General features: G+C 37.1%; 2 protein-coding genes across 3 annotated transcripts in view; both read right to left on the bottom strand.

Annotated features, from left to right (window-relative positions):
* Positions 1–21,364, bottom strand: part of LOC113450997 (vomeronasal type-2 receptor 26-like) — a 53,094-nt gene extending 31,730 nt beyond the window's left edge. For both annotated transcript variants that reach the window (XM_087917744.1, XM_087917742.1), the window contains exons 1-2: positions 21,232–21,364; positions 9,897–10,012 (exon numbers count right to left, since the gene is read on the bottom strand). In XM_087917744.1, coding sequence (XP_087773870.1) covers positions 9,897–10,010 — 114 coding nt within the window. In that variant the 5' untranslated portion in view covers positions 10,011–10,012; positions 21,232–21,364. The remainder of the gene's footprint in view (positions 1–9,896; positions 10,013–21,231) is intronic.
* Positions 21,365–41,037: 19,673 nt separating this feature from the next.
* Positions 41,038–59,429, bottom strand: LOC113450995 (vomeronasal type-2 receptor 26-like). Its single transcript, XM_087917741.1, has 4 exons — positions 59,394–59,429; positions 56,306–56,533; positions 42,569–42,695; positions 41,038–41,989 (listed from the first exon to the last, which is right to left on the bottom strand). The coding sequence occupies exons 1-4, from the start codon at positions 59,427–59,429 to the stop codon at positions 41,085–41,087; spliced, it is 1,296 nt and encodes a 431-aa protein (XP_087773867.1). The 3' UTR covers positions 41,038–41,084.
* Positions 59,430–72,089: the final 12,660 nt, after the last annotated feature.

The following is a 72,089-nucleotide window of genomic DNA, read 5'->3' as shown; positions in this document are numbered from 1 at the left end:
CTCTTTCTTGTTGTAAGTTGTCTTTCCCTTGAGTTTGGATAGATCTTTCTTCTTTGTTCCTATGGCAGTTACGATCTTCCTGCATGTTCCTTTGGGTTTCCTCCCTAGTGTGTTGATCCTCCGTGGTTGTTAGCTGTTCTAGGAAGTCTTGTGCTTGTTCTATTGAATCTATTTTAATTTTTCTTCCCTTCCACGATATTAGCATCCCTTCTGGGATTAGCCATTTGAATGAGATTTCATTTTTATTTAAGTAATTGGCTAAAAATTTATATTCTTGCCTTATGGCCCTCACTTTTCTTGGAATCTGCTTAAGAACTATGATCTCTTTGCCCTTATATAATATTCTCTCATCTCTGGCCTTTCTAAGTATTAGGTCTCTCACGCATCTTCTTGAAAAGCGGATATGGATCTCCCTTGGACACTTGTGACGCCTTGCGTAACTGGTGTTCACTCTATAGAATTCTTTGAGTAAGTCATCTTTCTCTTTTTCAACTAGTTCAGCCAACAAACCTGCCATTAATTGCTCTAGTTCTTCATTTTTGGATTCCTCCACGTTTTGGAACCTTAGGTATGCAGCTGCTCTGTCCATCTCAAGTTGGACCAAGGAAACTTCCATTTCTCTATTAACATTTTTAAAGTCTTCCTCAGTCCTTTCTAGGTTCCTCTCCACTTGTTCTGTCCTCCTCTCTATTTCTTTTATTTTTAATTCAGTTCTTTCCATGGCCAATTGCATTGTCCCAACCTTATCTTCAACTCTCTGTATATATGCTCTCATCTCCTCTTTTAATTTACCCATTTCTTCCTTCAGTTCGCTAATATCAGCTCTGGTCTCACTGTGATTCCTAATCATAATCTCCTGCATTCTAGACATTGATTCTTGCAGGGATAATAATGTCGCTTGTAGATTGGCATTAGTGACAGTCGGTTGTTTTTCTCCTGTCAAGGTCTCTTCTATAGTTTTCTGCGTTGTTGGGGAGGCAGAGTTGTCATCAAGGTCTGGGTGTTCTTCCTTCCCGTTTTCAGGGCCGTGGTTGTTGTGGAAGTCATCTCTGATAAGATTTGTTTTTGCAATTGGACAATGTTAAGAATATTATCCCAAATCACCATTCGATGTAATAGCCCTTTAAGTGTGATTACAAGTCTATTTGCTAAGCTTACACACCAAGTTATTTTAGATTTCTTTCTTCGGCCCAATCTGTCATTTAGGCAAGTTAAATTCCAATTCAATAGAGTGTTATCAGATACTATACAATACTATACAATAGATGCTATACAATAGAATGTAATCAAATATTATGTATTATGTATTATTCTCTATGTTAAGTTCATATACCAGAGTTAGTTGTATTTTACCCCTAATAAATCATTACCATATCAAATCAAACTTGTTTAAAGCAAACAACCAACCCTAGAATTTCTCACTCTATATATACCTTTGTCCTATAATGTATATTAATATTTAAGGTTCCAATTCATCTGAGACAACCCTATTTAACAGACCTTAAAATTTTTGTATATTCAAGAGAGTCTAATCAGTAAACCCTAATAATTATAACCAGCAGTTTGCCTTTATACTTGTATTTATAACTATTATAGAAAGAAAGGAAAGACCAAGAGAGAAAGGGAGAGAGAGAAAGAGTGCAGGAGGAAAAGGGTCTTTTCAATTTTGGGGAATCACTAGGCACGTATCTGTGGGATTAGTTCCATAGAAAAACAAGTCTGAGTTGGGGCTGGCGTTTTAGTCTTATAGTCTTTCCTCCTGGGTGCACCAAGGGAGCAGGGGGAGGAAGTGCTGACTAATTGCTGTCAGCACTCAGCGATCAGTCTTTGCCAGGCTTCCGTCTGTCTCTTCCTTCTTCTTCTTCCCTCTTCTTCTTCCCTTCTGCCAGCAATTGTCAGTCCACAGTCACTTTGGGCATCCTCGTCATATCGATCACTTTAGAAATCAGTTTTGTAGGCAATGATGCTAAAAGGAAAGGACCTTGCGTATAAAAGTCAGTGCATCGCTATCTCGCTCTCTACCACTCGCTCTGCCCTCCTTCGCAGCTATAATCCTCTCCTAGTCTTCTAGTCTTCTCAGGCGCTGATCCCAGATGGCAATCCACTCCCGAGCTTCTTAAATTTCCCACCGCCTTTTTCTCTCCTCGACAATCTTCTTCCAAACGCTCCAATCCACACTTTCACTTTAAGTGTCAAGCCATTCTATCCGCATTTATCCCCCTTTCACTTTTCAAACTGCTTTTCTAGCCGCTTGTCTCCAGCTTCCCCCACTGTTACTCACAATGAAACAGGGAGAGTCAGACCGATCTCTCTCATGGCTTTTGTAGTCCTTCTGCCCTTTTCTGCTCAGATCCTTCAGGCTGTCACTTTTTGCTTCGTCAGTTCAGTGATAGACCGGACTTTGGAGCCGCCATTAGCTGGCAGCTGGCTCAATCGCGCTGGTCTCAGAGGCTCTTCCTTCATTGCTGGGGAGTTGCCTTCCCCCAGACAGCAACCCGGGGGTCTTCTATTCTGACACGAAGCTCTATGGGTTTCATGTATCCACTGGGGATCCCTCCAAACGCGAGAAGAGGTGTTCGAAACCCACAGCTGGGCTTCTCCACCTCTGGACGTCCCTGTCCTGCCACCGGAAGTCAATGATTGATTTTCCTGATTGGCGATTTTAACTCTATTGCTGACTACCAGAAGGATCATAGTAACAGGAGTAAGAACAAAAAAGGAAAAAGAGAATTCTCTAAGCCATGTAAGGATATGATGAATGAAATGAATCTGGTAGATATCTGGAGAAAATTAAACCCAAAAAAAGAACAGTTTACTTATTATTCTAACCCACACAAAATTTGGACAAGAATAGATATGGCTTGGATAAACGGTGAATTAATTAATGAAATCAAAGATAGCAAAATCTTACCAAATGACTGGGCTGACCACAACCCAATTCAAATAACCTGGAGAGGTAGAAGAAAACCAAGGAAAAGATGGACTCTTAACACTCATTTAATAAAAGAAGAAGAATATACTAACAAACTGAAAGAACAACTGAACTTCCTCTTTTTTTTTTAAACAAGTTTTATTGATTTTACAAACAAACAAACAAGACAAAACATCATTAAACATTAAAACATAAAACCTCTTTCCATTGTAGATCCTTACAAGGCAGGTAACATATTGCTTTATATCACATACTTATAATTTATCCCATTTCCATATAAACACGTAAATTCCCTTTACCAAATTCCACATTGTTTCTCTTTAATCATTATGCAATCATATTTCCTTTCTGATTTATCTGCTATCCAATCATCAACTTTATATTTCCCTCTGGCTTGTTTATAATTATTCTCATCTAGTCTTCTTCCGAGATTTTATTATTTAACTTTCAATTAAACACACACACATAAAACACAGACATAAAAACATAAAACTTTCTTCTAGAAAGTAACAGCCCCAGATTACCTCTTTTTGTATGGACTCAGTTGTATTCACGCTTTTCTTATATACCATTACCCATCTTATTTACCATTCTATATCTATTATATAACTCCTCTCCACTTTTGCCTCATCTTAATTCTGTTTTATATATTTAATCTTGCTTTTTTTAAAAAAAAAAAATTATATCTTTTGTCCATTTCTCCATTTACATCTGTCTCATTTCCAGTTTAAAAAAGAATAGTTTCCCCTGGAATCACTAATCGGAGTATGATGCCTTTCTATCATTCCCCTAAGTTAAAATTTAAAATAACACCTAAATCCCAATCAGATTCTGCTTAGTACATTCTACTATTTCAAAAACCAATACTACAACAATAAATCCATAACAATCAACACATCAATCCATTAAACTCTATATTCAAACTAATATTTTAAACATTCCCTTTAGTATTTTATTAAAACTTATTATCATTCATTATTAAACCTTTTAAAGTTATACCTTGATATTTTAGCCTTTTATTAGATCTTAAAAAGTTCTGGTTATCTACTTATAATACAAATACCACTATTACAATACTCATGTGTACTTTGCAGAATCCCCCCCTTTTTTTAAAAAAAACCCCATATATTACCCATTATCCCTGAAAAAAATTTCTTTATCTCCATCTTGTCTTATATCTTTGAAACTTTTTCCCCCTTTTCCCTTTCCTTCTTAGCCCGCTAAACTTTTTACCCCCTCCTCTCAAAACCTCTGTCTTCTTAATTTCCCCTTTCTGCATTCCTCTTTCCTTTTGCTTTCTAGCATTCTGTTGTTTTTGCATCTTCTTTTTCTCTTTCATAAATATTTTTTTATTTCTTAAGTCCTTCCTTTTAAGCTCCTCTCTTTCTCCTTTCTTTCTTAGTCACGCCGTTTAGTTCATTAAAAATGGCTTCTTCTTCCTCAATTTCTTCAAGCTGTTGTTTAATTTGCTGACACATAGCAAGCGCCATATCTAGGAAACAAAGGGCTTCTCCCATAACATCTTTGCCTTCTTTCTTTGTTTTTAGATATTGTTTTTTTAGTTCATCAAGAGATAGAGCCATTTTAAAGTTTCTTCTTCTTTTCTGTATCCTCTTCTTAAACCAATCAGTTATTTCGAGGCTTAAAACAGTTCCCAAACGTCCCAAAGTCCCACAGTCATCAGACAGTCCAGGCAGAGTAAAAGCTTCTTCTTTTTACAGTTTCTCTTCTAGGGGTGAAGTCAAATTAGGGAAAAGAAAATTCTCTTTATCTTCAAGGCATCTCCTCCAGCAAAGTCTTAGAGTAAAAATTGATTTTATCGCAAGCCTCTCCCTTCCCACGTATAACAAAGGAGTTTAGGTTTTACCTTCTACCAAAAGGCTGATTTTCCTTGTCCATTTGTTAATTCCATAAGGGAGGGAGAGTAACTTCCCCTGTTCGTCACTTTTCTTCGCAGCTAAAAACATCAATCGGGAACAATAGCTTCCAAGTCATTACTTTCCCAGGTGTTAAATATATCCTTAAGGTCCCAGTTCGACCAAGAAAAAACTTTCTTTAAAAAAAAAAAAAAAACTCCTTCTCCCTCCTGCGCATTCTTTATTATCCAATTGCCGGCTTCTTTATGGTGGCCATAAAGACCACCGCTGGAACCGTCTTGAGAAAAGGGGGTTATTGCCGGCTGGGGGGGTTTGCGATGCTCCTCACCCCGTCCGGATCCCCCTCTCTTCAGCTGCCCCAAAGGGCAGCCTTAGCCTCAAATCCGTCAGGATCGGAGGCACCAAAGCGACTAGCACAGCAGGAATCGCAGAGAAGGCGAATCCCTGCTGTTAGCAAAGCCGACAACCGTGAACTTCCTCTTAAAGGAAAATAATAATGATCTAATTTCAAAACAAAATATATGGGACACATTAAAGGCATTTATAAGAGGAATAACAATCTCTTACAATGCTATGAGAAATAAGAGAAAGTATGCCCAACAAAGTAACCTACAACAAGAAATTAAGGATTTAGAAACCCAACTACAAAAGAACCCAAAAACCAAAGAATACAGAACCAGTTAACAACAACTAAACACAAACTAAATTTACTGGAACAAGAAAAATTGGAGATTAGTCCGAAAATGACTAAACAAATCTACTTTGAGCATGCAAACAAGCCAGGAGATGGTTAGCCCACAAACTTAAGAAAACGAAAGAAAAAAGATTGATACACCAATTAATGGACGAGGGGGCAATATGCAAGAGGAGATAGAGAAGAAAAAAGAGATCACTTTTAAATACTTGGGAAATTATACAAAAAGAAGAAGTCTGTGAGGATAAAATAATGAAATACCTGGAGGAAGCGAATGATAAAGTAATTGGAGAGGAAGAGATAGAATTATTAAACCAAAATATAACATGGTCCGAACTGAAGTCAGCAATAGAGAAGCAAAGTAACAATAAAGCACCAGGACCGGACGGGATACCGGTAGAACTTTACAAAACAATCATAGAACAAATTGGACCACTGATGCTGGAAGTATTTAATGAGGTACTCTTAGCAGCCAAGATGCCGGACTCGTGGAGGGGAGCCTTAATTTGCTGATCCCGAAGGAGGACCTAGACCACAGACTTATTAATAATTATAGACCAATTTCGCTCCTGAATGCAGATTACAAATTATTCTCTTCTATAATAGCCAATAGATTAAAACAGGTTTTAAACACTTATATCCATGAAGATCAAAATGGATTTCTCCCATTTACCGACAAATTAAGAATAATTTAAGAACAGTGATAGACATTTCAGAATACTATGAAGCCCATCCGGAAAAACAATTTGCATTTATGTTTTGGATGCTGAAAAAGCATTCGACAATTTAAATTGGCATTTCTTAATTCAAAAAATATATAATATGAACCCGGCACCAGATTCAAAAAGCGTCGTCACTACAATTTACCACACTCAACAGGCAAATATTCTAATAAATGGGGAACAAACTGGCCCGATAAAAATAGAAAAAGGGTAAGACAGGGTTGCCCTCTCTCCCCTCTGCTTTTCATATTCGCCCTAGAATCTCTTCTGATGTACATTAGGCAAAATTTGAGAATTAGAGGACTGAGGATCAAATCAGAAGAGTATAAAGTACAAGCTTTCACTGATGATTTGGTTTTTTTTCTGGAGGAGCCCATAGAAAAAGGACACAACTTATTAGAAGAACTAGAACGATTTGGAGAAGTCGCAGGATTTAAAATAAACAGAGGAAAAACGAAATTAATGACTAAAAATTTAACAGGAGACCAGAATAAAGAGCTAGAGACAACAATGGGAATACAGGTGACAAAAAAAATTAAATACTTAGGAATTTGGCTAACTCCACAAAGCAAATCGTTAAAAGAAAACAACTATGACAAACTTCTCCAACAATCCAAGAAAGACTTAGATTCCTGGAGTAAATTACAACTTTCCTTATTGGGCAGGATTGCTTTGATTAAGATGAATATTCTGCCAAAATTTCTATATTTATTCCAGACAATTCCAATCAAATTAAATAAAAAACTTTTTATGGAACTAAACAAGATAACGTTGAAATTTATTTGGCAGGGGAAAAAAGCTAGAATTAACATAAAAGCCCTACAAGATGCGAAAAGCAGAGGTGGGTTAGCCCTGCCAAACTGGGAAATATATCATACGGCAGCCACCCTACTATGGATAAAGGATTGGGTGAATCTAACCAACAAAAGAACACTAGTATTAGAAGGCCACGATATGCAGAAAGGATGGCATGCCTTTCTGTGGGAAACTGGGAAACCCAGGCAATCATATTTCCATAGGCATCTTATCAGGGACTCTTTATTAACTAATTGGAAAAAAGTACGTAAAAAACTTTATCTAAAAATACCGATTTGGCTATCTCCAATGGAAGCAATAGTACACCCTAATAATTTGGACATAACCAAAATGATTAAGTACGAAAATTTATTAGACCCACAAGGAAAGCTGAAAACATGACAAGAATTACAAGAGCAAGGATTTATAATTGATCAGTGGGTGTACCTTCAAATTCATAGTAGATACAAATAAGACATTAAGGAATTTGGAATCTACAATAAATTACAGACTTTAGACAAAATTCTATTAGGACCGAGTAAAAAAAATATATCTAAATTTTACAAACATTTATTAGAAACAGAACTAGAACAAGAAATTGTCAAAGGAAATATGATTGCATGGAGCAGAAACGTGGGTCGGAGCATTACCCTAGCAGAATGGGAAAAGATCTGGAACAGGAACATTAAGATCACGAAATCAGCAGCTTATAAAGAAAACTCATATAAAATGTTTTATAGATGGCACCTGCCCCCTTCGAGATTGGCGAAGATGCACCCCAACACGAGCCCCAAATGTTGGAAATGTCAAAACATAGAAGGTACCTTCTTCCACATGTGGTGGTCATGCAAGGAAACCCAGAAGTACTGGCAAAAAATTAGGCACTGGCTAGAGGAAATAACCAAGGAACAAACTGAGTACAAACCAGAGTCCTTCCTTCTAGGAATTTTTGATAAACAAATATCCAAAAAATCGAAGTATATTACAATCCATATCTTAACCGCGGCCAGACTGGCATTTGCCCAATGCTGGAAACTACCCTCTATCCCCACTGAACTTATGGTTATTCAGAAAATTTTACAATGTGCCGAAATGGACAAACTAACCCAAGCATTAAAAAATAAAGAACCCTCAACCTATTATAGCAATTGGAATCCTTTGTATAATTGGCTAAACCAAAGATAGATCACCTCTAGGAAAATTAAGGCTGAGGGCCTCCAAAGCAGAGATAAAGAAAAGCACCGCCGACGATAGTTCTGAAGAAGAAAGGACCTTACAGACAGTCACAAAAAATATGGTTTTATTATAATTGTTTTCCCTACTCTTTCCCCCCCTTCCCTTACCTTTCCCTCTTTCCTCTCTCAAGCCTTCCTCTCTTTCCCTCTTGGCCTATGCCAAGATCTGCTTGTCTTTTTGTTGTATATAATTTGTAGCTGTGTTGTTGTTTTTAAAAAAGTAAAATCAATAAAGTTTTTTCTAAAAAAAAAGAAAACTCACCAAATCATTTCAAGTTAAACTTAAACATGGATTAGTAGGATGCTACACCTATTGAATACAATGACAGTTCATTCAAGTCAAATTGGTGATGTCTAATCCATCATTCCTAGAATAACTGGTTAATGCTTCAGATATGTTTCTTAGTATAAAAGCTCTTGATGTGGAACCTGTCGGGGTTAGTATTAGAAGTTATTAGAGGTTATTCTGCTTTTTTTCTTTAAAAAAAATCCCATCATTCAAAAAATGTTGCAGAGGTAGGCATTTTCATATTTTCCTATGGAAAAGATTTGTAAAGTTTGTTAGTTTGTGCTTATTTTCTTTCTCTGTGTGTATGTTTTCAAATTAAGTCTGAATTATTTCAATAGCATGAATCTAATCAATAGGTCCTCAAATTCCAATTTGCAAGCTTAAAGAGAATTGTGGCCTCTTAATATCTCAGATTTTTACTTAAATGAGAGGTATTTTGACTGGGTTTTACTCCTACATTGAAAATTAATTAAACATTTTCAAATACAGTGTTGAATTTACTAGAGATTTAAACAAATGCTTCTAAAATAGAGAAATCATTATAGGAAAGTTTGGTTTGTATTTTATGAACCTTTTCTTTTAATGAGCTGCTCCCTATTGTTTAGCTCTGGTCTACAGATAATTATGTAACATTTGGGAAAATAGATGCAAACAAGCAAACCTGCACTGGAAGCCAAAATGGAGAAAACCTCCACAGCCACCATGTATTTGCCTTTGGTGCTCAGGTACGATGGAACAAAAGAGATCCACACACTGCAGAAGATCAGCATACTAAATGTGAGGCATTTGGCTTCATTAAAACTGCTGGGGAGATTCCTTGAGAAAAATGCTACCGTGAAACTGGCAGATGCCAGAAAGCCCATGTAGCCCAGGACACAATAGAACATGGTAGATGAGCCTTCATTGCATTGAAGTATGATTTCCTCAATTTCTGAATGAGTGTCAATGTCAGGAAAAGGGGAAAATGTGAACAGCCACACTGCACAGATGCCTGTTTGAATCAGGGAGCCAGAAAGAACAATGGAGGCAGCCAGTCCTCTTCCCACCCAGTTCCTCATTCTGGACCCTGGCTTGGTGGCCATGAAAGCCAGGACAACAATGATAGTTTTTGCCAACACAGAAGACACAGCCACTGAGAAGATGATGCCAAAGCTAATTTGTCGGAGGAGACATATTATATTGCCTGGTGCAACAAGGAACTGCAGTGAGCAAAGGAAGCAGAGGAGGAGGGAGATGAGAAGAACATAGCTGAGATTTCGGTTATTAGCCTTGACAATGGGAGTATGGTGATATTTCAAAAATGTTGCCATAACCACAACTGTGCAGAGCAAAAAAAACATTGCCAGACTCACTAGACATATTCCCATTGGCTCTTCGAAGGATAAGAAAGAAATTCTCTTGGGAAGACATGAATCTTGATTCTTATTTGTATATTGACCATCTGGACATTTGGAACAGTCATCCATGTCTGGAATTAAAATACACAGGTATCATATATAAACATACATGCATTTGTGCATATATCAAAAATTTTACTTGTGTTTTGTGATTATTCTATGAATATTATTGTGGCATATTAAATTGTTTTTCTTAACAGCAAAAATAGCACTGACATTACTCATCTAACTTACCAGTCTTTTTTTTTTTTTGAAAACAGTTTTATTAGCTTTTAAAGACAAACAAACAAAACCTAAAAATATCCAACTTTTCCATAAGTGTACAAACAGTGTGTCCGATGGTTTACCAATTTTTTTGTGCATCCATTTCGTAGTCTCAATTACAATTACATTACATAATGACTCATATTATCAATCGAAAATTATATACCCTAGTATCACTATTAAACAATCATTTGACTATGATTTTATTTATTCATGCTTTACGAGATAACTATAATTTACTTAGTTTATTTAATAACAAATCATACAATCATACCAAATCTATCCTAAAAACATTTTATAATTATAATATCAAATAAAAAAGAAAAAAAGTCTTTTTATATATTCATTATTATCTAAAATTCTAAATAATCTATTTATTATGTTTTATCATCCAACTGTTGTGGCTCCGGGCTTGGATTCAGCTCCTGTGACTGATGAGTTCAAGTGAGGAGGACATGGCAGAAAAATATGAGCCGGCATGGCTCAGTGATTGGACTGGTAACCAGGATGAGGAAATGGACGCGACAAAGGACGACAGACCTGATGTATTAGAATTGTCAGGACCTTTGACCTCCTCTGGTTCCTTATCTGATCAACAGCCGGGAATGGCTGACAGGGAAGTTTTGAGAGAGTCTTCTAGTGGAGATGAGAACTTGGAAAATTTGTGGTTAAATGTAAGGAACAGAAGATGGTTGAGAAGGCAAAATCAGCTGGAGCGAAGGAGGAGAGCGAGTCAGTAAATTAGCACATTGCCTCAATGAGTATAAAAGGACACAGCTGGGCTGGTACAATTTGCCAGGAACACTTATTGAGTGAGGATGTTACAGCAAGAAGCTCTGAGACTGGAGATTTATTGCCAGGACTGGTTTGCCAGACAGAATAAAGATTTATGCTGTGGATTGAGATTTCTGCCAGCCGTTATCTTGTAAGACTTCTTTCTGTTTGATTTAATTGTGAAACGGCTGCTTTCTGTTTTGTTCGTTTGAACTTTGAAGGGGAGTCATAACATCCAACCATCGATAGAAAAGATCCCAAATTTCATAATATTGTTTATCCTCTTGTTCTCTAATTTCAAATGTCAATCTACTCATCTCAGCACATTCCAATATTTTCTTAATAATTTCTTCCTGCAATGGTATTTTCTCATTTTTCCAGTTTTTAGCAAATACAATCCTAGCCGCTGTTAATACATTTACAATCAGTTATTTCAAATCTTTACTGTATGTATCGGGTAAGATTCCCAATAAAAAAATCTCTGGTTTCAAATCTATGTGTTTCTTTATCATTTTTTCCAATCACATGTGAATTTTAGTCCAATAATTTCTAGCATCCTCACAAGTCCACCACATATGGTAATATGAGCCAGGTATATGATGACATTTCCAGCATTTTTCAGATTTATTCTTGAACATTCTTGCTATTCTTATCGGGGGAAGGTGCCACCTGTAAAACATCTTACACAAATTTTCTTTATAAGCTGTTGACATTGTCATTTTATAATTTTGAGACCACAGTTCTTGCCATTTCTCTAGATCAATCCCATATCCAAAATTCTTTCCCCAAGCAATCATGGTTTCTTTAACTTGTTCTTCCTCTAATTTAATTTCCAATAAATAACCATATAATTTTTTAATCACCTTTTCATCAGTACCTGTCAAAATCTTATCTAAATCAGTCAATTTATCATAAAATCCTTCTGTCTTAAAATCTTCATCATACCTAGAATGTATTTGCGCATATGAAAACCAGTTCATCTTTATACCTTGTTCCTCTAAGTTTTGCATTGATTTAAGTTCACCCTTTTCATCCAGTATTTCCCCATATCTAACTGTTTGTTCCTTCTTATAAATTATAGGATAGGAAAATGCTTCAATGGTCGATAAACAAACTGGAATTTTCAAATAACGTTGTCTTTTAATCTTCTCCCAATTCAACCACAAGGACTCCCTTATATGATGTCTTCTAAAATAACCCTGTGTTTTAGTTCCCTTATACCATAAAAAAGCATGCCAACCCAACAACAAATAATGTCTTTCTAATGTCAACAATCTAGTCTTTCTTAGTGTTATCCATTCCTTGGCCCACATCAAGTTTGCAGCTTGGTAGTACAGTTCCCAATTAGGCAACCAAAACCTCCTCTAACTCTGGCATCTTGTAAAAGTTTTAACTTTATTCTTGCTTTTTTACCTTACCATATATACTTCAACACAATTTTATTTAAATCTTCAAAATAGGCTTTTCCAAGCCTAATTGGTATTGTTTGAAATAAGTATAAGATTCTGGGTAGGATATTCATCTTGATTGTTGAGATTCTCCCTATTAATGACAATTGTAAATTTTCCCATTTCATCAAGTCTGAGGCTATCTGTTGCTTAAGTTTGATGTAATTGTTCTCTTTTAATGTACTACATCTTGGTGTCAAATATATTCACAAATACTTGACCTTATTCGTAACCTGAATTTTCAATAGGTCTGCCAGTTCTTCTCTTTGTTTTAACAGCATATTCTTTGTCAAAATCTTTGTTTTATCTTTGTTTATTTTCAAACCTGCCACCTCACCATATGTCTCTATCTTTTCCAATAGTTTTGGAGCTGTTTCTAAAGGGTCTTCCAAGATAAAAGCCAGATCATCCGCAAAGGCTTGCACTTTAAATTCCCCCTTTTTAATTTTCATTTCCTTTATACTTTTATCATCTCTAATATTTCTATTCAACATTTCCAAAGTCAATACGAATAGCAAAGGTGATAGCGGGCATCCTTGTCTTGTACCTTTTCTTATATTAATAGAGTCTGTGAATTCTCCCTCTATCACTACTTTTGCCGTTTGCTTATGGTATATGGCTTCTATTGCTTGAATAAATTTTCTGGCAAAACCCATCTGTTCCAATAATAATAACATAAATCTCCAATTCTCATTATCAAATGCCTTTTGGGCATCTAAAAATATCAAAGCCATTTGCTTTTCGGGATGTGCCTCATAATATTCCAAAGTGTCCAAAATTACTCTCATATTGTCCTTGATTTGTCTCTTTGGTAAAAATCCATTTTGATCTGGATGAATAAAGTTATTTAAGTATTTTTAAAGTCTTTCTGCCAAAATTGAAGCAAAAATTTTATAGTCTGCATTTAGTAAAGAAATAGGTCTATAATTCTTGATTTGCAATGGATCACCCTCTTCTTTTGGAATAAGTGTAATATAAGCTTCTAACCATGTTTTAGGTATCCTCTTCTTTAACATAGCTTCATTCATGACTTCTAGCAATGGAATGCTCAATGATTCTTGTAGTGTTTTATAAAATTCTGCCGGGAGCCCATCTGGACCTGGTGCTTTCCCACTGTTTTGCTTCTTAAGTGCTTCAGTTAATTCCATCATTGTTATATTACTTTCTAACATTTAGGTATCCTAGGTAGATTAGCATTCTGTAGATACTGTTTGACTTTTTCCTCATCAATATTCTCTTGCTTATACAGTTGCCCGTAGAAGTCTCAAATAATTTCCTTTTTCTCTTTATTACCATAGCAAACTTGGCCTTGTTCATTTATTAATTGTAATATTTTCCTTGATTCTTTCTCCTTTCTCAATTTATATGCTAACCATCTGCCTGGTTTTTTTTTTTCATCTTCGAAATAGTTCTGTTTAGCACTTCTAATTTTCTGTGCCAATTCTTCTTTCTCGATTAGACCCATTTTATGTTTAATTATGTCCAATTTTAATTTAATATATTTTTTCTGTGGCATTTTCTATAGTTCTTTTTCAAGTCTTTTATGCTCATCTTCTAAAACTTTAATGGCTTGCCTTTTCTTGATATTCTTTTTTCTTATATAATTTATTATCAAGCCTCTAGCATATGCCTTCACTGTGTCCCAAACATTCTGTATTGAAGTATCTTCTTTTTTATTTTCTCTAAAAAAAAAAGGCCAATTCTTTCTCCATCCATTGTGCAAAGTCTTTTTCCTTTAAGAGTATTATTTAACGTGCATCTTGATCTTTTTTTTTTTTGTCCTTTCCATTTAATTGTCATTGGATTATGGTCTGCCCAAGTACTTGTTTCAATGTTTATTTCTTGAATGTTAGATATTAGTTCTGTTGAGATCCATATCATATCTAATCTGGACCATGATAAGTGTCTATTTGAATAGAAAGTATATTGTTTAGTTTTAGCATTTCTTTCTCTCCATATATCTTTTAAATTTAATTCATCTGTCATTTTAAAAGAGGATTTAGGGAGAGTTTTTCTATTTTGCTTTATTATTGTTGCTGTATAGTCCAATTTATTGTCTGCAATTCCATTAAAGTCTCCCATCATAACTATATTAACATAGTCCAATCCAATTATTTTCAAATGTAATTTTTTGTAGAATTCTTCTTGTTTATCATTCGGAGCATAAATTGCAATCAGGAGTGTCCATTATTTCCACCATTAATACTCTTCCATCCTCATCAGTATAAATCAATTTTGCTGGAATAGTCTCTTTAATGTAAAAAGCCACTCCTCTTTTCTTACATTGAGTCAAAGAAGTGAATATTTTCCCTAATTTTGACTGTAACAACAATTGTTCATACTGTTTTTTAATATGTACTTCTTGTAGACAAATTATATTAAATTTTAATTTCTCTAATTTATGAAAAATTTTCCTCCTTTTAACAGCTAAGTCCATATATGTTCATTGTAATCAATTTTTTCTCTTCCATGATTATATTTTATAATTAGGATTGGCAGCTCTCGTAGATCTTGGTTCTTTGATCTCCACCTGTCCACCTACTGTGCCTTCTTCTTTTTCAGTCCCCATTTGGTCCTCTTGGAATTCAATTAATGAGACCTCTTTTTCTGCCTCTTCCTCTCTCCTTCCAAAAAATTATGCGTAGAAAAGTTCTGCTTTCTCAATTGAATCAATTCTATGTCTCCGTTCTTGCCATGTGAACATTAATCCTTCTGGAATCAGCCATCTATAGTTCACCTCCTTTTTCAATAACATTTTAGTCAGGAATCGATATTCTCTTCTCATCTCTCTCACTCTTCTAGATATTTGTTTTAAAACCACAATCTCCTTGCCTTTATATTTCAACGTCTTCTCTCTTGCCACTTGTAATATTTGTGTTTTAATGGCTTTTTTTGTAAATCTGATGTGAACTTCTCTTGGTAAGTTGTTTCTCATCGCATATCTTGTAAAGACTTGATACACCTCATCTATCCATCCATCATCTTTTCCTCTGTTATTTCCAAGGCTTCAGCAAGAATTTCTATCATTATCGCAACTAAGTTTTGTCCTTTTTCTTCCTCTATATTTTGAAATCTGAGATAGAATTCTGACCTGTCCATCTCCCATTTCAGCATCCCACTTTTATCTTGTTCAACCACTGTTAGTCTGCTGTCAATGTCTCCAATCTTCTCCTCTCTTCCTTTATCTTCTTCAATTTTTTGGAATCTCTCGTCATACTTCGCCATCATTTGTTGAATATTTTTAATTTTTTCATCAGTCTTCCCTGTTCTTTGCTCAATGTTCTCTATTCTTTGTTCAATATTCTCTGTTCTCTTTTCAATGGTGTCTGATTTTGTCTTAAGATCTTGAATTCCTTGCATAATCATCTGTAGAGTCACTTTTTCTTGTTCTTTATCTTTCTTTAACATTGTTTGGATTAAACGTTGTCCTCCAGATGATGGGGAGGTGGAAGTAGGGGTTGAGGCACCAGAAGGTATGAGTTTCCTACTCATTTTCAACAATTCAAAATCTTCAAATTCTTTTAAATCTGAATCCAATTAATAAGGTAGTCAATTATAATCCAAAATGGAGGATAAAAATAGTAAAAAGTAAAAAGCCCAATATTAGTAAGAAAAGAAAGAAAAGAAAAAATTCTTCAGGTTCTTCTAAATGTTAATCCAATTAGAAAATAGTCGGTTGTAATCCAAAATAATGGATAAAAATAGGAAGAAGAAAAAGGCCCAATAATAATAAGAAAAAAATAAAGAGACTGAAAAAGAAATAAAAGAAAAGTTTCTTCAGGTTCTTCACACCTTAATCCAATTGAAAAATCTCAGTTATAATAAAAAAAAACCAACCATAAGAATAAACCAAAAACATGGATGGAAGAAGCAAAAGTCACAATAAAAAAAGAGAAAGGAAAAATTCTGAGGCTTTCCCTTTAAGATAAAAGGGAACATAAAAATATTACAAAAATAAAAGTTTAAAATAGAACTGGTAAGGGGGGGGTAGCACAACTAAAAGAAAATTAAAAAAAAATACACTGCACTTTATTTAATTATCCAAGGCTCTTGTTATAACTCCACAAGCTTCAAAGCCAAGCTTCAAGTATTTAGTTATTGATAGGAGTCCAGAAGAACACCTGTAATAACACTCACCCATGCTCTTCCCTCTATCTTATCAAGTTGCAATGTCCTTGAAAAGGAGTCTTTCAGAGTTCTCTCAACTTCAAATAAAATATTTTCAAGCCTCTAGTTGGCAGTGTTACAAAGTTTCTTTGTTCTCACTCCCCCCCGCCTTTCCCAGGGAAAATGCAATAGAAGTTAAAAAAAAGAAAAAGAGAGTACATACATACATACATACATACTTCCATACATACATATAGAAAAATAACTAAAGGGAGCCTCTAATCTAAAAAGTTGAAAAATCAAAAAGGAGAAGAGAAAAAAAAGAATATATATAAAGGAAAAATCAGTCCAGTTAACAACTGCTAAGTCGCAATAAAAGTCCAGTAAAAAAAAGTAAAAGAATAAAAAGCCAAGCCTCACTTTGACATCCCTCTTTAAAAATCACCACTTATCCAATTTTGTCAAGAATCTTACAGATTTCTTCTTGTTCTTAGAGTGTCCTTTCAAATCTCAAAATATTAGTAAAAAAAAAAAAGATCTCACCTAGCTGACACACTTTCTCTTTCAATCTCTTCCTTTCCAGAACTGTCCCAACTTCAGAACTTTGGGGCTGCCTCTCCGCCGCCAGCAAAAGGGACTTCTCCTGAATCAACCAGGGATTTTGCAGCGTCCCTGGGATCCACAGGATGTGCCTTTCACTGTCACCATCTCTACGGGACGGTTTAGGTCTGTTTGGACCAACCAGGGGTGAAGATATCGGCTGCAATCTCAGAGCCCCAAGATTGCAAGCCGTACCGTCGCGACGTCAGCTCCACCCTCCTTCTAACTTACTAGCCTTAAATTTGGATTTTAACAGGGCAATTATCTCCATAGGATTCTAGTTAATATTTCTAATATTATTAATACTTCTTATCTATTGTACACATTAACTATATATTTGTATGGTTGTACAATTGCATATTTTCTTTTTTTGGAAGCAACCTGCTACAATATCTTTTTAATGGTATTGATTCAGCCTTCCATCCTTCTGAGGTAGGTAATACGAGGATCCAGATTGTTGGGAGCAATAGGCTGACTCCGTAAACTGCTTAGACAGGGCTGGAAAGCTTTGTGAAATGGTCTAAGTGCTTACTGATTATTATTGTGAATAATATAAATAAAAATAAACATAATAGGAATGTGCTTCTATCACTTCATTTTTACTGAATTTTGTTCATTTTGTACATTCCTGTGGGATAAAATGTGTGTTCATATCCATAAATGCAAGTAACATTCAAGGAAAAGAGCTACGGATATGCCTCTTTTCCATATATCTTCAATGCATTTATATGGCACAGATTTTACGGGAGAACAAATAATACAGAGTTACAGAAATGACAAAATAATCCCAATGTAAGGGAAATTGGGAGTTTCAATATTATTTTAATTATTCAGTTAATTGTTTGCTTCTTTTTGTTTGTTTGTTAAACAAGAGCCATAGTTAAATGCTTAACTCTTTGCTTTAAGTCAGGGGTGTCCAACCTTTCACCTTCCCTGGGCCACATTAGAAGATGAAAATTTGGTTTGGGCCGCACATAAAATAAAATAACAGTAACGATACCCGATCATCCCAAAAAACCATAGAAAACATAGTTAACATATTAAATTTATTTGGAAATAAAGTTAGTGAGATGTTTTTATTATTTATTATTAATTATTTATTAAAAATTATTTATTTTTATCACGGTTTTTTTATCGCAGTTTTTTTATCACAGTTTATTTTCCGGCCAAATTTTGCGGGGGGAGGTGGGGAGAAAGCTCGCCTGCCTCACGCCTACCTCTCCTCCTGCAAATAGCCTGGCTGGATGAGGCAGGACTGGAAAGCAGAAGAAGCAGCAGCAGCGGCGGGGGGCAGAAGCAGCGGCGGGGAAGGCTTCTGCCCCGCCGCCACCACTGCTTCTGCCCCTGCTGCAACTGCTGCTTCTGCCCCCACTGCCGCTTCTTCCCCTGCCACCGCTGCTGCTTCTGCCCCTGCCGCCACTGCCCCCGCTGCTTCTGCCCCACCACCGCTGCTGCTTCTGCCCCTACCGCCGCTGCCCCGCCACCGCTTCTGCCCCGCCACCGCCACCGCTTCTGCCCCGCCACTGCTGCTGCTTCTGCCCCGCCACCGCTGCTGCTTCTGCCCCGCCACCGCTGCCCCCGCCGCTTCTGCCCCGCCACTGCTGCTGCTTCTGCCCCCACTGCCCCCGCCACCGCTTCTGCCCCTGCCACCGCTGCTGCTTCTGCCCCGCCCGCTTCTGCCCCCGACGCGCCGCTTCTTCCCCGCCACCGCTGCTGCTTCTGCCGCCGCCGTTCTGCCGCCACCACCCCGCTGCCGCTTCTTCCCGCCACCGCTGCCGCTTTTCAACGCCACCGCTGCTGCTTCTGCCGCTGCCGTTTTGCCCGCCACCACCCCCGCCACATCGCCGCTTCTTCCCCTGCCAGCCGCTGCTTCTTCCCCGCCATGGGGGCAGCGGCGCGTGGGGAAGAAGCAGCAGCGGTGGTGGGAGAAGAAGCGGTGGCGGCGGGGGCAAGCGGCAGGGTGGCGGCGGGAGAAGAAGCAGCGGCGGTGGGGGCAGCGGCGGTGGGGGCAGAAGCAGCAGCAGTGGCAGGGCAGAAGCAGCGGGGTGGCGGGGCAGAAGCGGCAGGGATGGCGGCGGGGGCAGAAGCGGAGGGGGTGGCGGCGGGGGCAGAAGCGGAGGGGGTGGCGGCAGGGGCAGAAGCAGAGGGGGTGGCAGGGGCAGAAGCGGCGGCAGTAACAGCAGGAGGTGGCGCTCTGACGGCGCCCACCTTTTCTCTTGCTGCTTGGCCTGGCGCTCGCCTCGCCCCGCCTCGCGCCTGCCTCTCCTCCTCCTTCTCGCTGGCTGTGGCACAATGGTTGGGTTGGGCACTGGGCTGCATTACGAGGCGACCTGGGCCGCATGGGGCCCATGGGCCGCGGGTTGGACAAGCCTGCTTTAAGTCTTCTTTTCAGCTGGTAAAAGAATCCTTCCTTCTGAGGCAATGGTTGGATTCAAAAAAATTTAGTACCGATTCTGTGGGCATGGCTTATTTGGTGGGTGTGGCTTGGTGGTCATGTGACTAGGTGGGTGTGCTTAGTGATCATGTGATTGGGAGGGCATGGCCAACTCAATGTCACTCACATCAAGGGATGCCTCGGCTGGCCCCTCCCCTCCCAACTATTCCTTATCACACCCAGCCTCAACATATCTATAGTTTTGTAAAAATATTATTCACCTTTTTTTGACTTTATTATCTACATACTATAGATGTACTTTCATGGATCACTGAAAGAAGGAAATGGCTCACATGCTTTGCCCAAGAGTGTGATAGGCAACGGGCTTTATACGGCTGCAACAAAGAAGTGAGGGCAATATATTTTCCAAAGAAGCAGAACACAAACAAGAAGCAATGGATGTAAACTGAACAAAGAGAGAAGCAACCTAAAACTGAGGAGAAACTTCCTGACAGTGAAAACAATTAACCAGTGGACCTGCTTGTCTCCAGAAGTTCTGGGTGCTCAATCACTGGAAGTTTTTCAGAAATGACTGGAGAGCCATTTCTCTGAAATCGTATAGGGTTCTCGCAAGGTCCCTCTAAGTGTTATTCTGTTATTCTGACACTTTCCCAGGATCTCTACTCAAATTTATTTCATAATTCCACATTTAAAATAACCATTCATGTAATACAACCTGAATATTGTTCAAAACAGTAATTATTATGGCTGATGTTTGACAGCAAGCCTAAGTCAAAGATCATAAGAGTGCTTCTTTCTCTGTATGTATACAAAATATCACATATGAGAAATAGCATATTAAGCTGGACTTATGCAACCTGATGTGCAAAATAAACACACACATATTTATGCTCTGGACTAAACATTGTTATAAATACCTGAAAAATATGTGGTAGCCCTGGGCAAAAAAAGGCAGTAAAATCACTCTAGATGTAGTGAAGGGACAGTGTAAAATATTAACACATGATAAATAATGAAACTGTTGGGCTCAGTGGAATCCTTGCCCGACAGCAGTGTGATTGCAGATGGAAGAGATAGCCTCATCAAAAGAAAAATGTCATCAATGTCAGCCCAGTAGTTTAGAGTCTGAATAGTTTAGAAGAGAGGGGGAGGGAACGCTCTAACCAGCCAGCTTGTTTATCAGGGACAGCCTGAGGCAATGAAAGGAGCTGTGGCAATGAGAGGGGGGGATTTCTTTCACCTTCATACAAATACAAACACACTCACAAAGATAAAGCCATCATCCTGATTTTTTTTTTTAACCATCCAATTTCCATAGTTTGTAGGGAAAGGAACCGTAATGTTTTTTCTCCAAAAGAAGAAAAGAAGCATCTACCAGCAGAGGGAAGAAGAACTAGGGGGAAACATGATAGCATTGTAACACACACACGCGTGTGCATGCACACACACACCTGGCTGGTCTGGGACGATCTCCAGTCAGCAGCGAGTGGGGGAAAAGGAAGAAATGGGTGGCGCCCCCACACTCCAGCTCTCTCTCACACACACACACACACTCGCGCACACACACATGCTAGCTAGGCCGCGCCAGCAACGAAGTGAGCCAAGCGAGCCCAGGAATGGGGGGGCTTGGCAAGCTCAGGGGATGGTAGGGAAAGCAAGCTCCGGGGATGCTGGGGAGGGCTAGCACAACTTGCAGGGTTACCTTTCAGCAGGAAGATCAGAGCTGCTCAATTGGGACATACGGCCAGGCACCATGTGGGAAAGCAGGTTAAGCCACGAGGACCCAGCGTGGACTGAGGAGTGACTGGGCAGGGTGAGTGTAGGGCAGGACAAGTGAGCAAGCTGCGACCGGGAACCAGTTCAGGGGCGTGGCCAGCCAGAAGTCACTACATGTTTGGCCACCCATGCCAAATTATCAATACCGGTTCTCCCGAGTTCTGAGGACAGCATAGTCTCTCAACAAACAAAATAATATAACTCAGCTTTCTGTAGAGCTGTAATGCAATTTGGTTCATGTTGCCTCTTACCTTTCTGGCTTGATATTTTCTCTTTGGGACATGGATGACAATCATAGCAGCAAAACGGCTTCGCCTCCTGCTTTCTTTTGAAATTACCAGGGGAGCAGCTCTCAGTACACACTGAAATAGGCAGTGTCTACTCAATAAGTAAAATAAGAAGGGAAATATTAGTATTCACTCTGGTGTTTGAAGAAAATATTTTAAAAATCATGATTGTTTAATATTTCTTTATTTATTAATTTATGTCCCACCCATCTCACTGATAAGGTGACTATGTGGCTAAATAAAAGACAAATATAAAATCAGTTAAAATTTTAAAACGTATAAGGACACCAAAACCAAGGAATGGAAGGCAGGAGAGAAGTTTGTTTTGCCCCCATTAACCATCTCCAGCAGTGAGCACTCTTCTTGGAGCCCCAGGACAACCAGCAGAACCAAGTTCTGATATTCATCCAGAAGGCCAACAAAATGAGATTAGTTCCTACCTTTGGTAATAGAGCATTCCACATTGCCATGGCTCTAAATGAAAAAAGCACTTCTTCACCAAACCTATCAAAATTCCTTAGCACATGGAATACACAGCAGCCTCCTTCTAGTGGAATAAGTGGGGTGGGTTAGTTTCAGATATCCTGGAACCATGCTACATAAGGCTTTAAATGTAATAGCATCTTTTATTGGACCCAGAAGTAAACTGGTAACCAATTCAACTTGCACAACAGTGGTATTATGTGCACCACCCTAGGTGCCCCAAAACTGTGTGGATTATTGCATTTCATACCAGCGTAAATTCAAAGTACTCTTCAAGGATACCACTATATAGAGTACAATGCAGTAATCCAAATGAGATATGACCAGGGCATAAGTGAATATGCAAAGGGCCTCACAATCCATATAATGACATAAGGGTTGTACAACATGAAGTAGCACAAAGGTCCTACTAACCAAGATTGCCACCTGCTCCTTGAACATCAAGTGTGTGCACCAGGTAAATTTAAGGAAGTGCAACACCATCCATAACTAAAGAGAATAAACAAAAGGATCTTGAAGTCTCTTCAATCCACAGCTACTTCATCTTATGAAAGTTCAGCTGAAGCCATATCCAGACCCCCTACAGTATCCAGGCCTCTCTAAAGGTGAACCATTACATTATTATATCACCAGCAATAGAGATGTAAAGCTAAGTATCATCTGCATCCTTGGTGCCAGATGTTTATGAAAATGTTTTAAAGCACTGGAGAGAATACCTAGCTCTATGCCACCTTGCAAAGTAATAGTTGTAGACTGGACATTCCTTTATATTAACATTGGCTATAAATGGCCTTGGAGAAAGAAGTCAAATCAGTGAAGTACTGCACCACTGAGTGCCAAATCCTGCTGTTGCCCCAAAAGGATACCATAGTCATTATACAGAAACCCATTGAGAGGTCAAAGGGAGCAAGGTGTCAACATTGAAATGGACTGGACTGAGGCCATCTTTGTGGCTTCAAGATTGCCAATAAGGCAGAAAGAGAGGACAGGGAGGGGATATAGTTAATTGGGGCTTTGCAGTAAAAACAAAAAGTTTTCCTGTGGGAACCAAGATCATTCCGGGTGTCTGGGAGAGGAGGAGTGAAGTAACAAAACAACTGGCCAGCACCTCAACTGGACAATGTGATTGATGACTTGGGAGAAGGGGAAAACTTTCATTTTTTTCAATCGGGTGAAAACTATGGGAACTTTCAGAGTTGGTTTTCACCAGTTGTGCCAAAATGACCTATTCAATAAATTGTTCTTTGAGGAATCTATCTGTTTTGGAGTACTATTTTTCAATGGGTGCATTACCTGGACAACTGACACAAGTATGGATGCACTATCCTTATTCCATTCTTATCAAAGATTATCCACAAGCTTGACCAATGCTGTTTCCATTACATCAAGCCTGAAATCCAAGTCATAATCTGTTTTATCCAGGATATTTAGGAGTTCCAATGGAACCATTTTTCTACGCCACCTCTAAGCGGGAGAAGTAGAAGCCTGGATAGAAACTGCATACATATGGAATCCTGCTTCAGTGGGGGGTTGGACTAGATGACCTACAAGGGCCCTTCCAATTCTGTTAATCTGAAAATCTGTTCCCAGAAAATCAGGTGAGTCCATTCCATGGACATCTTTAATGATCCTGATCCATGCCTGTATTCAATTTGAGAATAGATTTGAGTGACTTTATCCATCAGGTGTAATGGCCCTTTAAATGATCATCCAATTCCTACTTCCCCCAGGAGAACCTCTTGTTGAGGGTGGAGTTCACTCTCTGAGCTTCAATGTTTTATTACCATGCTAGGTAACATCCGCAGCAGAGTTTAGAGGATGCTTCTCTGTGTATGGTTTTTTTTTTTTTTTGCTTATAAAGGCTTTCTGTGGCCAGTAGATCTTCTTAGGGATCAGATATGGATTTGTCAAGAGAAGGTTTTGTGATGGTCTTAAAAACCAGAATACATGAACATCAGCTGGAAGTCAAATGCCAAGATCAGAAATCCTTAATCTCTACCCACACCAACAGCATCACTTGGACTAAGACCAGAATCTTTGTCCATGCTACCACCAATACATGTGTGAATTCATCAAAGTCTGGTCCTCCATAAGCAATTCCATCAATAGAAACATTGACCTATAGTCAGCCTATGAACCCCTCATAATTCAAATCAATCACACAACCAACCAGTGATGGCACTGAACCTCAACCAACCCATACAACCCCTCAAAAAACAGCATTTCCCATCCCAGTGACCAACACCTGACATGACCTCCCCATCACAAGACCCATTACACAACCTTCACTTGACACACACACATCTGATCCATCACAAGATCTACTGATTATTAAAGTTTACTGATTTTCATAAATCTAATTTTTATACTACTTTAATTCTTCTCAGTTATAGGCAGATTCATATCAACTGAAAGGATCAATCTTTTATCTTTCTCTGTTAAAAGATATAGAGGTGTCAATGCACACAAGGAAAATAGTCCTTACTATTTTCTTAGTGGCTGCTCAAAGTTACGAAGAACCTGAACAAATATGAATGATTGATCTTCAAAGCTCTGGCTATTGCAGTGTCCCCATGGTCACTTGGTGATTTCACAACTGGCTTCTGATAGGCAAAGTCAATAGGGAAACTGGCATGAAGTCTCATTGTCCCCCTTAATGACAATGGGTGATTTGCTAATGTTCACAGATGGAACTGTTAGTGTAAGTCAGGGCAGTAATTTTATCATTTAGCAACAAAGTTGCTGGCTCTAATTATGAATGGTAAGAAAGTATTAATCCAGACATCAAAACAAAATCACCTTCATTCAAAACTTACTTGGTTGAAATTGCTAGGCCAGCTGATGGCTTCCTCATGAACGGTGAACATTTGGTCTTCAGCAGCCCAGGGATCCACCTTCCCCACTTTCACTCGATGCAAGGACTGGTTGGGGAATGTGACCCAATTCTCAATATCCAGTCCTGTAACCAGTTCTCCTTTTTTGTCAAAGGAAATTTCATCCCCAGCACTGTTGTTAAATGCAATTCTTTTCAAAAAAAAGTGAAGCTGAATATAGAAACAATTGAACATATTTGTGAAAAAGAGAAGTCAGAGAGAAAGCATGGTTAAGATAAAGAATTATGTGACAGATCAAAACAATGAAGGGGATAATGTTCAATGTTCTTGTGGTCCACCAGATTTACTTATATGGCATTATTGATAAAAAAATATTTTACCATAGCTTACAACTATTTGGTAATAAAAGAAATTTAGCACCCACATCCCACCCTACTAAAGTACATCTAGGAGAATTTAATTCTCAAAAGTATACTTAATTGGATAGGCAGGTGTTATTTATCACATAAAGATGATAAAGATTGTACTATTATTTTGCCAGCACTAAATAGAAATATTCTTCCCAGCTATTATTAGAGACATGCAAATCAGGGAAGATTCTGATACAAAATTATAGATCTACAAATAATATAATAGACACAATTATTGCAGCTATAATTGTAGCTTGCTGCGTTCCATGTCTGGATGTCTGAAACTAGTCATTTGTTGGCAATAGAGAGACACAGAAAAGGCTTTTTGCTGCTATCTAATGGTTGACTGAGTTTTTACAAATATAGCAACCCTAAAAGAAAAACAGTACCAAGTATTTTTGTGATATGCCAGAATTGTGAATGAGGCTGAGTCTTTAGAACTGGCAACTTGAAAGTATTTTTATGACTTTCCTTATCTTTCATGCAAGCAGTTGTTGATACTATCCAGTTCAGCAAATACCTAAAACTTGTAAGTGGTAGAAAAAAATGTTTTTGATATTAACAGACATCTAGTGCAGGGCTGTCCAACTCACAGCCCACCCAAAGAGGAAAAAATGATATATCACATGATGATGCCATGACGACACAAGTTAACACCTCTAATCTAGTGAAACCATCGTTTGGGATTGTGAATACTTGTCTCAAAGTACATTATTATTATGGGATACTTGCTGGTGTAAGGATGTTGTAATTTTTCATGAATGCATCAGGAGATTCAGCTTATGTCAGAGCAGACTGAAAGTACTGTAGGAGATCTGAGGTATCATTTGATTTAGATGGGAGTCCACTTGGCTTGGCAGAAAACGTTTCCTCAGCATGTGTCTTTTGAATGAAGCGTTTTAATGGAACAAGATTGTGAGGTGTTTACTAGAACAATAGGAAAAGGAAGAAGGTCTCCTAGGATTATTACATAATTAGTAACCAGGCAACCTTTCGTAGTTATTGATTTCTGATTTTTGACAATGGGTGAATAAGAATTTTTTGGCCTCAGGGCTGGGAAGGAGATATTTGTGCCATGCATAGAGGATGGTCATTAGAATCCAATCCCCATTGAGGACCTCTCCCAGGTCAACCAGTACATTTGCAACTTAAGTTACCAATTCATCCCACATGCATCTGATGTGGGGTTTCTGCCTCATCAAGGGCATTGAAGCATTTATTACCAATAGAGTATACTAACTAGATTGCATGAACACAATACAACTTGAATGAGAAGATGGACATGGATATGGCTTATAGAATCGCGGAGACTAGGACTCCAGATCACCTTTTGCTCTTTAGTGCTGATAATGTCCCAACTACAAATTGATGTAATCCATTAAGTATCAGTTTTTTTAAGTTTATCAGCAAGACATTTTACTCACAAACCTGATTTCAAAATTAGAAGGGTAACTTAATGCTGGTCACTTAGATGAAAAGCAGTCACCTTCCAAACTAGGACCTATAAGGGTAATTTTTGCACAGAGTGGTAGATTTCCATTAGCATATGACTGGAATTGTAATTGTGTCTGTAAGTGGTGGAAGGTAGGGTACCAGGGTGTTATTTGCACCCAAAGTATGGGAATGAAATGAAGTGGAATAGATCAAATGTTAGAATAAAGTTTCTCAGGTGAGTGATGGTGAAGGAGCAGAACTGGGAAATTGGTTTCTATGAAAAAATCAAAAGAAAGTTTTGTATCAGAAAATAAAATACAAGATGGAATGACAAGACCTTGTAGATGACTCTCACTCTGTCAAGAAAGTTGGAGTTCTCATCTCTGATGATCTAAGTACTACAGCCCACTGTAACAATATTGCCAAAAAGGTCTTAAGAGTCCTTAACCTAATCATGTGAAACCTTTTCTCCAGTAATATTTTACTACTAATTAGAGTGTACAAAACATTTGCTAGACCAATTCTTGAATACAGCTAATCTGTCTGGAATCTGCACTGTATATCAGACATTAATACAATTGAGAAAGTCCAGAAATATTTCATGAGAAGAGACCTCCACTCCTTACATATACTTACAAAAGAATACCCTATGCCTCCAGACTTGAAATGTTAGGCTTAGAAAACTTAGAACTACATCCAGGGGTGGGATTCTACAGTTCGCACCTATTCTCTAGAACCGGTTGTTAACATTCTAAGCAGTTTGGAGAACTGGTTGTTAGAAGAAATTACTGGCTTAATCCTGTAAGGAAGGCAGGAAGGAAACATTCTGGTGTTGCTTACAGAAACTGCCTCTCTGTTAACCCTTATTACATTCTTGGCAGGATTAGACTTCCTGTCTCTGAAACTTCTCTGGAGTTTTTTTCCTCCTTTGCTAGTACTTTGCTTATGTGGAGTGACCATTCAAAGTTACAATGGCACTGAAAAAAGTGACTTATGACCATTTTTCACATTTACGACTGTTGCAGCATCCCCACAGTCATGAGAGGCCAGGTGAGGAGATGCGTGCCTCGAAGTGAGTGATATTGAGTTGGCCATGCCCAGCCAATAACATGACCACCAAGCCACGTCCACCCAGTCACATGACCACCAAGCCATGCCTACCACCTAAGCCACGCCTACAGAACTGGTTATTAAAAATTGAATCCCACCCCTGACTAAGCCGCCTTCGGTCTGATCTAAACATAGTAGATAAAATTATCAATTACAATGTCCTATACGTCAATGACTACTTCAGCTTCAACCTGAACAATACACGAGCACACAATAGATACAAACTCAGGGTTAACCGCACAAAACTCAATTGCAGGAAATACGACTTCAGCAACAGAGTTGTCAATGCTTGGAATACTCTACTTGACTCTGTGGCTTCTTCCACTAATCCCAAACATTATAAGCTCAGCCTGTTCTACTGTTAACCTTACACCATTCCTAAGAGATCTATAAGGGGCATGCATAAGCACACCATCATGCCTATCATCCCTGTCTTAAATATTCCCTTTTATTTGTATCTATTTAATTTATTAATAATCATGTTTATACTTATATATATTATCAAATGCATGCTTGACAAAATAAATAAATTTTAAAAATAAAGTTAAAAATTATCTTATTAGAGGACTTCCTCTATGTCAAGGGGACTGTCAATGTCTCTCCATATCTACTGTCAAGATTTTCTTAGCTAACTTAGCTGTTTTTGACAGAAGCTATTTAAGGGTGTTCCTGAAGAATAGGAATCTAAGGATTAAATTGCTCAGGAAAGGACTCAGAGAAGAAGTTAAAGCAGGAGCAAACTACTCTGAGGTTAGCAACTTTTCCAAGAAGTAAAAAAATACTAAAGAAAGAACACAAGATAAATTCTGACCTTTCTATTCACAAAACAATGGCACTTCTAATTTAAAATGCATGTCTCATTTCCCTCAGATAACAGATAATCAGAGTTGGAAGGGACCTTATAGGTCATCTAGTCCAAACCCCACCCCCAAGCAGGAGATCCTACACCATTTCTGACAAATGGCAGTCCAATCTCTTCTTGAAAGTCTCAAGTGATGGTGCTCCCACAACTTCCGAGGGCAAGCGGTTCCATTGGTTGATTGTTCTCACTGTCAGAAAGTTTCTCCTTATTTCCAGTTAAATCTCTCCTTTTTCAGTTTCCATCCATTATTCCTTGTCTGGCCTACAGGTGCTTTAGAAAATAGCTTGACCCCTTCCTCCCTGTGGCAGCCCCTCAAATATTGGAAGACTGGTATCATGTCTTCCCTGGTCCTTCTCTTTAGTAGACCAGCCAAGCGCAGTTCCTGCAACCGTTCATTGTATGTTTTAGCCTCCAATCCCCTAATTATTATTTAACACTTGAGAAAATTACCTGCCATGGCTGTATATCCTGAAGATTAGGTTTTCTGCCACTCAACATTCCCCTATGTGGTTGTCGAGCCTCTTGTATGGCATGTAAAGCATGTGCCACAGCATACACTGCATTATATATACTATAACTTGGACTGGTCATCCTCATTTCAAAAAAAGCTCCAGGAAGGCTCTCCAGTTTCTCCCTCCCAGTGCAGATGCCCTCAGTTTCCACATTTACAGATGGGTCTGGAAATTCACAGCCAAATGCATGTTCCCATACATCTTTAAGGAAACCATCTTGGGGAAAGAATGAGAAATGGTTTCTTGTCTGAAGAAAATGTTGGAATCCTTCAACTTCATTTGAATAAGCTGCCAAAGACAGTGTGCCATGGAGAACCTGTATGTCCCAGCTTTTCTGATAAAAGAATGATGCAATACTGATTTGGGAAGCCACAATCCATACTGTACCTTTTGGCTTTATAGAAACCATTTCCATTTCAGATAGATATAACAGCCACCTCAAATGTAAAACATATTTATCATTGATTATTATAACATTAGCTTTGCTGTTAATGAAATGATGAAATATCTCCACAAACCATTTCAGGCCATCATCCATATTACTGATATAAATAGCCTCGAGTTTTTGTTCTAAGAAGGCAATGCAGATACCATGGAGAGGAAACCATGAAAAAATCAGTTGTTCAAATTTTGCTCCAATTTCTCCTTTCACAAAAATCCCAACCCAGGTCCACTTGAAATGGACAAGTAGATGCAGAATTCCCCTAAAATTTAAGTCTTCACCTGGAACCATGTGGTAATAGATGGGGATATCAGTTTTACCATTTATACTTGGAGGAGGACCATAAAGGAACTATAGGAACATAAAAATAGACAAAAAATGATTGACAAAATTGATAAGCATCTTCTGCAAATTAAAATATTTCAGGATATGTTTCACATTATGTATGTGTATGAAATATTTGTGAGAGTAGGTTTGCAGTAAATGATTGTAGAGTTCCCTTTCATCTGTCCAACTGAATGTTTTCTCCATCCCCTTTCTATTGAACTTCTACGTTACTTCTTCTTCAACAATAAAAATAATTTTGTCCTTGAACGTGGTTCATATAGTTGTAAAAGCATAGAACATTGTAAGCATCTTGTGCTGCCAACACACACACACACACACACACACACACACACACACACACACACACATATATATATATATATATAACATTTTTTTCTTGAAAGTTTCAAGTGATGATGCTCCCACAACTTCCGAGAGCAAGCTATTGCATTGGTTGATTGTTCTTACTTTCTGACAGGCTAAATCTCTCCTTGTTCAGTTTCCATCAGGAGTGGGATTCTACCAGTTCACACCTATTCACTAGAACCAGTTGTTAACATTCTAAGCAGTTTGGAAAACTGGTTGTTAGAAGAAATTACTGGCTTAATCCTGTAAGGAAGGTAGGAAGGAAACATTCTGGTGTTGCTTACAGAAACTGCCTCTCTGTTAACCCTTATTACATTCTTGGCAGGACTAGACTTCCTGTATTGGACAGGAAGATCTGAAACTTCTCTGGAGTTTTTCTCCCCTCCTTTGCTGGTACTTTGCTTGTGTAGAGTGACCATTCAAAGTTACAATGGCACTGAAAAAAGTGACTTATGACCATTTTTCACACTTACAACTGTTGCAACATCCCTACAGTTATGAGAGGCCAGGCGAGGAGATGCATGCCTTGATGTGAGTGATATTGAGTTGGCCACACCCAGCCAATAACATGACCACCAAGCCATGTCCACCCAGTCACATGACCACCAAGCCATGCCCACCATCTAAGCCATGCCCATAGAACTGGTTGTTAAAAAATTTGAATCCCACCCTGGTTTCCATCCATTGTTCCTTGTCTGGCCTACAGGTGCTTTAGAAATAGCTTCACCCCTTCCTCTCTATGGCAGCCCCTCAAATATTGCTATCATGGAATACTTCTATCATGTCTCCCCTCCTCCTTCTCTTCACTAGACTAGCCATGCCCAGTTCTTGGAATTATTCTTCATATGTTTTAGTCTCCAGTCCAATAATCATCCTGGTTGCTCTTCTCTGTACTTTTTCTAGAGTCTCAACATCTTTTTAGTGGTTGTCCACAAAGACTCCAAGATCCCTCTCACAGTTACCGCTATTGAGCCTGGTTTCACCCAATCTATTTGTGTACTTTTGGTTTTTCTTGCCTAAGTGTAGGACTTTACTTTTTTCTTTATTGAATTTCATGTTGTTAGATACGGCCCGGGATTCTGGTCTGTCAAGGTTCATCTGGATCTTGAGGTTATCTTCTTGGGTGTTAGTTTAGTATCATCTGCAAATTTGGTAAGTTTCCCTTCTATTTCCTCATCAAAGTCATTAAAGATATTGGAGAGTACTGGGCCTAAGATGGAACCTTTGGCACCCCACTGCTTGCTTCCCTCCATGTAGACTTAGACCCATTAAAGACTACTCATTGAGTATGGTTTGCCAGCCAGTTGCGAATCCATCTGGTGGTGGTGCTATCTATCCCGCTTCTTGTTTTATGAGCCTTGCTGCAAAAAATACAGTGAATAAGGGGTAGATGAGGAGTGGAAAGACCCAGGTTCAAGTCTATGTCAATCAAGGAAAGAGTGAAAGAAAGATAGAGCAGTGATTATGGGCAGATGAAGTTTATTTTTAGTTAAAGGAGTTCCCTGTGAAAGTTTGGGGATTTCATGGTCTTTCACACTGGCAGTTGGAGAGAAACATAGAAGAAATACTACGTGTAACTCCATGAACATCTAAATGCATCTGAGACTAACAACATAAATAAACACAGTCCAGAAACTTTACATCTTTTTTTGTGTGTTCATCATATTAGCAAATTCCTTGGGAGGAGATCCAATGCTCCTACACAACAGGGAATGTTTAATGATTATTAATTATTAATTTTTGAAATTGACCTATCATATCAAATTCTGAAATTAAATTCACTTTACGTTCTGCTTTGATGAATACATTTTCTTAAATATACTTTCTAGTTAAATGTATACTAAATTAAATATATCTTAATGTCTTGCAATCAATCCATCTGAAAATATAAAACAATATAAAACTTACTATTAGTGAATCATACCTGTGGAACCTTGTAAATGCCTAAAATGTCTTCAATAGTAAAAGAATATTCAGGATCAAGAGTTCCAATAACAGATATGAGTTTGTTCAGGATGCCACATTTGTAGTTAGGAATTAATTGGTTCTGACTGGAAAAAAGTTCCATTGTGGCATGATATGAATACTCTCCACCATAACTATCATATATTCTGAAGCCCAAGGTGATGTTAGGTAAGAGCTGAAGGTCTTCATTGATCTTCTTCACGGCAAATATCAAGCTCAAAATATGCTGATAAAACTTGATCAGAACTCTGCAATGGCAATTAGATGCTGTGTCAAATAAAGTATTGTGTCAAAAAGAGGCAGTGAAATTGAATTCCATAAGAATAATGTTAACTGATTAATTAGTTACTATTTAATTTTCAATAGAATCATTGATGACTTTTCATTAGTGTATTTGTTAAACAATTTTGATTTTGGCTTTGATTTCTTTTACCTTTTCTTAGGAGAATATCCAAGTCCTGTTCCATAATCTACAAAAATTATTATTCTTTTAGCAGCAACATATTATCGGGTACAAAATAGGTTGCAGCTCATTATACTATATCTATAGTAAATAATTGCAGCTCATTATACTATATCTATAGTAAGTAATTTAATAAGCACTTTAAAATCCCATAATATGCAAAAGCCAATTTAAGCAAAATCCAAAGGTTTCTCTATCTTAAAAACAATTTTAGCAAAATGATATTACCATTATTAGTTTAGCTGTAAGAACTTCATATAATGTTGAAATCAGGATTTCTAAAAACATTACAAAAGCAAATTAGATTTTTACTAATCAAATTATCCCGAGCCATATATTTCTCATCTCCCAACTCCAAAAAAACTTCAATGCATGATCAAACAGGCAAATTTATTTATTGGTGTTTTATTTATTAGGGTAAAATACACTGCATCTCTGACTTAACAGTATTATTCCAATAGTTAATTATAATTTTTCTTTCTTTGAGAAACTAATGTGTAATCCACAGAAATATATAAAATCTTTTAGTCATGAAAGACTAAATAATTACTTTGGAAACCACCACCACCCCTATTTTTTTAAGGAACACAGAGTCTCACTATTGGTTTCCTTTAAAAAGCACAATGAAAATATGTGGGTTGAAAAGTATTACTTCATTTAAATTTTAAAATGTATACATGCAACATTGGAATTAACTATAACACATAGAATAAGTGTATAAAAGAATTTCATATACATTGCTATAACAATACAAAGAAAATAACAATAGTAATAATTATAAAAAGGCAGCTTTACTCATAACTATTTGCATTTTGAAGCAATGCTTCCAACACCATCAAATATCTGTCTATCTCAGGTCCTTGGGAATGACTTGACAGGCATACAAAAATGCCAAATCCAGTCTGAACATTTGATTGACTGTGCAAGCCACTATCAATAATAATAATGTCTTACAATTGTTCACCAACAGCAGAATTCTTGGGAACCTCCTCAAAGTGTTCTACAACTTTACTTATGAAGATGAATGAAGTAATACCACCAATGATGAGGTCACCTGCTTGAAAATATTTATGAACCATTGGGATAGTGGCTTGGATTCCGCATGTGATTGTTTGAGGTTTGCAAGACATATATGGCAATAATAGCAAAAGAATCAATATCACCATGATCTAGTTTACAAGCTTTCTATCATTTTATGTAATACTTGAGAATGTCCAAGAATAGAGAATAAATAAATTTATCTATTTCTCACATAACTTCCAATTGGTTCTGAACATTAGAATAAAAAATATTCTGAGACAACATTCCAGTAATGACCTTACCTGTACCCAAACTCTAAATAAATGCTTTTCAAAACATATGAAATAATTAAACTGTCAATCTTTGAGAACTTTAAGAAGCAACAAGGTTAATAATAATCATTTTGCTAATTATAAGGGGGGGGGGGGTGAAGAAAAGTGCAACATTGAAATTGCCATTACTCTGTAGAATTAAGAATATGCTTCTCTATTCGGAACACAGTATTAGCAATTCCATCTATTAATCAAACAACAGGACTGAGACATGACAACAGTCCTCAAATATTGCACAATACAAGAGATGAAAAGTGAGGAACAGAAATTACCAATGAATATGTGCTCGACTCTAAAGCCAGACCCAATTTATAACTTTTACATTCATTTTAAAAATACTGTTATGTCTTGATGCTGACTGCGGCTTTGCTCCGCATTAGGAGGGCTTCTCATTGAGTCCAATGCATCAAGAAAGAGACCAAGCCGGTTCAGTCTTGGATGAGCAGCCCCGAACATGCGCTCAGGGAAGCTCTTTTATTGAACACACATTGTTAAATGTCACAAAAGAGAAAGTTCAGTCTACTTTACATGTTAAAAGAGTGGGGGGTCTTAGTGGATACATTGTAGCGCCCAATCACAGTGCTTAAGGGATACAAAGTAACCAATCTGCGCCTGCAGTCCAGCCAGTAGCCCAAGGTGGGCAGCATCCTTTTGTTCCTGATACCTGCTTTCAGCCTACGTGAGGTCTTGCAGGTATCGAAACTCCTTTGCCTACGTGAGGCTTGGCATATGCCCAGGCTGTTAGATGTGGATTCGCTGCTGCATCTGACCAGTAACAGTAGCTGATAGTATTTCATTTCAATATCAGACTTCTCAAGGTATCTCACAGGACTGTCTTAACAATTAGGGCCTTTGTGTTAACATTAGAAGTGTTGAATAGGAACATTCGAGAAGAAAAAAAAACATAAAAGGTCTGAAAATTTATAAGAAAGAATATAAATTACAAGCATTTGCAGATGACCTGATTTTTATATTAGAGGATTCACTAGAAACAACACCCAAATTGATAGAAGAGATAGAAGAGTATGGAAAGGTAGCAGGTTTAAAAATAAACAAAGATAAAACAAATATATTAACAAAGAACATGTTAGTAAGATGAAAGGAGGAATTGGCTGAAGCTCTGAGAATCCAGGTCACAAATAAGGTTAAGTATTTAAGGATACATATAACAGCAAGATGTAGTACACTTAAAGAGGATAATTATCTTAAACTCAAACAACAGATCGTGACAGACTTGGTAAAATGGGAAAATTTACAATTATCATTAATTGGGAGGATATCAACGATTAAGATGAATATATTACCTAGAATGTTATATTTATTCCAGAAAATCAGGTTAGGGAAAGAGTATTTTGAAGATTTAAATAAAACAGTGTTTATTTAAACAGTGAAATATATTTGGCAGAGAAAAAAAGCAAGAATAAAACTTAAACTGTTGCAAGATGCAAGGTTACAAGGAGCATTTGGCCTGCCTAATTGAGAATTATATTATCTGGCAACAAAGTTGATGTTGGTAAAGGAATGAATAATGCTAAGGAACAGTAGATTATTGACTTTAGAAGGACATGATTTGCTGTAGGGATGGCATGCTTTCTTCTGGTACAAGAGAACCAATACATAGGGGTATTTTAGAAGAAATTATATCCAAGAGGCATTGTTACTAAACTGGGAGAAGATTAAAAAGCAATATTACTTAAAAATTCCACTTTGGTTATCTACCATTGAAGCTTTTTCAAATCCAATAGCATATAAAAAGGAACAAACAGTTAGATATGAGGAGATACTGAATGGAAAGGGTGAACTGAAATCTATGCAAGAATTGGAAGAGCAAGGTATAAGGATGAATTGGTTTTTATATGCACAAATACATTCTAGATTTGATAAAGATATAAAAACAGGGTTTTTATGATAAATTGACTGACTTAGATAAAATTTTGACGGGTACTAATGAAAAGGTAATTAAAAAACTTTATGGACATTTACTAGAGTTTAAATTAGAGGAAGAGCAAGTTAAAGAAACAATGATTGCTGGGGGGAAATTTTGGATATGGGAGAGAACTAGAGAAATGGCAAAAATTGTGGTCTCAAAATTATAAAATGACAATGTCAACTTCATATAAAGAAAATTTGTATAAGATGTTTTACAGATGGGATCTGCCCCTGACAAGAATTGCGAGAATGTTGGAAATGTCATCAGACACTGGGTTCATATCACTATATGTGGTGGACATGTTCAGATGCAAAAAGATATTGGACTAAAATTCACACATGGCTAGAAAAAAATGATAAAACAATACATAGACTTTAAACCAGAGATATTTTTATTGGGAATCATACCAGAAATATACAATAAAGAACTGAAATACTTGATTGTGAATTTATTAAGAGCGGCTAGAATTGTATTTGCCAAAAAATGGAAAAATGAAAAAAACGCCAATGCAGGAGGAAGTCATTAAGAAAATTATGGAATGTGCTGAAATGAATAAATTGACATTTGAAATCAGAGAACAAGAAGATAAACAATTTTATAAGATATGGGATATATTTTATCAATGGTTAGATAAAAAAACATGGAAATGAAATATGTTAGAAAATCTTAAAAGTAATAGAATGATACAGAATATATGTATAAAAATGTATAACCATTGGAAGAATGCATACTATAAATTTATAGCAAATATAGAACATCTCGTATAAAATGAGTGAACAACAGTTTAGTCAAATAAGTGATTAATAATTGATAATAATGTACACATATATATTAGATTGATAATATGAGAATTTATACAAATGATAAGTGATGACTACAGAGAGGAAGCACAAAAGATTTGTAACCAACTGACATACCATATGTATGTAATTTGATGATGGATTTATGTTTTATGTCTTGTTTGTGTAAGTGTCTTAAAAAAATAAAACTTGTTTGAAAAAAAAAAACACTTAGGGCCATGAGTGCCCAACAGAAAGAACTCTCAATTCAAGAAAGGATGCAATTGGCACAACAGATGGAACACACTACTCCCATTCCCCAAGCACAGTTACCACCTGCTCCTTGACAAATACATGTGAGAAATGCAACCTAAACCAAGACTGTGGATGAAAAGTCCTCAGATGTAGGGGAGAGGGCTGCCCAGTGTCCACAATCATGAGTCAGAGCCTCATTAATTTTGAGACAGGGGTTGTTTTTTTCCCCAGGCATAGAGCCTCCAGGCATTGGAACAAGACCTCAACAGCAATGATGGGATTCAATTTTTTTTTACTACCGATTCTGTGGCCATGGCTTGGTGGGCATGGAAGCGGAAGGATACTGTAAAATCTCCATTCCCACCCCATTCCTGGGGGAAGGTTACCACCAGTTCTCCAAATTACCCCAAATTTCTGCTACTGGTTCTGCAGAACTGGTCGGAACCTGCTGAATACCACCTCTGCTCAACAGTGTCACTAGATAGGATTGAAAAGTGAGCAGAATATAATATTGATGCTATGCTATGCCCCTCCTTAAGAATACATTACTGGGTTGTCTTTCTGTCTCCAACCTTCCTGTTCTGGGAAGGCTGTTCAGGAGATGGTCATGCTGCAATTCCAGGATAAATTATCTGTATCCCTTTCAACTGGGATCCAGATCTAAATATAGGGCTTTCAATCCTGCTATGCAAGATCCCACAGTGATTTCTCTCTGCTGTTAAACATCTGCAAGAAGCCATTGGGTGAAATCATCCATCACCAAGGAATGAGCTATCATTTGTATGCTGATTATCTTCTATTCTACATCTCTGTCCATGTGCGTTAAGCCCTGTCACAACTATCTTTTCTTGGTGTCCAAAAGCAATTGAGATTTGGATGCAGACCACAGATTAAAACTGAATTCCAGCAAGACTTAACTGTTTTAGGTTCAGGCATTTGGTTCCTGGAGAATTATTATCATTGGTTGTGAATAGGGTTGCATTGCCCAGGCAGACATGGTGCGACATGCGGGCATTCTCCTTCTTGAGGAACAGGAGACAGTTGTTCCCAGAACAGCCTTTGTACAAGTATGAGTTGTACACCAGTTATATCCTTTCCTGTTTTGGGAAGGTCAAGCCTCATCCTTTGGGATACCCTTCCATGAGATTTAGCAGTCCTTTAAACCTGGGTCTTCCAGAAAGCTGAATGATCTGAGCTCAAAACTTCACAGAGTTCCAGTTTCATAATATCTCAAGGCTTACGGAAATAGTTAGGTCATTCAGCTTTCTAGAAAACCCAGGTTTAGGGATTGCTAATTCTCATGAAAGGGTATTCCAAAGAATGAGGATGCCATTGAGAGGCTTGAAGCCAATGTGCTTCTGCATGATGATATTTAAGCAATGAAACATAAAGTGATCTGCTCTGGCAGTATAATAGGCAGATACCCTTGGGAAGAGGCACACATAAGGAAGAAATGTGGTGATAACTAGCAACCTTGACTTGTATCGAGAAAGAAACTGCAAGCCAGTATAGCTGATATAGCAACAGTGCAATATGAACCAACTATGTGAAACTCAAAATTGCTCATCCAGCCATTTTTTGGACCAGATATAATTTTGGGATGCTCATTAGGGCTGCCCCACATAGAGCATGTTAAAATAATCTAAGAATCCCATTCCAATCCCATCCCATCCCATTCCATCAAAATAAGAAGCTACATCACCATTACAGTTCACTTAACTCTCTGGTTTCTGAATAGTGTTATATATGCAGGCATATTAATTAAATTAAACTTGACATTAGAAGGATGCTACATCTATTGAATACAATGACAGTTCATTTCAGGTCAAATTGGTGATGTCTAATCCATCATTCCTAGAATAACTAGTTAATGCTTCAGATATGTTTCATAGTATTGAAGCTGTTTATGTGGAACCTGTCAGGGTTAGTATTAGAAGTTATTAGAGGTTATTCTGCTTTTTTTCTTTTAAAAAATCCCATAGTTCAAAAAATGTTGCAGAATTAGCCATTTTTATACTTTCCTATGGAAAAGATTTGTAAAGTTTGTTAGCTTGTGCTTATTTTCTGTCCATGTGTGTGTGTTTTCAAATCAAGACTGAATTATTTTAATAGGATGAATCAAATCAATAGATCCTCAAATTCCAATTTGCAAACTTAAAAAGAATCATGGCCTCATAATATCTCAGATTTTTAGTTAAATATTTGACTGGGTTTTACTCCTACATTGAAAACTCACCCAAACATTTTCATCTTTTCAAATTCAGTGATGAATTTACTAGAGGTTTAAACAAATGCTTCTACCTGATGCCAATACTACCATAGCTTTGGGATTCTTGTATAACATTGTTAGTAATCAGCAGAATAAGTATCCTGATGCTGTGCGTATCATAGCAGGAGAATTTAATCAAGCTGATTTAAAAGCAGTGCTCCTAAATTCTATCAGCATGTTAAGTGTGCTACTAGAGGAGCAAACATATTGGATAAATTATATACCAACATCAAATATGGCTATAAGGTTATACAGTTACCGCATTTGGGACAATCAGACCATATGTCACTGATTTTAGCACTAGCATACATCCCTCTTAGGAGATAGGCTCTGCCTATAATAAAGACAGTGAAATCTTAGCCAGAAGATGCTTCCCAACAACTTCAGGATTGTTTTGAGAACACAAATTGGGACATCTTTTACCACCCTGACCTAGAGGAGCACACTGCAACTGTTCTGTGCTATATCAAACACTGCACAGATACTGTCACTGTAGATAAACATATTAGGATCTATCCCAATCAGAAACCCTGGATGACCAAGAAAGTCCAGTGCCTCTAGCATGACAGGACCAAGGCCTTTAGGTCCAGTGATGGGGCTAGATACAGTGTTGCCAGAGCTAATCTGAAGTAAGGTATTTGGAAGGCTAAGTCTGATTATAAGAGGAAGTTTGGGGATAATTTTTATAACAATAACATGAGGCAGGTGTGGTGAGGAATTCAACAAATTACAAATCATCAACCAACCAATGTCATCCTTGCTGAGGGGGATGCTTCATTGGCAGAGGAACTTAATCATTTCTTTGCTCGCTTTGAAGTGAAGACATCGGAGACAGATAAAATACAACCATCAACCAATTGTAGCCTCCACCTCATTGTGGAGGAACAGGAGGTGAGGAGCATTCTGAGGGCTGTGGACCCTAGAAAGGCTGTTGGTCTTGATGGTATCTCTGGCCGAATGCTTAAAGACTGTGCCTGGAGTCTTTACCAGGATCTTCAATCAGACTTTAAACCAGTCCACCATTCCATCTTGTTTGAAGGCTTCCACCATTATTCTGCTGCCAAAGAAGTTCCCTATCAACAACCTCAGTGATTACAGACCAGTGGCACTCACTCCTATCATCATGAAGTGCTTTGGAAATTGGTCTGCCAGCACATCATTTCTGGTCCTCTACATACATTTGATAAACACCAGTTTGCATATAGAAGAAATAGGTCTATAGAGGACACTATAGATATCACTCTTCACACTGCTCTGACTCATCTAGAGCAGCAGGGGGGCTATGTGAGGATGCTTTTTGTAGATTTTAGTTCTCCATTTAACACAATTCTTCAACATTCCAAAAATGTTACAGAGGTAAGCATTTTCATATTTCCTATGGAAAATATTTGTAAAGTTTCTTAGCTTGTGCTTATTTTTTTTTCCGTGTGTGTTTTCAAATTAAGTCTGAATTATTTCAATGGCATGACTCAAATCACTAGATCCTCATATTCCAATTTGCAAACTTAAAGAGAATTGTGGCCTCTTAATATCTCAGATTTTTAGTTAAAAATGAGTGATAATTTGACTGGGTTTTATTCCTACATTGAAAACTCATCCAAACATTTTCATTTTTTCAAATTCAGTGATGAATTTACTAGAGGTTTAAACAAATGCTTCTAAAATAGAGAAATCAGTACAGGGAAGTTTGGTTCGTATTTTATGAACCTTTTCTTTTAATGAGCTGCTCCCTATTGTTTAGCTCTGGTCTACAGATAATTATGTAACATTTGGGAAAATAGATGCAGACAAGCAAACCTGCACTGGAGGTCAAAATGGAGAAAACCTCCACAGCCACCATATATTTGCCTTTTGTGCTCAGGTAGGATGGAACAAAAGAGATCCACACACTGCAGAAGATCAGCATACTAAATGTGAGACATTTGGCCTCATTAAAACTGCTGGGGAGATTCCTTGAGAAAAATGCTACCGTGAAACTGGCAGATGCCAGAAAGCCCATGTAGCCCAAGACACAATAGAACATGGTAGATGATCCTTCATTGCATTGAAGTATGATTTCCTCAATTTCTGAATGAGTGTCAATGTCAGGAAAGGGGGAAAATGTGAACAGCCACACTGCACAGATGCCTGTTTGAATCAGGGAGCCAGAAAGAACAATGGAGGTGCCCAGTCCTCTTCCCACCCAGTTCTTCACTCTGGATCCCGGCTTGGTGGCCATGAAAGCCAAAACCACAATGATAGTTTTTGCCAGCACAGAAGACACAGCCACTGAGAAGATGATACCGAAGCTAATTTGTCGGAGGAGACATATTATATCACCTGGTGCAACAAGGAACTGCAGTGAGCAAAGGAAGCAGAGGAGGAGAGAGGTGAGAAGAACATAGCTGAGATTTCGGTTATTAGCCTTGACAATGGGAGTATGATGATATTTTAAAAATGTTGCCATAACCACAACTGTGCAGAGAAAAAAGAACATTGCCAGAATCACTAGACATATTCCCATTGGCTCTTCAAAGGATAAGAATGAAATTCTCTTGGGAAGACATGAATCTTGATTCTTATTTGTATATTGACCATCTGGACATTTGGAACAGTCATCCATGTCTGGAATTAAAATATACATGTATCATATATAAACATACATGCATTTGTGTATATATTTGAATTTCTATTGAGTTCTGTGATTATTTCATGAATATTATTATGTCACAGGTCTTTAATTTGCTTTTCTTAATAGCAAAATTGGCACTTACATTGTTAATCTGACTTTTTAATGTTTGGATTTTAAGATTTTATGTTTAGTATTTGTAATTACTTACTGTTCAATATTTCTCTGGATTAAGAGTTGCATTATGTTTTCAACACTTTTCCATCTATTCACTGGCACAGATATTATGGGAGAGTAATACACAGATATGAAAATGAGAAGTTTACCCCAATGTACAAGAAATTGGGGTTTTCAATGTTATTTTAATCAATTATATTACTTGCTTGATTTTTTTTTTTGTTAAACCAGAGCCAATTTTTAATTTTTAATTATTTGTTTGAAGTTTTCCAATTGGAAAATGAATCCTTCTTTTGGGGAGAGCACAATATGCTAAGAGATGTGAAAAGTCAACTACAACAACTACAACCCAGCTTCCTGTAGAGTCATAACAGAACTTGATTCACGAAGCTTCTTACCTTTCTGGCTTGACATTTTCTCTTTGGGACATGGCTGACAATCATAACAGCAAAATGGTTTTCCCTCCTGCTTTCTTTTGAAATATCCAGGGAGGCAGCTCTCAGTACACGTTGAAATAGGTAGCTTCTATCCAATAAGTGAAATAAAAAGCAAAATGTTAGCATTCACTCAGGTACTTTAATGTTTGGAAAACAACAAGGGCTGATTCTATCTTTATTTCTTTTTCTTTATCATCTTCATCAATCAGCATCAGCAGCATCAAAAAAATCTTCATTCTTAGTTTTATTTTACTGATCACATAAATTGCCTCTTAAACTGGGAAATATTTTAGGCTAAAAGTGTGTCACAGTGCTGAATTTAATGGTATGATACTAAGTTTAATTGAAGTCATCTTTCTGGACATGTAATCTCTTATAGTGGAGATGTTTGGACATAGGGCATAGTGCTATTTTTGTTAAAAAACCAAATACAGCATATCAGTCCAAATATCACATGTTAACAGTCAAGTATGGTAGTGGAGGGGTGACTATTTGGGCTTGTTTTGTGGCCTGTCAACAGTCCTAATTAGCTAGCAAAAGAAACTCTTAAGACATTTTTTTAAATCTTTATTGAAAAATGGGTATAGAAGTTCTAACATTTCATGAATGAAAACATAAGTTCCCCTTTTCCTTCCTGGATCTCTCCTTGGCTTTTATCCACCAATCGATTGCACCTGGGTTGTTTTCAGAATAATCTCTCTACCTTGATCATTCTTAGAGTTGATGACCTTTGGATGGAACTGTTTCTCTTGCATTACAGAGTTTCCCCCTCCCACAAACCACCTGCACATTCCAATGCCTTCCCTCCCCCTCCCATTATTGTTGTCTGATTTTGAGGATGCTGTGTAGTGAGTCAACCATAACACAGCTACAGATTCTGGGCACCTTGCAAGTCGTTGAATCAACCACTGTATATCAAAGAATTTTAGGGTCAATTGTGAGGCCATCTGTCCAACAGATAAAACTTGGCCAACATTGGGTCATGAAACAGGACAATGATCCTAAGCACACTAGCAAATCTACAATTTGAAAAAGAAAAGAATCAAGATGTTGTGATGGCTTAGTCAAAGTCTACACTTCAATCTGATTGAAATGCTGTGGTGGGACCACGAGAGAGAATTGTGCATTAAAAAATGTCCACAAACCTCAATGAACTGAAGCAATGTTGTAAAGAAAAATGGAGCTACAATGAAGAAAGAGACAGATAAAATCATATAGAAAACCATTACTTCAAGTTATTACTAGTAAAGATGGTTCCATATAATATTGAATCATAAGGTATGGTTACTTTTTCACATGTCTTCTATATTTTGACTTTCTTTTTGTAAAATAAATGATAACATGTTATGTATTGTTATTATTTAAGGTTTTATCTACCTATTTTTAAGAACTGCTAAGGACTAGATGATTTTTACTATGTCTTGATATATAAAACCATAGAACTCAAAGAGGATGTATTTACTTTTAATTTGGGGAAATAATGTATGAATAATAAATATATTAGAATAACGTATGAATAAATACTTTAAATCTCCAATGACTTTTCAATTTTACTGAAACATATTCATGGAAACTCAATAATAATTTGTTTTTGTTTTTTAAAGAATTTTTATTTTTAAAAACAGACATACACATACAAAACATAAAAACACAAAACCATCTTCCATTTTATATACATATAGTGTGTCAGTTGGTTACAAATCTTTTGTGCTATTCTTTTGTAGTCATTTACTCACAATTTATATCAATTTTCACATTGTTGAACTAACATATGTTTGTATATTTATCAGTTATTAATCATCCATGACTAAACTATTTATTCCATCATTTTATACGAGATATTCCAGGTTTTATCTTAAAATTTATGTTATACTTTCAACCAATGGTTATATATGTCTATATTATATGTTATATCAATCTATTAAATTTATATCACAAAATTATCTAGTCTATTACATTACCATGTCTTTTTGTCCAACCATTGATAAAACAAATCCCATATTATATAAAAAAATTTATCTTCTTGTTCTCTAATTTCAAATGTCAATTTAGTCATTTCAGTGCAGTCCATAATTTTTTGATGACTTCCTCCTGCATAGGTATTTTATCATTTTTCCAATTCTTAGCAAATACAATCCTAGCCGCTGTTAGTACATTTACAATCAAATATTTCAACTCTTTGTTGTATATTTCCAGTATAATTCCCAATAAAAATATCTCTGGTTTAAAGTCTATATGTTGTTTTATCATTTTTTCCAACCATGTGTGAATTTTAGTTCAATGTTTCTTCACGCCTGAACATGTCCACCACATATGGTAATATGAACCAGGTATCTGATAACACTTCCAACATTTATCTGATTTATTCTTAAACATTCTCGCAAGTCTCGTTGGGGGGGAGATGCCACCTTAAAACATCTCATAAATTTTTCTTTATATGCAGCTGACATTGTCATTTTATAATTTTGAGACCACAATTTTTGCCATTTTTCTAAATCAATCCCATATCCAAATTTTTCCCCCAAGCAATCATTGTTTCTTTAACTTGTTCCTCCTCCAATTTAAATTCTAATAAGTGTCCATAAAGTTTTTTGATTAGTACCCATCAGTACCCTTTTCATCAGTACCCATCAAAATCTTACCCAAGATAGTCAACTTATCATAAATACCTTCTGCTTTAACATCTTGGTCAAATCTAGATTGTATTTGCAAATATGAAAACCAATTCATTTTTACACCTTGTTCTCCCAATGCTTGCATAGATTTAAGTTCACCCTTTTCATTCAATATCTCACCATATCTAACTGTTTGTTCCTTTTTATATATTATTGGATAAGAAAAAGCTTCAATGGTAGATATCCATAGTGGAATTTTTTAAATAATATTGGCCAAGCCTCTTATTGTCCAAATGGATGCAAGTGATGTAGCAGTGGCAGCTGTTTTGCTGCAAAAGGACTCTCAAAGCTGACTGATGCCTTGCGCTTATGTGTCCAAAAAACTGACAGACACAGAGCGAAGGTGGGCAGTCTGGGAGAAAGAAGCGTTCGCTTTGTTGACTTGGAGGCATTTTCTAGAAAGGGTGTCAGAGGCCTTTGAGGTATGGACTGATCATAAAAATCTTGAGGCTCTAAAGATCCCTAGGAGATTATCACCCAAACAAGTCCACTGGGCCCAATATTTCAAGTGATTCAACTTTAACATTAAATATATCCCTGGAGGGGAAAACATACTGGCAGATGCTCTGTCCAGAAAACCTCAAACTGATGTCGAGGACTATGTAAAAAGTTGCTTAATTTGTGCCACGATGAAACACAGAACTGCCCAGTAAGAAGCTGGGTCCAAAATTTATGGGTCCGTTCCCAATTTCAAAGATAATCAATCTGGTCACTGTCCAATTAAGTCTTCCTCGAATATTGGGGAAAATTCATCCAGTATTCCATTGTAGTTTACTAAAACCAGTTACTACATCAATGATAAGACCACTGCCAATTGCTCCCCCTAAACTGCTAATGGTACAGGGGGAAACACATGAAATTCAAAAAAATCTCAATTCTAGATTAAACTGTGGCCGATTGCAATATTTGGTCTTATGGAAAGGATACATATTCTCGGATGCTAATTGGGTAAAGAGTTGGGATGTTCATGCTGATCAATTGGTTAACCAATTCCATGAGGATTTTCCCCACAAACCAAAGGGTCCTCGTGGGGGGAAGAGGGGTTAAGGAAAATGTGTTAACCCCTGTATCTGTTTTTTTCCCTTTCTTTTAGGAGGAGGAGTTTTCAAGGGGAGACACCTGTCAGCTTTAAAATTCAGCTGCCACATTTTTTAAAGAGAGTTGGAGGAGAGTTGGAGAATGGGCTCAGCTGCGAAGAGGTGTTTTAAGGCCTTGAAAGCTTTCTGGCAACCCATAGTCCAAGCCAGGGGTTGACTTGGCTTCAGTTAGGTGGGTGATGAGCCTGGTTTTAATAGCTCTGTCAATGGGAGGGCGATTTCAGCAAAGGATGGAATGAATTGTCTGTAGAAGTGGGTAAACCACAAGAAACTTTGAAGTTGTTTTTGGGTTCTGGGGATTGCCACTTTCACACCACTTTCACCTTTCCAGGGTCCATTTCAATCCCCAGGTTGGATATTTGATAGCCTAAGTAGTCCAACAACTCTTTGTGGAATTCACATGTGCAGAGTTTCACATATAATTTGGTGGCTAGAAGTTTTTCTAGAACTTGTCGGACCAATTGAACATGTTCTTCCATGGTTTCGCTGAAGATAAGGATATCTTTCAGGTACACAAGGACCCCCTGGTAAAGGTGTGGGTGTAACACCTCATTAATGAGCTGCATAAACACTCAGGAGCCCCCTGAAGTCCAAAAGGCATGACTTTGAGTTGGAAGCTAACCAGAGAGCAGTTAAAAGCAGTTTTCCACTCATCTCCTTCTTTGATGCGGACCCGGTAGTAAGCTTCCCTGAGATCTAGCTTGGTGAAAATCTTGCCCTTAGACAGGTGGTTCAATAAGTCCTTCATAAGGGGGAGAGGGTACAAGTTTTTGATGCATACCGCGTTCACACCTCTAAAGTCAACACACAATATCAACCCGCCATCTTTCTTCTCCTTGAACAACATGGGGGCAGCTAGTCTTGATTTGGCAGGCTCAATAAAACCTTGTTCCAAATTGCTATCAATGTATTTCCTTAATTCAGCCATTTCAGCAGGCGTCATGGAATACATCTTTGGTTTTGGTAATTTCGCCCTGGATTCTAATTCTATGGTGCAATCAGTGGCTCAATGGGGAGGTAAAAGACATTACACTCTTCTTCACTGAAGGCTTCAGCCAAGTCTTTGTATTGGTCGGGTACCTGGGGGTTATCTGGGAGAAGGTGGGATGCCATGGATGCTCAGGCTCTGGGTTCAAGCTGACTGGTGACTTTGTAGTGAGTGGAAGAAGGGGCAATGGGCCTGGTCCAATGAGGATTTTTCTGAATCCATCTTCCCATTTGATCGACGGGGCCCATTTGTCTAGCCAAGCAAGTCCCAGTATGATTGATTGTGACATCTTGGGGGCCACTATGAAGTGTATGAGTTTTCAATGGGGCCCTAATTCCATCTTGATCAATTCAGTCAACTGAGTGGCTGCCCCCCTCAATTAAAGTTCCACTCACTTGCTCAAATCTGATTGGGCATTTTAGTGGGTTAGTCTTTATGCCCAATTGTTCAACAATGGGGAGTCTGATAAGACATCTAGAACACCCAGTATCAATGACAGCTTCTAACTCCCAAGCCTACCCCGTGTTTGGTACCACTAACTTGACCTTGACTGTAAAAGGTATGATGGGATCACTCACCATTGGGTCATCTTCGCAGGTTGGGTTCTCAGGGTTGTGGTGGCGGTCTGGTGGTCCATTGCTCCCATCTGTGCAGAGGGGGCTTTCCCAGCTGTGTTTGGTGAACCCGCCCCTGGCCGGAGGTCTTCCTTGATTCTTCCAACTTTTAACAGCTGGATTAGACTTCGACTGCGGAACGTGTTGTACAGGAGCAGGGACCAGATAGTCTACTGCTCTATGGCCGGCTTGGCCACATTGGTAACATTTCAGCACCCTGGTAGGTTGGGTATGAGCAGGTTCAGCTGATCTGGTCAGCACTCTCCTAGCCACAATTCTGTTAGGCTGAAAGGGATTTCCTGTGTGGGTTGATGCTGTGATCTAAGCTGAGGGATGCAACATACCATGACTGTAAGGTCTCTGGGATTCCCCTAATTTCACAGGCCTTCTTTACTTCTGGATCAATGGCATTTTTAAAATAGTGTAAAGTCATTCTTTCGGGCCAATTCATGAGGTGGCTTGCGACCCTTCTAAAGTCCCAAATAAATTCTGACAAGGGTTGCTTGCCTTGCCTCATTTCCATTAACTTCTCTTCATTCTCGGCTACCCTGTATGGATTTTCAAATCTGAGTCTTAATAATTGAATAAATCCACTTACATCACGTAATTCTGGGGCTTGTTCATTGTGTAGTTGGGCCACCCAGTCTGAAGCATCCCCTTCATTCATCCTATTTGTTATGGCCATAACCAAATTGTGCTCTGTGGCATATTGATCTCCAAATTGTTCTATATGGGATCGGATTTGAGTGAGGAAGTAATTGAAATGTTCATGGCAGTCATCAAATATGGCCTTAAAGGGTATTTGGCCTGGCCTGGGTCATGGTTGTGGACGTGGCACAGGCCAGGCCCCTGCAGGTTGTACTGGAATGAAAGGAACCGGCCTGATGGTGTACGTAGGCTGAGTAGTCCCCCTGTATCCTGGCTGGGTGATGCCTCTCTGGAATAGGGATCCTTGTGGCCTCGCTGCCAGTTGGGCCTGCATTTGTGGTGGCTAGGAGGAAGATGGCTGTGGCCTGGTTCCCTGGTCGGGTGGAAGGCTGCTATCTGCTGTCTGGGCAACCCCCCTTCAGACCAGGGCTGGGTTACTGCTGGCTGCCATTGGCATTGAATCCACCCCTGGAGGGATACTGCATAAAACCCCTGCATAAAACCCCCACCCTGGAGGGATACTCTCTGCCGGGGGCAAAATTCCCTCTGGAAAATGAAGGAATTACCTCAGAGGCTGCAACATACCTCTGTCAGTTGATGCGTCTTTCTGGCTTCCTCCAACTGGCATCTGTATAGTCTCCTTCCTCCAATCAGACAGAATAGCAATCTGCCTGGGGCTCGAGAACCAGCTGGGTTACCTCTGGGTTATAACAACTTCTTGAATTTAAATGCTTCAGTATAGCTCCCAAACCTCTTTCCTTTATGGTCATTCTGAAAGCATCCATCAACTCCTCCAAACAAAGGCTTGCAGATTCAATTAATGTTCCAGAGGGATGGCCCCCATACTCTCCCCCCCCTGCATACCTCCAACTTTGGCTGATTGTTGATAATTCTCCATTTCAGGAAAAAGAACTCTGGGGTATCAGCCAAGCCCCTTCTAAAATAAAAGTTTCACTTGGGAAATAAATGTAAGGCATCTAGAAAGTATACATGATATCAATCACTCCGAGACATTTCTCTCCAATTGATTTATTTAGAAACAGATCTGGCATGTCAAAGGTAATTTCCCAAGTAAATTATTTTCGCACATTACACAGAATCCACCTTCTGTCCTCCCATTTCTACACTTCATAAATCATGAGAACCAATTAACTGCCACTGGAATTTCTTAATATGACATACAGAATAACCTTGAACTTTTCAACTCCTCCAACTCTCTTAAAAAAATGTGGCAGCTGAATTTTAAAGCTAACACCTTGATGTTATCCATTCCTTTACCCACATCAAATTTGTTGCTTGGTAATACAACTCCCAGTTAGGCAAGGCAAACTCTCCTCTTATTCTTGCATCTTGTAACAAGTTTAATTTTATTCTTGCTTTTTTGCCCTGCCAAATATATTTCAATACAATTCTATTTAAATCTTCAAAAAAAAAAAAAAAACCTTCCCTAGTCGGATTGGAATTGTCTGGAATAAATATAAAATTCTAGGCAATACATTCATCTTAATTGTAGATATTCTCCCAATCAATGATAATTGTAAGTTTCCACATTTTGTCAAATCTGTCGCAATCTACTGTTTGAGTTTAAAATAATTATACTCCTTCAGTGTACATCTTGATGTAATGTATATCCCTAAATACTTAACCTTATTTGTGACCTGTATTTCTAAAACTTCTTCCAACTCTTTCTTTCATCTTACTAGCATATTCTGTTAGTATCTTTATCTTTGATGATTTTCAAACCTGCTACTTTTCCATATTCTTCTATTTTTTCTATTAATTTAGGTGCTGTTTCCAATGGATCTTCTAATATAAATTCCAGATCATCTGCAAAAAGCTTGCAATTTATACTCTTCCTTTTGGATTTTCATTCCATTTCTTTCTTTCTCTTCTCTAATATTCCTATTCAACACTTCCAATGTTAACACAAACAGCAGGGGCAACAGTAGACAACCTTGCCTTGCCCCTTTTCTTATATCTATAGATTCTGTTAGTTCTCCATTTACCATAACTTTTGCAGTTTGTTCATAATATATCATTTCAATGGCTTGAATGAATTTTTTACCAAAGCCCATTTGTTCCAATTGCAATAACATAAATCTCCAACTCACATTGTCAAAGGTTTTTTGTGCGTCTAAAAACATCAAAACCATTTGCTTCTCAGGATGTGCCTCGTAGTATTCCAGAGTATCCAAAATAATTCTCACATTGTCTTTGATTTGTCTCTTTGGCAGGAATCCATTTTGATCAATATAGATAAAATTATTTAAGTATCTTTTTAGTCTTTCTGCCAAGAGTGAACCAAAGATTTTATAGACTGAATTTAATAGGGATATCGGTCTGTAATTTTTAACTTGCTTCAGGCCTATATCCACCTTCAGTTTAAGTGTAATGTATGCTTCTGTCCATATTTTGGGTATTCTTTTCTTTAGTATAACTTTGTTCATAACTTCTAACAGGTGAAGATTCAATATTTCCTGAAAAGTCTTATAAAATTCCACTGGTAAGCCATCTGGACCTGGTGCTTTCCCAACATTCTGTTTTTTTAAAGCTTCTGTTAATTCCATCATTGTTATATTCCCTTCTTGCATTATTTCAATATCTTTAAGTATCTGAGGTAAGTTCGGTTTCTGTAAATATTGTTTGACTTTTTCTTCTTGAATATTCTCTTGAAAATACAATTTCCCATAGTAATCTTGTATAATTTTTTCTTCTCCTCATTTCCATAAGATGTATGTCCTTCTTCATTTATTAGTTGGCTAATCCTTCTTGATTCTCTCTCCTTTCTCAGTTTTATAGGCTAGCCATCTGCCTGGTTTATTTGCATCCTCAAAATAATTCTGTTTAGCATTTTTAATTTTTTGTGCTAGTTCCTCTTTTTCCATTAGTCCCATTTTATGTTTAATTATATCCATTTTATTTTTAATGTATTTTTTTGCAGGAAGTTCTGTAAGTCTTTTTCCAGTTTTTTTTATAATCATCCTCTAATACTTTGAAAGTCTTTTTCTGTTTTATATTTCTTTTTCTTATATAGTCTATTATCCAGCCTCTTGTGTAGGCTTTCATCATGACCAGAGGTTCTGTAGAGATGTATCCCCTTTTCTATTTTCTTTAAAGAAGAAAGCAAGTTCTTTCTCTATTTTCTGTTTAAAGTCTTTTTCTTTTAATATTGTATTATTTAAGGTCCATCTGGATCTCCTCTTGTATCTTCTCCAAGTAACTGTCACTGAGTTATGATCTGCCCAAGTGCTTGATTCTATTTCGATCTCTCGTATGTTAGCCAGTAGTTCTGCTGACATCCATATCATGTCTATTCTAGACCATGAAGCATGTCTGTTTGAGTAAAAGATGCATTGATTACTCTCCATGTTTCTCTCTCTCCAAGCATCTACTAAGTTGAATTATTCTGTTACTTGGTAATACCTTTCTAGCTTTCTTTGTTGATTTCTGTGTTTCATAATCCAACCGATCATTAACTATTCCATTAGGATCTCCCATCATACAAATATTAACATAGTCCAATTCAATTATTTTCATATGTAATTTCCTGTAAAATTCTTCTTGGTTATCATTCTGAGCATAAATTGCAATTAAAAAGTGTTTTAACATTATTGTCCATTATTTCCACCATCAAAATCCTTCCATCGTCATCTGTATAAATTAATTCTGCCAAAATTGTATCTTTAATATATAAGACAACACCTCTTTTTTACAGTGATGTAAATAATTTCCCTATTTTTTTTGTTTAAGTATATATTCATGTTGTTTTTTAATATGTACTTCTTGTAAGCAAATTATATCAAATTTCAATTTTGCTAGTTTATGAAATACTTTCCTTCTTTTAATAGCCAAATTAAGTCCATTTATGTTAATCGTAATCAATTTTCTTTCATCCATGTTAGGCTTTGTGAGGGGTTTTTATTGGTCTAGTAGGTCTTAATTCTCATTGCTCTCTGGGTACACCACCTACTGCACCTTCTTCTTTCTCTTTTTCAATTACTGCTATACACTCCTCTTGGAATTCAATTAGTGACTCTTCCTTTCTAGCTTCTTCCTCTTTTCCTCTAAAATATTCTAAGCAGCTTTTTCAAATATGTCAATTCTGTGTCTTTGTTCCTTCAAGGTGAACAAGAGGCCTTCTGGCATCAGCCACCTGTAATTTACTCCTCTTTTAAGTAACTTTTAAGTCAAAAATAAATATTCTCTTCTCATCTTTCTTACTCTTCTTGGTACCTGTTTCAGCACCACAATTTCTTTATCTTTGTACTTTAAGGTTTTCTGTCTTGCTAACAGTAGTATCTGTGCCTTAATAATCTTTTTAGTGAATCTAATATGAACTTCTCTTGGTAGCCTGTTTCTCATTGCATATCTTGTATATACACAAAACACTTCATCCATCCCATCCATCATCTTCTCTTTGGTTTCTCTAATGCTTCTGCCAGTATTTCTGTCATTATTTCAGCAAGATTTTCACCTTTTCCTTCTTCTACATTTTGAAATCTTAGGTAGAATTCTGATCTGTCAATTTCCCATCCTAATGGTTTGCATCTGCACTTGTCAATATCACTCAACCGAGTGTCAATATCTCCAATTTTCTTATCCCTTTGTATATCTTCTTCAATTTTCTTAATTCTGTCCTCATATTTCATCACCATCTGTTGAATATTCTCTACTTTCTCATCTGTCTTTTCAGTTCTTTGCTCAATATTCTCAGCTCTTTGCTCAATATTCTCTATTCTCTTTTCAATCTTCTAGATTCCTTGCATAATCATCTGTAATGTCACTTCTCTTTCTTCTGTTGTAAAATTGTCTGTATTGACTGTTGTCTTCCAGATGGTGAAGAGGCTATTGGTATTGAGGAAGCTGGTGCTATTGTCTTCCTGCTCATCTTGTGCTTACCTGAAGAGAGGAAGAGAGAAAAAGAAAAAAAGAAAAAAAAAGGTGTACAGGCAGGCAGCTGCCACTCCAAAAAAAAAGGGGGGGTGGGTAAAAATCTTCAGGCACTTATGTACTTTAATCCAATTATTTCTCTTAATAAAAAAGAGAAAAGGAAGAGGATTAAAAAAAATTAAAAAAAATTACTCTATCCCAGTTTCTGGAATAGAAAGTTAAAATCCAAACATAAAAATCCAAATGTGGGGGGAAGGGGTAGAAAAGGAGATGGAAAATAATCTAGAGTTAAGCCAGCTGCTGCCACTAAGTATCCAAGGCTCTTTAATAAATCAAACTCAGTGTTTCTGGTTCCGGTATTTTCAAGGTCACTTCAATCTTCTTTCTTTCAACTTCAGCTCAAAGCTCTGATTATTTAGTTTCACAGATGAGCACCTGTATAAACAACCTACCATGCTCCTCCCACTATCTTTTCCATTGCAAAGCTCAAAGTCCTTGAGTATAGCAAGTACATAAACAAGCTGAGAAAAAAAGAAACAGTATGTCCAAGCTTCTAAATGGCAGTGCTACTTTTCCCCCCTTCAGTTTCACTCCTCCCTCTTGTATCCAATACCAGAAGCAAAGAGAAAATGGAATCCTGCTTTTTTTTTTTTTTGAAAAAAGAATGCAACTCAAATCCAAAAGAAGAGTCTTAATCAAAACAGACTTTTAAAAAAATATTTAAAAAATAAAAATAAAAACAAGGACGAAAATTTAAAAGAAACCAGTCCAGTTTGAAGTTCAGTAACTTTACCAAATTCAAAGTTTCAATAAAAAGGGAAAAAGAAAAAAAATCTTTCACTTTAACTAGTTTAATTTTACCACCTAAACTCTTTCCTCTTCACTTTTAATTTCACTTTAAATCTTTCAGGATGTTCTCTTCAAGCAATAATAAGTAACAGGTCATCTCACCAAACTGACACACTTTCCTTCAATCTCGGAGCTGTCCCAACTTCAGCAGCTTGAATGGCTGCCTCTCTGCTGCTGGCAAAAGGGCTTTTCCTGGATCAACCAGGGACTTTGCGATGTCCCTGGGATTGACAGGACATGCCCTCCTCAGTCACCATCTCTACAGGACAGTTTAGGTCCGGTGGGACCATCCTGCAATGCAGATATCAGCGGCGATCTTGGAGCTTCAAGATCGCACGCTGTACCGCTGAGACGCCAGCTCCACCCCCACCCCACCCCATAGAACTCAGAGAGGATGTATTTACTTTTATTTTGGGAAATAATGTATGAATAATGAATATATTAAAATAATATATGAATAAATACTTTAAATCTCCAATGACTTTTCAATTTTCCTGCAACATATGCATGGAAACTTAATAATAATTTGTATAATGGATTAGATACTACTGATTTTAAGAAATGTATAATTCTTATATAGAATAGAATAGAATAACAGATTTGGAAGGGACCTTGGAGGTCTTCTAGTCCAACCCCCTGCCTAGGCAGGAAACTCTACATTCAGACAAATGTTATCCAACATCTTTTTTAAAACTTCAAATGTTGAGCATTCACAACTTCTGGAGGCAAATTGTTTCACTGATTAATTTTTCTAACTGTCAGGAAGTTTCTACCTAGTTTTAAGTTGCTTCTCTCCTTGATTAGTTTCCACTCATTGCTTCTTGTCTTGCCCACAGGTGCTTTGGAGAATAGCTAGACTCCCTCTTCTTTCTGGCAGCCCCTGAGATATAGGAACAATGCTATAATGTCTCCCCTAGTTCTTCTTTTCATTAGACTAGACATACCCAGTTCCTGCAACCGTTCTTCATATATTTTAGCCTTCAGTCCCCTAATCATCTTTGTTGCTGTTCTCTGCACTCTTTCTAGAGTCTCAACATTTTTTTTTTTAAGTTGTGGCAACCAAAACTAAATGCAGCATTCCAAGTGTGGCTTTAGCAAGGCATTATAAACTAGTATTAATACTTAATGTGATCTTGATTCTATCCCTCTGTTTATGCAGCCTAGAACTGTGTGGGCTTTTTTGGCAACTGCAGCAAACCGCTGGCTCATATTTAAATGGTTGTCCACTAAGACTCCGAGAACCATTTCACAGTTACTACTATTGAGCAAGGTATCACATATACTGTACCTGTGCTTATACCACTTATAATTTTTCACAGTTCTATACAGATCCATTTCAAATGAAATAATGTCTTTTTCCCCTTTCTATGTTAAAAGATACAGAGGTATCATTTAGATTCAGATAATTCTCACTTACTGACCACTTCTTCAGTGCCTCTTTAAAGTTGCAATGCTGAAAAAATAGATTTATGGCTCTTACTATTTTCACAGTTTGTGGCTGTTACAATGTCTGCACCGTCATGTGGTCAACTCTTGTGACTTCAAGTTTGCTTCTGACAAGCAAAGTCAATAGGAAATCTAGCAGGAAGTCTCATGTGTAGTCATGGAACATCCTGGTTAAGGCCCAAGAGTGATTTGCTAATGATGGCAGCTGGATCTGATGCTGCAAGTCAGTGCAGTCAGATGTTTCACTTTATGACTGCCTCTTTTCATAATAAAGTTGCCAATTATGTGGCAACTTTAAGTGAGGTTTGTAAGTGAGAATTAAGTATAGTCCAGGGGTGTCAAACTCCCAGCCCACAGGCCGAATGCGTCACATGCTGGTTTAGTGGAGCAGCAAAAAGTCCCAATATGTCATGTGACACTGCTGTGATGATGTGAGTTTGACACTCCTGATCTAGTCATTCAAGCAAAACCACCTATTTTCAAAACCATACTTGATGGAAAGTGCTGGGCCAAGTGATGTCTTCCTCATTAATGGTGAACATTTGGTCTTCAGCAGCCCAAGGATCCAGCTTCCCAACTTTCACTCGATGAATTGATTGATTGGGGAACGTGACCCAGTTCTCGATATCCAGTCCAGTAACAAATTCTCCATTCTCATGGAAAGAAATTTTATTTCCAATGTTATTGTTAAATGCAATTCTTTTCAAAAAGAAGTGGAGCTGAATTGAGAAATAATTCAATATTTTTGTGGAAAGAAAAAAGCAGGAAGAATTATCATAGTTAATAAATAGGATTACATGACAGTTCAAAACAGTTTACAGATTACGAAAGGGCCTGTCAAATCAAACTGGTAGTTGTACTGTTACTGCCTCAAGTATGCGCTGTTATTATAGTTACATGCTGGTGGAACTCTTGAATAAGAAAGTTATAATTCTCCCAGAGTGAATCAGGAGACACAGCAGATGTCAGAGCAAACTGATTGGTAATGTTCCTTGGTGTGTTTATTTGGAATGGAACATTAAACTAGAGCTCGATTGGGAAGTCATTGCTGTCCTAAGCATAAATTCTAGAGACTTGGCATAAGAGAATAGGATCCTAGAGGCTATTTTATAGTCATAGCTGTCATGCTGGAGCCAGAAATACAGTTGAATTCAGATGAATGGTCACTTGCAAGGACACCCTTTAATATATGTAGGTTTAGCCAAATGACTATTTCAGCCAGAAAAAGCCTTCAAAGCATGATTGATGATCTTTTGAACAATAGGTGAGGTGGATTTTTTCAACTTCAGTATTGGGAAGGAGACATCTGTGTTGTGTATAGAGGGTGTGGTTACTGTAGTCCAATGTAGCATTGAAGTTCCCTCACAGAAGTACAAATATACTGGAATAGTATAAGGACAGCAGTTTCAAATTCATTCCACAATCATCTGATCTGAGGTTTCTGTCTCATTGGGGACATAGAAACATTTATTACCAATAGCAATGGTGACTGGATTGATTAACATAGTTAGGGCATATGATTTGACTGGGGGTATTATTGTGGCATGTAAAATAGTGGAGACTAAGACCTCAGGCTGTTTTTCATTCTTCAGTGCCACAATGGGAAATAAATGGAATTCATTAAGTAGAAGTTCATTCGCAATTCATGTTTCCTGGATTAATGTGTTGTCTTGGTAAATGAGTAAAACAGAGGTCTCTTGAAAATGCAAATGAAATTTCCAGGTTAGAAGGGTGACTTTATGCTGGTCATTTGGATCACAAGCAGTTGCCTTTCAAACCAGAGGCTGAGAGTTTTTGCAGAGGTGGTAGCTCCCCATGACTGGGATGTCTATAATTATGTCTAATTTAGTGGGGAGGAAGATGGAGTTTCAGGCTATTATTAGCAACCAAAGAAAAAGGGTGAAGTGGAGTGGATAGATATGTCACAGGTGACTGAGCAGCACTGGATACTTGGCCTCTATAAGAAAATCAAAAGGAAGTCTTGGGACTTTCCCTACATAATAATCTCTAGTAATCTCTTCTATTTAATTGTACTAAGGACATTGTAAATGTTTATCCATAACTACCAGTGAGGCTTTCTTTGCTAACTTTGCCCATCACATGGAGGGGCAGCGTAGGCAAAAGCTAAACTTCAGGTAGCCACAGCCTAGCAGAAAGGAGTTAGAGAACAACTTAGTTTGCAAGACCAAAGCAGAAAGAGAGTACCTTCAAGATTAGTGATCCCATAAGAAAAAGGAATAAAGAGAAAATACACAAGAAATTCCTTACTTTCTATTTGCAATTTGCTGACCCTTCTGATTTGCAATTCACATCTCATTTCCAACATATTTGCTATGGAGAAGATTACCTGACATGGCTGTACATCCTGAAGACTAGGTTTCCTGCTACTCAGCTTTCTCTTATATGGTTGTTGAGTCACCTGTATGGCATGTAAAGCATGTGCTGCAGCATACACTGCATTATATATACTGTAACTGGGACTGGTCATCTTCATTTCAAAAAAAGACCCAGGAAGGCTCTCCAGTTTCTCCTTCCCGGTGCAGACACCCTCAGTTTTCACATTTGCACATTGGTCTAGAAATTCACAGCCAAATGCATGTTCCCATACATCTTTAAGGAAACCATCTTGGGGAAAGAATGAGAAATGGTTTCTTGTCTGAAGAAAATGCTGGAATCCTTCAATTTCATTTGAATAAGCTGCAAAGGACAGTGCACCATGGAGAACTTGTATGTCCCAGCTCTTCTGATAAAAGAATGATGCAAGAATCATTTGGGAAGCAATGATCCACACCTTGCCTTTTGGCTCTATAGAAACCATTTCCATTTCAGGTAGGTATAACAACCATCTCAAATGTAAAACATATTTATCATTGATTATTACAACATTAGCTTTGCTGTTAGTAAAACAATGAAATGTCTCCACAAGCCATTTCAGTCCATCATCCACATTATTGATATAAATTGTTCGGAGTTGCTCTAAGAAGGCAATACATATACCATGAAGAGATAACCATGAAAAAATCAGTTGTTCGAATTTTGCTCCACCATATCCTTTCACAAGTATCCCAACCCAGGTCCACTTAAAATGCAGAAGTAGCTGAAGAATCCCCCTGAAATGGAATTCTTCATCTGGAACCATGTGGTAATAGAAGGGAATTTCAGTTTTACCATGCATGCTTGGAGGGGGGCCATATAGAAACTGTAGAAAAAACAACAGGAAAATGATTGACAAAAACAATATGTATCTTCTGCAAGTATAGTATTCTAAAATGTCTCAGAATATGCTCTCACACTATTTATGTGTATGAAATATTTGTGAGATATGATTGCTTTGTATTCCAACTGCAGGGTTGTATGACTATGATTTTTCATCCTCTTTCTACTTAACTTAATTAACTTCATTCTCTTTCTACTTAACTTGGGAGGACCACAGAAATTCAAAGCTTCTGCTCAATAGGATATTTATTAATGGTTCATTTTTGAAACTTACCTAACATCAAATTTGGAAAATGAATCCACATTGCTTTCTGCTTCAATAAATATAATTTCTTAAATATATTCATATTATGAAAGTCTTACCTGTGGGACCTTATAAATGCTTAAAATATCTGCCATATCAAAAGAAATTGCAGGATCAAGAGTCCCAACAACTGATACAAGGTCGTTCAGAAGGCCACATTTGTAGTTGGGAATGAATAGGTTCTGATTGGAGAGAAGTTCCATTGTGGCATGATATGTGTTCTCTCCACCATAAGTATCATATATTCTAAAGCCCAAGGTGATGTTAGGTAAGAGCTGAAGGTCTTCATTTATCTTCTGCACAGCAAATATCATGCTCAAAATATGCTGATAATACTTGATCAGAACTCTGCAATGGGAATTAGATTCTGCATCAAATGAAATTTTGTATTTGAAAATGGCAGTGAAATTGAGCATAAGAATTATGTTAATTGATTTATTAGTAACTGGTCAATTTTCAGTGAAGTCATTGCTAGCATTTCTTAAAAGTGCTTGCTAATTATATGAAAGTTGTATCTTTTTATTAATTTAATAAGCAATTTGAAAATCCTAAAATATGTCAAAGTTTAGTCTTAAACAAGACTTAAGGTTTTTCTATCTTAAGAATAGTACCAAAACCTAGCATTAATGCCTTCATTATTTTAATTATAAGAACTTCATATATTAGTAAAACCAACTTTTTAAATAAAATTACAAAAGTAGAATAAGACCTTTATTCATTAAAACATCGAGGACATGTATTTCTTTTTTCCTACTCCAAAAAGTTTCAGCATAACAACACAGAGATGTCTCTGTTTATTGATGTTTTATTATTGAGGTAAAGCATTTTTGACTTAATAGTATTATTCATATGGTTAAATGCATTTTCCTTCGCTTGAGAAGCAGTTTTAGAAGCTGACACTGTAATTCCCAATATTGTATAGAATCTCAGAATAAATGGACTAAATGATTATTTTTATTTTTCTCCCTGCTATAAGGAACACAGAATTTCACTACTGGTTTTCTTTAGAAAGCACAATAAAACATATAAATTGAAAAATATTACTTTAGTTTTATATTTATATTTTAAAATTTATATGTGCAATATTGGAATAAATTATGACTCATAGGATAAATTTATAAAATATTTTTGTCTAGATTGACGCAATGCGACCGGTAAAGAAAACAATAATATCTTACTGAGGTTCACCAATATCAAAATGCTTGGGAACTTCCTCAAAGTTTTCTACATTTCTACTTATGAAGACAAAAGATGTAATACCACCAACGATGAAGTCACCTGCTTGAAAATATTTGTGAGGAATTTGAATGGGATCTTGAATTCTACATGTCATTGGTTGGACATTACTAGATATATGTGGTAGTAATAGAAGAAGAATCAATATCATCATGACCCAGCTGACAAAGGTTCTATTATTCCCTGTCAAATATAGTAAAGATTGTAAAAAATATTCTCTGTTCCTCATATAACTTCCATTTTATTCGAAACTTTAAAATAAAAAAAAACATTCTGTGATGTCACTCTTATAATGTTCTTACCTGCTCATAAAGTCTCAGAACAAGTTTTTCAAAACATATGAAGGATTTAAACTGTCCATCAGGAATTGTTGCTCATTTTTCCAAGTAAACAAAAAATGGTTCATAATGGTTTTGAGAAGCAGCAATGTTAATAATAATCTTTTTGATAATTATAAAGGAAGGGGGAAGCAAAGTGCAGCCTTTAAATTTCCATTTCTCTGTGGAACTAAGGATATGAACCTTGGTGGCACAGTGGTTAGAGTGCAGTACTGCAAGCAACTCCTGCAATTTGGCAGATTGAATCCCACCAGGCTCAAGGTTGACTCAACCTTCCATCCTTCTGAGGTGGGTAAAATGAGGACTCAGATTTTGGTGGGGAATATGCTGACTCTGTAAACCTCTTAGAGAGGGCTGTAAAGCACTATAAAGTGGTATATAAGTCTAAATGCTATTGCTATTGCTATATCCTTCTCAATTCTGAACACAGTATAAGCAATTCAACACATGAATGGAATGACATGGCTGAAAAGAGATAATTGTCATCAAATGTTGAAGGAGATATTTTTGAGAGGAAAAGTGAGACAGAAAATAGTAATGAGTCTGTGCTTGATCCTAAAGGCAGGCTAAACCTATAATTTTCACCTTCATTTAAAAAATATTTTTGTCTTGAGGGTGACCTCATTGAGAAGTAGCAATTCCTGGTGTTATTTTATGTCCATAGTAGACTAACTAAATATTTTAGGGCAGTTTACAGGATAACCTTGTAATCTTAAGAACATAAGTGGTAACCTGAAGGGCCTCCTGTTTAAAAAAAAGGAGTGAAACTGGAACACCCTATGGGGCAAAGTAAAACTTCCCCCTCTCCTTTGGCCACAGGTCCACCTACTATTTGAGCGTGAGTTGTGAATAAAAAATGACCCCTTGTTTGCATATCTTCATCCAACAGTATGAATGGAAAGTCCTCAGACCCAGGGTGGAGTTTCAATATACACAATCATGAGTCACTTATAGACAATGATCTCTCATCCCTTGATTGGCAATCTCTATTCGCTGGATGCAATACTGTTGAAGACCATTACAACATATTTATACTTGAAGTTAAAAGAGTCATCAAACTATATGTACCAACAACAACTCCCCGCCCCAAAAAAACCCAGATTACCCAGAACAATAAGGAAATTTCAATCCCAAAAGATATCACTCTGGCAGAAAAACAAATCTGGTCACGTTGCCAATTTCAAAAGCCGATACAAAAATTTATGCCACCAGATAAAGATTGAATGCACCAATTATCACATTAAACAAGAGGAAAATCTTCTACGCACCAATTCCACCCGTGCTTTTTACAATTTTGTTAACAACAAACTAAAAGACTCAAGGTCCATCCCAACCCTGATAGGACCTAATGGGAAAGACTGCAACGATGACACCATTAAAGCCAACATCTTTAACACATTCTTTGGCTCAGTATTTGTAAACAGCAATTGATCATGCCCAGTATTTCGTAGCCAAACCACAGACAACTACAATGATCTAATACATATCGATTTTACTGAAGACAATGTTGAAAAAGCACTACACAATCTAAAATCATCTCTATCTATTGGACCAGACGGAATATGTGCTTACTTCTTAAAAAAGCTATCCACTGCAATAGCCGAACCTCTAAGCATAATCTTTGAAAAATCTTTCAGGACCAGCTCCTTGCCTAACCTATGGTCATAAGCCACGGTCATCCCCATCTTCAAAAAGGGAGACCCCCATCTAGTTGAAAATTACAGACCAATCTCCTTATGCTGCATCACCTATAAAGTCATGGAATCAATTATTAACCAATCCATTATCCTCCACTTAGAGACAAACAACCTACTCTCCAATAAACAATTTGATTTCAGGAAAAAAAAACTATCCTGTAATCTGCAACTCTTACACTGCAAAAACATATGGACTACACAACTCGATCAGGCCAAAACAATAGATGCAATCTACATAGACTTCTGAAAAGCCTTTGATTCAGTGGTACATGACAAACTACTCCTAAAACTAAAATCTTATGGTATCTCTGGACACCTGCATAACTGGATAGAAGCATTCCTGTCAAACAGACAACAAATGGTCAAAATTGGGAGCGTCCTATCAAATTCTGTACCTGTCAACAGTGGTGTCCCCCAGGGCAGTGTTCTAGGACCAACTCTCTTCATACTCTACATAAATGACCTCTGTGATCATATTAAGAGCAACTGCATTCTTTTCACTGATGATGTAAAGCTGTTCAATACCACAGACAATACTGCTATCCTTCAAAAAGATCTTGACTATGTATCAGAATGGTCAAACAAATGGCAACTTCAAATCTCAACAAATAAATGCTCTGTCTTACATATTGGCAAAAAAAAATCAGAAAATAACATTCAAGCTGAATAGTCAAGATCTTGTTGATGATCCAAGCTCTGTAAAGGACCTTGGAATACTCATCTCTAATGATCTAAGTGCTAGAGCCCACTGTAACTACATAGCCAAAAAGGCATTAAGAGTTATTAACCTAATCCTATGTAGCTTTCTCTCTGGTAATATCACCCTACTAACTAGAGCATATAAAACATTTGTTAGACCAATACTCGAATACAGCTCATCAGTCTGGAACCCACATTACGTATCTGATATTAGCACTGTTGAGAAAGTCCAGAAATATTTCACAAGAAGAGTTCTCCACTTCTTTGCTCATTGTAGAATACCCTATGCCACCAGACTTGAAATTCTAGACCCAGAAAACCTTGAATTACGCTGTCTTCGGTCTGATCTAAGTATGGTATTTAAAATCATACATTGCAATGACTTACCTGTCAATGAATACTTCAGCTTCAACCATAACAACACAAGAGCACACAATAGATACAAACTCAAGGTTAACCGCACCAAACTTGATTGCAGGAAATACGACTTCAGCAACAGAGTGGTCAATGTCTGGAATACTTTACCTGACTCTGTGGTTTCTTCCCCAAACCCCAAAAACTTTACCCTTAGACTGTCTACTATTGACCTCACCCCTTTCCTAAGAGGTCTGTAGGGGGCATGCATAAGCGCACCAATGTGCCTACCGTCCCTGTCCTATTGTTTCTTTTATTTTTCTTATATGTACCCATTTCATATATTCATAACTATGTATATACTTATACCTATTATCTTGTAAGCGATTCACAAATCAAATAAATCAAATCATTTCATTATTAGTCCTTCCCAACCAGACCCACTCAACCTCAAGACATTTAAACAGGACCTCAACAGCCTTACTTGGCCAATAGGAATTTAAACTTGTGTGTAATATTGATGGTTGATGATACAAAATCCCAATGTGGTGGATTAAATCCAGTGATTCATGTGATTGTTAAACAATGGAGATGGCAGTGACAAATCCTGTAGTATCACACATAACAGGAAATGAATTATCTCCCCCACACCAACATTAACTGGACATGAGCATAAAGAAAAGACAAGAGCCACCATAAATGCTGACCTCAATTCCAAAGCCCCACTACCAATTCAGAAGGATACTATGGTTGATAGTATCAGAGGTCACCAAGAGATTAAGGACCACTGTGACAGATGTACACACTCTGTTCCAGCTCCATCACAGACCATGAACAAGTAGAACCAGGATGTTCCCAAAGAGGAGACTATTATTCACTCCCTTCTTAAGAGACCATTGATGAATTTTACTATAATGGAGTAATATTGCCTGCCTTCAGCCTTCCCTTTTCCTTGCTAAGAAAGTGGTAAATCTGCAGTTTCAGGGGATCTTAGATGAAATGGAATATTGGAATCCCTTCCAGTTGGCATTCAGCCCTAGATATTGGATGGAAATGGCATTGGTCACACTTTAAAAAAAATTTTTTTTTATTGATGTTACAATTAAAACAGACCAACAACACATACAAAAATGTAAGAGACAAAAAGAAAAGAAGAAAGGAAGAAGAAAATAGAAAGAAAAAGATAGAAAACAATTAAAAACATTTTCATCTTCAACAGTTTGTGAGACCTCCTTTTTATCCTAATTTTATGCCATATACACACTTAATCCTTATATATATCTGTATATCACTACTATGGTTCTATCCTATCCTCTTTTGCCTTTTAGTGTGAAATCTATCTTTGGTCTATCCATTTGTACCAGCAGTTCCAGCTGTTGTAGTATATTGAAGTAGCTTTATTTTTTAATGCAAGGTTAATTTGTCCATTTCTGCACAACTTTAAATTTTTTGAATAATCATCTCCTTTTATGGGACATGAGACTGTTTCCAACATTGTGCAAAAGCCAATCTGGCCACTGTCAAAATATGTATTATTATATATTTCACTTTTTTTGGCATTTGTTTATCAAAGATCCCTATTAGAAAGAACTAATAGAAAGGACTGGTTTGAATTTGATCTGTTCTCTTGTCATTTCCTCCAGCCAATTTCTAATTTTCTGCCAATACTTTTGAGCTTCTGTACAAGACCACTACATATGGAAGAAAGTTCCATCTTTTTTTTCTTTTTTTTTGCATTTCCAGCAATTCGGACTCATATTGGGGTGCATCTTCGCTAATCTCGAAGGAGGAAGATGCCATCTATAAAACATTTTATAGGCATTTTCTTTGTATGCTATTGATTTTGTAATTTTATTATTTCTACCCCAGACCTTTTCCCGTTCCTACTCCAGGCTATCATGTTCCCTTTTACAATTTCTTCTTCTAATTCTACCTCTAATAAATAATTATAAAATTTTGTTATATTTTTTTTTGCCTGATCCTAATAGAATTTTATCTAATTGCTGGAGTTTATTATTAATTCCAAATTCTTTCTTGTCCTGTTTGTATCTACTTTGAATTTGAAGATATGCTCACCGATCAATTTTTAATCCCTGATCTTGAAGGTCTTGCCACGATTTCAGATTTCCTTGTGTATCCAATAGGTCCTTATATTTAATCATTTTAGTAATATCCAGATTATTTGGGTGGGTCAAATAATCTCTCCATTGTTGAGATTCAGATTGGTATCTTTAAGTAGTGTTTTTTCTGTGTTTTCTTCCAATTAGTCAATAAAGAATCTCTGATTACGTGTCTGTGCAAATATTTCTGGCTAGATTTCCCAATATCCCATAAAAAAGCATGCCACCCCCTCTGTAAGTCATGGTCTTCTAAGAGTAATATTCTCTTATTGGTTAAATTCACCCATTCCTTCAACCATACTAAAGAGGCTGCATTATAATACAACTCCCAATTTGGGAGTGCCAGCCTTCCCCTGCTCTTCATATCCTGCATTGCCTTTAAGTTTATTCTAGGTTTTTTCGCTTGCCAGATGAATTTTGCAGTTATTGTGTTAAGTTCTTCAAAAAACTTTTTGTGTACTTTAATTGGAATCGTCTGAGGAATTTTGGAAGAATATTAATTTTAATAGCAGCCATCCTGCATAATTGTGAAAGTTGCAGTTTGCCCCATGTTTCTAAATCCGTCTTTACCTGTTACATTAATTTGTTATAATTGTTTTTCTTTAGTGTCTTACAATGTGCTGTCAACCATATTCCTAAATACAGTATTTAACTTTCTTTATCACTTGTAGTCCCATAACTTCTTCTAGTTCTGATTTCTGTTTTTCTGTTAAATTTTTAGTCATTAATTTTGTTTTCTTCCTATTAATTTTTAGTCCTGCTACTGCTCCAAATTGTTCTAATTCATTCATCAGTTTTTGTCCTCTTTCTATTGGTTCTTCAATGAAAAAAATCATATCATCCACAAACACTTGCAATTTATATTCTTTCTTAACCTTTAATACTAAATGTCTGGGTTCTGTCTAATTCGTGTTAATAATGCTTCTAGTGATAATATGAAGAGCAGGGGTGAGAGTGGGCAGCCCTGTCTGACTCCTTTTTCTATTTTTATTGGGTGGGTATATTTCCTGTTTATTATAGTATTAGCCTGTTGTGTATCATAAATGGTTGTTATATTATTTTCAAATTTGGTGCCTAAATTCATATTATAAATTTTTTGGATTAAAAATTGCCAATTTAAATTATCGAAGGCCTTCTCTGTGTCTAAAAACATAAGTGCAATTTGCTTTTCAGGTTGGGCTTCATAAAATTCTAAAACTTCTAATATGATTCTTAAGTTATTCCTGATTTGTCTAGTCGGGAGAAATCCACTTTGGTCTTCATGTATATGCTCATTTAACATTCTTTTTAGTCTACTTGCTATAATAGAAGTAAATACTTTGTAATCAGTATTTAACAATGAAATCGGCTTATAATTTTGTAAATATCAGGGATCTGAATCCTCCTTCGGGATCAGCAAAATCAATGCCCCCCTCCATGAGTCCAGCATCCTGGCTGCCAATAAGACATCATTAAAAACTTCCACCATAAGAGGTCCTATTTGTTCTGCTATTGCCTTGTACAGCTCCCCTGGGATCCCATCTGGTCCCAGGGATTTGTTGTTTCTCTGGTTCTCTATTGCTGATTTCAATTCAAACAAAGTAATGTTTTTGTTTAATAATTTTTCCATTTCTTCCCCAATTGCTTTATCCTTCATTTCATCTAAATAGTTTCTTACCCTATCTTCGTTAACTTCTTCCTTTTTATATAATTCTTCAAAATACTTATGGGCAATTTATTTTTTCTGTTCTATCCCTTGTTGTATATCCCCCTTTCCATCTATCAGCTGATAAATCAATCATTTTTCTTTCCTTTTTTAAAGTCTATATGATAGCCATCTCCCTGGCTTGTTGGCATGCTCAAAATGAGTTTGTCTAGTTGTATTCACATTTATAATCATTATCTCTTGTTCAATTAAATTCAAATTCATTGTATCCCAAATGTTTTGTTTCGTAGTTGCTCCATTCTTATTTTCCTTTAAAAAATAGTTTAATTCCTCCTTGAGTTTGTTCATATACTCTTTTTCTCTTATTAACTGAGTATTTAACATCCATCTTTTCTTGGGTTTTTCCCTACCCTTCCATATTATCTGAATTGGATTGTGACCTGCCCATTCATTGAGTAGGATTTCAATCCCTTTTATCTCATTTGCTATTTCCCTATTCATCCATGCCATATCAATTCATCTCCATATTTGATGAGGATTTGAATAGAATGTAAATTGTTTTTCCTCCGGATGTAATCTTCTCCATATGTCAATCAAATTTAACTCCTTCATCATTTCCATACATTTCTTGGGAAGCTCTCTTTTTTCCCCTTTGTTCCTTCCCCCATTACTGTGGTCTTTTTGATAATCAGCATTAGAATTAAAGTCCCCTATAATATCAGTATTTCTTTTTTTCCAATCCTACTATTTTTCCATAAAGATGCTTAAAAAACTCTTTTTGATCTCCATTCTGGGTGTAGATTACCACTAAGAGAATTGGGATGGCATTAATCCAGATTGCAAAACCAGAGTTCTTCCCTCAGGATCTGACCATATTAAATCTCCTTTCATATCCTCTTTAACATATACTGCAATCCCTTTCCTTTTCCCCGTGTCTGCTGGTGTGGTGAATAGCTTCCCTAATTTTGGACATTCTACGTATTTTTCATCTGTTTTCTTTATATGAGTTTCTTGTAGACATACTATATCAGCATTTTGATTCATTAATTTGGCTATTATCCTTTTCCTTTTTATCAGCAATTTTAAACCATTTATATTAATTGATAGTAGTTTCTTTTCTTCTTCCATTTAATTAGTTCTGTTTCACTCTTTGTCTTGTAATGGCTCTGGTCTCTCCTTGTGTCTGAAGATGTGTCCTACTTTCTTCTCTCTCCTGTTGTAATTGAGTATTTCCTTGATTTCCTAAAGTTCCATCTCTGTTCTTATGATAGCCTTGATCTTCCTGGGAGTTCATTTCCAGTTCATCCTTTCTGCTCTGGTCTTCTGGGCCTACCAATCAATCATAAAATTCCTGGGCCTTTTCCATAGAGTATTTTGATTTTCCTTTTGTCCCAAGAAACTAACATCCCCTCTTGGATTAGCCATTTAAATACGATTCTTTTGTGATTTAAGTAAGCTGCTAAGAATTTATAATCTCATCTTTGTTTTCTTACTCTTCTTGGTATTTGTTTGAGAACCAAGACTTCTTTGCCTTTATACGTGATTGTTTCAACTCTTGACATCATATATATGATATCCCGGACACTCCTTCTCATATATGGACTTCTCTTGAGCATTTGTGGCATCTTGCATAATTAGTGCTAACCCTGTAAACTTCATCAAACTCCTTCAAGATATCATCTTTATCCTTTTCCAATAATCCCACCAGTATTCCTGCCATTAGTTGTTCCAAGTCTTCTTCTTTGGATTCCACTATGTTTTGGAATCTCAAGCATGTAGCAGCCATATCCATCTCTAGATAGACCAGTGAGTCCTCCATTTCTTTACTCACATTCTTTACTTGTTCATCTACCCTTTCTAATTTCCTTTCAGTTTGTTCAGTCCTTTTCTCTACCTCTTTTATTGTTGCTTCATTTTTCTCCAAGGCCTGCTGTAATAATCCAACTTTGTCCTCTACTTTGGAGATATCCACTTTCATTTCTGCTTTTAATTTCCCCGTCTCCTCTTTTAGTTCATTGATATCTGCTCTCGTCTCATTATGGTTTTTCATCATTGTTTCTTGCAGCTTCATCATCAATTCTTGTAAAGTTAGCAGAATTGATTGAATGTTGGCATTCAAGATGTTAGATTGTTTCTCCATTGGTAATGTTTCTTCAATGTTTTTTTGTGCCATGAACGAAGCTGTTGCTGACATAGTTGTTAATATCTGGGTGACCTTTCTTCCAGTTTTCAGAGCTGTAGTTGTGGAAGTCATTTCTTTTAAGATATTTTTCTGTTGCTGTAATATATTAATTATATTACCCCAAATTAACATTTAGTAATAGAATCTCTATATTAGGATTGACCAGTATCTAATTACTTAATCTATCTATCTGCTTGAAAATTGTGCTCTTAGCTGGTTTTTATTATCACTGTATTATTTTAAATCCAGATTCTAAATCACATATATAGTTTTGTAAGGTCTCAATGCTCAGCCTCTATACATAACTGCATGTAATTAAAAAATGTATATAAATATTATATCCAAATCCAACTATATTTAAATATTATAGATAAACATATTTATTATCTAACTTTGTTTTAAATATTCTTAAACACAACAGTATTACATTCATCCCCAAGTGGATTAATTGTGATTGCACAATGAATTATAATATTAATATATAATATCCTATAGTTATTAATTAAATAATACTTAATGTTCTTACTATTTTCCCTATATATCTAATCGAAGTATAGCTATCACTATTATTAATAAATCAATTAAATCAGTTAATTCAATTATTTAACAATCAATTACAACAATCAATTTTCCTTTCCCCAGTGTACATATTTATAATCATTATAAAGAGAGATTGAAGAAGGAGAGATAGTTCATCATAGTGCCAGATGGTGGGGGAATAAAGAAAAAACGAGCAAATGTATACAGGAAAAAGGGAATAAAGAAGGGGAAAAAGGGATTCTGAAGTAAGTTTTTAGCTTTCCATCTCTACGTTTAAGAGCTTTCACTCCAAACGTACCAGAAGTGAGGAGGTAAAAAATGCTGAGTAGTGACTGTAATTACACGGTATCTCCACACATTTGGAAGCTTCCACTTTTACCTTTCGTCTTATTTTCTTCAGATGGAACCACCTCCTCAGTTAGATCAGTATGCTCCCTGAGGGGCAGTTAAGTGGTTTATATCAGTTATATTGTTACAATAACTACAGGGTTTCTAAGTATCGACTGTGGCGCCACACTGTCTCTGTTCCATCAACTCTGATCTTCTTCCTGTCTCTGATTTAATAAAGTCTTTCAGCATAAAAATCAAATGAAATAGTCCAAATCCTCCACACCTTCCAGTCACCTTCCAGCTGCTATATTCCCTTCTATTATTATCAGTGTGGTATATCTCCCGACCTTGTAAACTTCAATTTTACTAGTTATTGTCCTCTATCTTTCTTCTGTCTGCCAAGCCCCTTCACTTTCACTTGCCTCACATCCGCTTTTTGGCCACTTCCTTTTAGGGCTCCAGACAGACACTTGTAACTAGCCTTATAAAAGTCTATAGCATTCCAATCATCCTCTCCGCTGCTAATTTTCTCTGCCACTCTGTTCACCAATGATCCCACAAACTGTCACTCTCTTGCTTCTTTACATCAGTGGCAGTCCGGACTTTGGAGCCGCCATTGATAGGTGGCTGTTTCTTGCTTGTTGGACTCTGGAGGGCTCCTCTTTGCTGCAGGGGGTTTGCCTTCCCCACGCTGCAGCCCGAGTCTCCCCCACACCAGCCCGAATCTCTCCAGGACTCGTGCACCCTCAAAGGATCACAACAACCACAAAAAGAGATTAACTGAAACCACAAATAGGCTTCTGCACCTCTGTTCCTCCTTGCCTTACCACCGGAAGTCCCCAAAGGTCAGCATTGGTCACACTTTTTGATGAACTCTGGTGAGAACAGTATGGAGCTGTATTTGTTTTACTTAAACATGGTTCCAGGGATTGGGAGGGGGGAAAAATATTTTCCCAGTTCAAAGCCATTTTCAGTTGGTGCTAATTAGGAACAAGAGGTCTGACCCTTGGCTTTAATTGTCCATCTTTGCCCACAGTGAATTCTTGGTGCCTAGAGGCTGTTAAACTCTGGGATTAAAACTGAACCCAACAAGAAAAAGTGGGTTTGAGTTTGGGGCTCCCAGATTCTTTGAGAATTACCATATTTGGTAATGGTAATTGGATGGGGTTGCACTGTCCCAAAGTTACCATGGATGTAATTGGTGGCTTCTCTTGGACTTAAAGTCATGCTTGAGGATTATGTGTCTTTTGAGGTCAGCAGGGCCTTTGCACAACAATGAGTTGTACATAAAATATATACTTTTCTGGACCAACATACTCTTCTTTCTCTCAGACCATAGTCCTCTATTGTTTGGACTACTATAGTGCATTCTGCATGGGACTGTGCCTGAAAAAGATGCAGAAGTTTCATTTGGTTCAAAATACAGTGTTCCATATAGTTTTGTAAAAATTGAGTAAAATGGCAAGAAAACATAGTAGGAAGATGGTGATAATCAGCAAACTTGACTTTCACAAGGAAAAAAAATGCAAGTCTTATATGTAACACAAGCAAAACATGTGATACCAAAAGTGCTCATGCTGCCACATTCTGGACTAGTTGAAATATTTTGATGGT

Source organism: Pseudonaja textilis, chromosome Z (assembly GCF_049901715.1).
Source record: "Pseudonaja textilis isolate UNSWEBS1 chromosome Z, rPseTex1.2, whole genome shotgun sequence".
Classification (NCBI taxonomy): Eukaryota; Metazoa; Chordata; class Lepidosauria; order Squamata; family Elapidae; genus Pseudonaja; species Pseudonaja textilis.
This window is presented reverse-complemented; position numbering and strand designations above follow the sequence as displayed.

Excerpts from the sequence above, each read along its gene's own strand:
- LOC113450995 (XM_087917741.1), bottom strand. The coding sequence starts at position 59,429 with ATGGCAGATATTTTAAGCATTTATAAGGTCCCACAG. Across the intron at positions 42,696-56,305 it reads GGCCCAGCACTTTCCATCAA|AAGCTACCTATTTCAACGTG; the intron begins GTATGGTTTTGA and ends CTTATTGGATAG. Across the intron at positions 41,990-42,568 it reads GAAAATGTCAAGCCAGAAAG|ACATGGATGACTGTTCCAAA; the intron begins GTAAGAAGCTTC and ends TTTTAATTCCAG.